Below are 72,089 nucleotides of genomic sequence, written 5' to 3'. Positions count from 1 at the left end.
CGCTATAATGATGCTCTCCATCTCCATCAACAACATATTCTCAAAGCTGCAAGTGGCATCGCTTTGGAGATACTTGCTTCAGAAGGAATGCTCCAACCCATTGGTCCGACTCTGGACAAACCTGAACACAAAAGAACCCGATTCTGCGATGGTAATGCCTATTGCCAATATCATCAAGACAAGGGCCATGACACCGAAACCTGTTTCAAACTCAAGCATGCCATTCAAGATATGATTGAAGCTGGCAAAATCATAATTGCACCTCACAGTCAAGACAATCCTCCTGAATGTCTCAAGCCAAACAGCAAGGTTAAACGTTCTCAAAGGACATTCACCAACCTCAACACAACCTATGTCGCGGCTCTTCAAAAGCTTATGACTAAAGGGAAACTACAACCAATCGGGCTCACTCCGGACCCGTCTGAATGCAGGAAAACCCGTTTCTCGGACGGCAGTGCCTATTGCCAATATCATCAAGGAAAGGGTCATGACACTGAAACATGCTTCAAACTGAAACATGCTATTTAAAATATGATCGACAACCATGAACTGGTAGCTTCATCCCTAGGCCAACCAATTGATGAAAACAACCCTCATGGACATCTCTTTCTGCAAGGCGATGAAAGCCTCATGGACTATTCTCCTCATATCATTCCCAACAACGAGAGTGAAGTGCTCAAGTGGGTCAATGCTCAAGACCAGACATTCAAGCCGCTGGATGCTGCGAAAGAGACCTTCGAGGAGGAACATGATGATTAGGAGTTCGTATCTATAATTGAGTCCGAGTCCGAGTCCGGGTCTTAGGCTTTCTCATATCTATCCTAGTGTCTGTCCTTTTGTTCCTAAATGACAACAGGGGGCTGTCCCCATGAGTCACATCTATTCATCGAGTCTGTGCTAACCTCTTATTTATCTAAATAAAAGCACGATTTCCAACTATCATATATTCTCCCCCTTTACCATTTCCCGTTGACAACGAGAATTGATTTGAGAATTGATTTAAAACAAATAATATGTTCCAATTCAATGTGAGTACACTCGAGTGACGTTCCGTACCGAGTAAGCAGAGGGCCCGAAACTCCGTGTCCATTCTCTTTACCTATTCCATATCTGGCAATAGAAACCTTTCATTAGCACCCGATCTAGAACGAGCTTCTATCAACGGGATCCTACGACTAACCTAGATAACAAACCAGAACATCTCCTTGTTCATGATCAATGATGGAAGGCAAGCCCATTCCCCACAAAAACATCCCATCACCGAGAATCGACCTCTCACCACCGGGTACATCCTTGTCTGCACCTTTACCTTCCTCGAACGAAGGACGGCAAAGAACCAATAAATCGAAAACCAAAGTCAAAGCAATAGGCCAAAATCAAAGGCCCTAGCCAACATCCATTCACCCAAAGCCAAAGCTCAAGGCCCAAGCAAAACCAAAGCTAAGGCTAAAGCCAAAACAAAAAACAAAATAGTGGAATTCAAATTCGCTATTTTCACAAAATTCAAACGACGGAAATTAAAACTGTCATTTTCAAATCAAAAACAAGATAGTGAAATTCAAGTTCACTATTTTCACAAATTTCAAACGACGGAAATTAAAACCGTCATTTTCAAATCAAAAACAAGATAGTGAAATTCAAGTTCACTATTTCACAAATTTCAAACGACGGAAATTAAAACTGCCATTTTCAAATCAAAAAACGAAATAGTGAAATTCAAATTCGCTATTTTCCCACAATTTCAAATGACGTAATTGAAAACCGTCACTTCTCAAAAAACAAAATAGTGAAATTCAAATTCGCTATTTTCCCACAATTTCAAATGACGAAATTCAAAACCGTCCCGGAACACTGAGCATTTTGCCAACACCGTTAGATATAGCCCAATACAAGACTTGACGACTACTCCCCTGAATCTAGATTCTTGTCCTAGCCTAAACCGAGTTTGTGACTCGAACATTCTAACCCCTAAACAAACATGGGCCGGGCATGGCCGCTATCTTTAACAAAATCCATAAGTGTGTAGGGGTTTTAATCCAAAGATCGACTTGTTGGGGGTAGAAACGTAGATGGGCCACTCCGGCACGAAGAATGAAAACACAAACCACGAGACATTCAAAATTGAGGCGGGCTAGAAGGTAAGCGTTGCCGAGACCATAGAGAACTTAAACATCTGAAACATAAGGGATCGTTGTCCCGGAACACTGAGCATTTTGCCAACACCGTTAGATATAGCCCAATGCAAGACTTGACGGCTACTCCCCTGAATCTAGATTCTTATCCTAGCCTAAACCGAGTACTAAGACTACTCAACAAAGGTGGCTTCATTTGGACTTGGCTAAGACCTGTAAGAAATCGACAAGATGATGACTTAGATGATGGGTGGATTGAATCCCTTATTGTGAAGGACTGCCTACGTATTCGTGTGGAGCGAAATCAAATCCGATGTAGTTCGATCATGGTGCATAAACTTGGCATCTTGTTTGTGTGTACACATTAGAAGGTTTCACCTAAGATATCATGTCGTATCCCGTTCTAGCCTGTAAGGTACCGTCAAATCCCGTGTCTGGCGTTAGGTGTAAAAGGCTTGGATTTTTTGGGATGTGGAGCTTGGTAATAACAAGTTTGAATGGTTAACCATCATTCTGAAGGTTTGTTTTGTGGTGCTAAGGCCAAAGGCTATGGCTGCTGATGTGGTTGGAAATGGTATCTCGGGTTTGATGGAACCCGAGTGCAAATGGGTTGGAAAAATAATGTGGGCTCAAATCTCCATGTCTAGATCCTAAAGGCTGGGTGTAACAACACAAGCGGAATGATTCTCAAAATTTATCGACTATCCACTTGCAACTGTCTCGGGAAGGACTTAGAGGTAGAAAGACTACTTCTTACGGCTTTGGGCTTCGCCCATTGAATTTCGACTTCGAATACTCGGCTTGACTTCTAGCTTCAGTAACTTTGACATTCAACCAGAAGCGTTCTGTAACTTCAACATCTTTTTTTTTCTTTTTTCTTTTTCTTTTTTCCATCACTTTTATTTTTTTTCATTTTTCTTTTTCCATTCTTCTTTTCTTTTTTTTTTTCTTTTTTTTTTCTTTTCTCTTTTCTTTCGAAACAACGCGTCTGGTTGCATTTTGATTCTCCTTGAAACATTTGGGCTTCTCCATTCGATTTGGGTTAGTACTAAAATTCCTTATAAGAACAGGTCGGTATTTTCTCTCTTCGAGAGGGGATGCTCTTGTGGGGAATGGGCTTGCCTTCCTTCATTGACACGGGAACAAAGAGCTAGTCTAGGTTCGTCATAGAATTATATACTAAGCTTGTCTCGAGCACAGGTTGTGATGGAGGTTTTCTACCACCAGACATGGAATAGGTAAAGGATACAAGCACGGGATCCTAAAGCACCCTACCATTTAAAACGGAATACATATTTCTATCAAAGGGGCACCCTTTGAGTGCGTTGTGCATTTTCATTGATTTGATAATGAAAACGGGATTGGAAACAGGATCAATTTCATTGATACTAGAAGGAGTTTGATATGTTGTAGGAAAGAACAAACCTTAGACTCGACTCGGACTAAGACTCGAATGTAAATTCCGACTCATAATCATCAATCTCGGTTTTGAACTTTTCTCTTTTCAAGAGTCAACTCAGATGCTCGGTTTGAAAAAAATTGGCCCACTTTTGCAACTCGGTTTTGACTTCGGGAGAAAACTATGACTCGGGTTCAGGAATTGATAGAGTTTCGACGCTATTTGTAAATCGACAGAGGTTTCACTCTAACTATCGTCTCCGGATACAAATGGACTGGACCGGATTGGACATGAAAGTGAACATTGTGGCTCATTTATGAAGGGTTCAAATGATGTTGGATCTGGGTCTTCGACCTAAATGGACCTCAAAATTACATAGGTGGACTTGAAACGAACATGGTGGTTCATTTGTGAAAGGTTCAATTGAATTGGTTAGGGTCTTCAACTCAAACTGCCTTGACATGAACTTGGATGGACTTGGCTTAGGTTTAACCTATGAACTTCATGACTGACTAAGGCCCAGGAAATGAACCACACGGTTCATCTGTGAAGGGTCAAATATGAATGAGGTGCATGACTCGGGTGTTCGACCCTACATGAACTATGACTCGACTCATATACTTGACCATTGACTCAAACTTGACTCAAAGACAGACGTAGACCCAAGAAACGAGCTAAATGGCTCATTTAAAAGGGGTCATATGGGAGAGGGGCCTAGACCTAACAAGGACTATGACTTGACTCAAATAACTTCTTGACTTAGACCTGACACCGACTCGGTGTGACTAACCCGTGATTGAACCAACTTGACTCATTGGTGCATTGTAAACGTCCTAAGTGGTCGAATCTGGGACGTTTGGTAATTTGATTTTGACCAAATGGCCGACATACTTGACTTGGACCCAAGAGGTGGCTTGGGCAACCCACTAGGGTTGTGTTCTTGACACGGTTCACCTGAACCAATACATGACTAGACTTGACTCGAAACATATTTTATGTTCGGGAAAGGTGAGAAATCGTTTCGGAATTGATTTGAAAATGGATGATTTGAAAATGAGATTCAAATGGGCAGCATGTCGGCTATAAAAAGCTCATTTTGGTCAAAAACCTATATCTATTTCTGCAGCATTCTGAGTTTGAAAACATGCTTGATTTGAAGACGGTTTTCGAAAAAACGATTTTGACAAAAACAAATGAAAATTTTGAAAAACATGGAGGATGATCATGTAGCACAAAAGCATTCGCATATTAATCGTGCATGAACCTAGACTCTTCTAAGTCTCGGTCGGTCTTCTAATTGGGTCTATGCCAATGATCCACCTTATCAAAGAAAGTCAAGCCTCCCATAAGTAGAAGTGTGCAATATGGTAAGAGCAAGTACTTAGAGATCTCGGCGATACCATCTTGATAATTAAATCTGCATAGTGGACGTCACCTCCTAACCATTGAAATCGACCAAATGGGTGAGGTGGTCCTCCTAAAGTCTCGAATGGGTGATGCATGGATGCAAAACGAATCATAGTGTTAGTCCTATTAGCCATTATTTTCCTTTTCAAGTTACAACTCCCCAGCGGAGTCGCCAAAATGTGGATGTGGGGATTCGGATTATCCACGGGTTTGAAAATCGTTTGGAGTCGCCACCAAATTTAAGGAAATTTGAGGACCATAAATGAGATTTGAGTTCGTTGTCGAAAGTACGTGATGGGAAGTTCGTTAATAAAACACCCACCTCCGCCCGTTGCAATAACGACCTCTACTAAGGACTACGATGGCTAATTGGACAAGACTACGATTCGTTGTAAAAGAGTGCAAACACCGTTTTGATCCTAACAAGTGAATTGGTTTCTAATCATTTAATGCATCTAATCTACTTTGTCCAAGTGATTTAGCATGTGATATTGATTTGAACTATGCTAAAAACCATTCACAAGCATGTCTTAGATGGGAATGGGGGAGCCGTTGGGGAACTAGGTATTACAACCCAGACGATTCTCGTCGACTCGCAAACAATTGAATTAAAGATACAACTCGATCTAAATAAAATTGCTAGAACACAACACTTGACTTATGTTTGACATGCCTACTTAGGCCATGGAAAAAATGTGCCAATGGTGAGGCCACGGCTCACATAGGACTTCGCCTTAGGCTTATCATTGTTTGTTGCACTTACTTCGATTTAATTAATTAGATACTTCAATTTAATCAATTAAAATAAAGTTATTGTAAAATCATTTTGACTCAAAATAAAGGACTTACTAGACCCATATTTTAAAGTACAAATTACAATACTTGAAATGAATTAATTACAATAATTACAACGATTAAATAACAATAACAATTGAAATAAAACCGCAATAATAAGACAAAAAACGAACAAACAATGGCACGAAGGCCGAGGCATCACACGGCCTAAAAGAGATGGTCAAAGTTGACTATTATAGTCATCGAGTGCAATGAATCAGATGCTAAGCATCTGCAATTCAACTAGCGAGAAATCGTCATAAGAAAAGATGAATTCGTTAAATTCTTTCAAGAAATTCATTTAAAATCCTATGTCGGTTTTGTATGACCTATGAATGTATAATTCATTAACATGCTTTCTAGATATTAATTAGGACAAGTTTGAGATTTAACAATTGATAAAGATAGAAATAACATACATGCATCATAAACCAATTAAAACATGCGATTTAATCTAATTATTTCATAATTAAAATTAAACGAAAACATAGACATGTGAAACAAATCAATTACTTCGTAATTAAAACATTAGCATGTGAGTTCGAATTAAACTAATTAAAATTTTATTTTAGTTGATTTAAAACATGTTATCGTCATACAATCAACAAACAATTCATTAAACATGTTAATTATTCTAACTAAACATGTTATCGTCATAAATGAAAAACTAAGCATATGATTAACATACTATCTATTCTAAACAACAATTAACCATCATTAGCATCATAATTATATAACATTAACTAATGAACCGATAATTAAAAGACGATAAAAACCGACACAAAAACCATGACATACACGAGAAAAGGAGAAAGGAGAGACCGGATTATGTGCACCCTCAACTTACGTGTAGACTTGGACATCACTCGGGATCCCGTATGCAAGCTTTGCTTAGAAGGCGCGTCTTCAACGATCTTAAAACAAACTTTGAAACAATTTAACGAAAACAATTTCGAAAAATAATCTTTCTTGCGTTAAAAGGCACTCCGTGCAACGATTTTCAAACGAAGATTGTGACTTCGTTTCTTACTCAAATCTGAATCCGAAAGATGTTCTAGAATCCTTAGATTCCAAATATTCGAACTTTAGCAAAATAATAAAAGTTAAAAGCACTTTGAAATGATTAAAAACGAATGAAAACAGGTGTTGTCCACACGAGTTATAAAATCACGATTTATGTTGTACTTCGTACAACGATTTTCAAACGAAGATTGTGACTTCGTTTCTTGCTCAAATAGGAATCCGAAAGATGTTTTGGAATCCTTTAATGACACAAATTTAAAACGTAGCAAGAAATAGAAGTAAAAACAGTTTTAACACAAAGAGAATCGGAGGAGAACAGTAGCTATCCAAAACGCCGGAGAACATAAACAAGAGAGCAAATCGATGCTCTAATGCTTGTCTAATACTTTGTATGAACCTTATGATTTGTTTCTGGGTAGGAGAGGAGTTTAGGGTTGCTTTTTAATGTGAGGTTGATGGTTATTTGCCTAGGGTTGTGAGCTCTCAAAACTGAGTGTTCTTTTCTCTCTTTTTCGTCTCCCTTCTTATGTTTTTTGAGGTTTTTTCTTTGTAACCAGGAGAATAAATGATAGGGTTCTTTCTTGTATCTTGTAGGGAGTTGGCTTTATGGAGGGATTCAAGAATTTGGTTGAGATATGGAGAGTGGAGGTGAATATTCGGTTTTTGGAAAAGATAGGGAAAAGGAAAAATTTCGGTTGTTATGGGAGATTGTGTGAGCTGGTTAAGGGTGGAAAATATCTTCTTTAGCTTGGGGAACAAGTAGGAAAAGATAGGGAAGGAGTAGGGTTTGGCTAGGTGTTCGAAAAGGGCTCGGGAAAGGCCCCTGTTTTGCCGCGCAAAACAAAGCAGGGGCACGGGTTATGTGTGCGGGTTTTAGCTCGAGTTTGGACGTGGGTATGGGTTGGGTTGATGGGTCATGTGTTGGGTGTGGTATTGGCTGGGCTATGGTTATAGTTTGGGTGGTGTTTGGTTGGTATTGGGCTCGGGCAAAATAGGGGAGAAGGGTGTTGGGTGTCGTGGGTTTGGGGTGGAAAAAGGGGAGGGAAAGAGTGTTGGTAGTGGGGTTCGAACCCAGGACGTGTGGAGATAGGGGATGGGTCAAAACATACCTCGAAACTCGTGCCAAAATCCGTCTAGAAAATGAGCTAAAAACCGTCTTAAAAATTGAGTTAAAAATCGCTTGAAAATCTAATTTTCAAATTAAATAAAGCGATAAAAACACGAAAAACCGTCACAATCTCATTTCAAATAAATTTAAATAAAACTTTGAACGATAATTTATTTTTCAAATAAATTATAAAAGCTTAAATTTTAAATAAACTTGAAAATATGAACCGGTGAAATAAATTTTATTTATTTCAAAATAATTTAAATTTCATTTAAATTATAAAACCGTCAAAGAACGCTTGTCCTGCATCACTAAACGAAATCCGCTAACGAGCGATGTAAGTAAACATGTGTCCTATCATCATCGGGTGTTTTGTCGGGATTTCTGTCAATTCCAATATCGACGGATACGGGTATCTACAGACCGCAGCATCTGTCGCGCTTCTTCCAGGGGCTGCTTTCAATTACTGCACTTCCTCTTCTTCCTCGGGTTTTTGCTTCTTTCGTCTTTTATTTTCTTTCTTCGTTTTCTTCTTCTTATTTCGTCTAACAATTCTCAAATTAGTTTTCATAAATATTTTTCAACCCTTTCTTCGGCTTAAATCTCTTACAATCGATATTTGAGGGTTTTCGTCATAAATTCAAACCCGAATTTAAGAGACTTGATTTCTCCATATCAACATGGAAAACGAACGTATCACAACGGTTTAATGCATATAATAACGACACTTAGATTACAATTTTTCCAAATATTGGAGGAAACCTAGATCGCGCTAATAAGAATAATGGTTTTCCTCGAAAACCGTTGTTATTATAATGTGACAACGGCTGTTTAAGAAACCGTTATCAAAAACATTTAACGGTTTCCAAAAACTCGTTATAGAATCACCCTTATCAACGGTTGTTAGACAACCGCTACCAGTTTAAAAAAACGGCGTTTCGAAAACAGTTACTAAATTAACACCAGCAACGGTTTTTGGTACCCGTTGTTAGGTTATAGCTACGGGTTTCTTGTAACCGTTATCATTTTATATTATGAAAGAACGGTTCCTCTGTACCCATTGTTATTTATCATTTATGGGTTAAATATAACCGTTGTAAACTTTTTTATAATGTTTAATATTCAACCAATTCATGTATGATAATTAATGAACCGTTGCATGCATTGTTTTGTTTGACCATTATTACTATCCGTCCATTATTATATTTTCCTTTAAATATCACTTATAATGTGATCAGTTAACCATATCTACCAATTCAAAGTTCAATTAATTATAGCCTATAATGAAATTAAAAATATTACACTTCGATCACCATGTCGTCGTCGTCTTATACACCCGCCGAATCACAATCAATTACCTGCTATGTCCATCCTATTACCTGTATTATACACAACATTCCAATCAAATATGATGACAATGGTAAGGCTTTTTCAAGAAGTTTTACTTGAATGAGAGATATGCTTCGTCAAGGTGGTTATACGAACGTTAAAAAGGTCCACCCAGCTTGAACTAAAGATCGTGGTTTTCTTGGTTGTGCAATGATCGAGCTTGAAGGTTTTGGGAAGAAGCTGGAATCTTTTCGTCAAGCGAGAAAACTCCAGGCAAGATACGTCATGATGTTGGGAAGAAAAATTATTATAGGGATGATGTGTTACAAGCGCAATATTTATGGATTGCAACCAATTGTGACATTAATCTATTAAGAACATATCGGCACTATATTAACACTGTGCCTCATTCATGGGAGGCGGGACAAGTGCCTCTTAATAATCCACATATTGAATTCCCAATATTTATCTCAATCGCAGGGGAATTACAAGATGATTATGTTCATTAGTTATTATTATTCTAATTAATGTTGTTGAAACTGCACGTCTTTTAATTTCTTGTTATGTATGTGTTTTTCTTGAATATGCGTGGTAAAGTATTTTATTTTCTAATTATTTATTACAAATTACGTAGGTTTAAAATATTTGTTAATAAGTCAACTTTTACATTAATTAGGTAATTAATATTTAGGAATTAACTACCAAATGTTTTGAAAAAATTTATAAATGTGACTATAAATCTTAAGGCATCCTTTATTAACATCCATTAATCAAATTACAATATTTCATCCCCATTACACAAATTTGAAACAACATGGCAATGAACCCTAATTTTATCAACAATGAAGAATGGCTTACACAAATGATTGCAGATGATGGGAAGGTTCTCGTCGAGCTTCCCGCCGATCAACACCCATTAATCAAAGCATCCCTTTAACATCAACGGAACTATTGGATTAAGAGGCGTGAAGCAGTCCGGCTTGTCAACCAAGCCTCATCATCATCATCTTCATACCCTCGTCGGCCTATTACTCGCAACTTGGCTGCAGCGAGAGATATGTTGAGTTGTACTCTTCCAACCTTATCTCCATATGCAAGTCGTGTCCTTGCATATATTCAATCTGTTATTGCAAAATATGAAGCCAATGACCCAGTAGTTAGCAGTATACTAGAGTGGCGTAGTTGGTGGCAGGCTGAGAAGCACTTTTTACTCTTAACCGGGGTTGTTGCGGCTTATTATACATCTATTAATTTCTGATAAATGTTGTAATGTATTTGGTTTAAAATTAAATGAAATGATCATTTTGAAAGTGTTGAGTTATGCTTGTTTGATTTTCTTCCATATTTTGAACTTCATAGATCAGTCAGTAATCAAGATTGCTGCTACATAATACTCATTAACAATAGTTCTCCTACAACCGTTGTGGATTGTTCATTAACAACGGTTCTCCAACAATCGTTGTCAATTTGTTCATTAACAAGGGTTCTCCTACAACCGTTGTCAACCGTGATGTTCTAGCTTCAATGTGGACCGTTCATTGATTGTTTGACCATACAACTCAATATATTAAAAAATAAATACATGTAAGATATGACCATATGACTCAATATATTAAAAAATATAAGTACATGTAAGATATGACAACGGGATTTTTTAAGTCGTGTTGAATATTTCTCATTATTCTGGATTTGACAATGCACGGACTGTTCATTTATTTTTTATTGAATAAACGTTGCATTATTGGTGGGTTTGAATCAACGCTGCATGTTAACAATAATTTTAATTTTGTTCCAAAATTATGGCCGTTAACCAAGGTACAAATATTGCGAGTCCATGGGTGCAGAGGGATCGTAAGTTGTTAGAAGAAGCAAAAAATAAAAGATTAAGGGGCATCGTCTACCGAGCTATATTGAAAGTGAGAATAAAATGGATGCGTTACGAGAAGGGTTAAAGGAACAATGTCCTTTCCATTTCATTAAGTTCCCCCTAAACATATAACTCTTGAAGGTACAGATGAGAATTCATCGACTTTCGAAGTTGGTTCTTCTGAGGATTTTATGGTGGGGTATATATTACCCAGATGCGATTGGTATGTATCTACCGTGAGTGAAGCAACAAAAACTTGGCGTCAATGATGGTTTAAATCATCGAAGGTGATGTCGGATTTGGAGCAAAAGACCAAAGTTGAAATGGACTCCTACACCATCATTAATGGGAAGAGATATTGTCCATGACGTAGTGTGTTTTGGGTCATTTGATTAATGTATGTTTATTAATTGCTCATTGGTTTATATTTAGGAAACTAAATAAGGAAAGAAGTTTTTAATATATGCATTAATTACATTGGGTTGTGTATAATTTAGTCTTGAATTCCAAACTTAATACCAAATATGGAAGTTATTTAATGTTTAAATACAACCCAATTCTGTTTAATTAAATACGGTTTATGTGGAACCGTTGTATAAGAAATAAGAAGATGCATTTATTTTTGGCGGGAAAATGTAGACACAATGAAAGATAAAAGACAACGGTTACACATCAACCGTTGTATTATAATGAAAACAATTACGGGTTTTTATTCAACCGTTGTCATATTGTAAAATAAAGAAGGCGGTTTGGCTTCACCCATGTTTATTAGTTTCAATTAAATCAGTCCTCAACCAACACACATGCAAACCTTCTCCTCGCTAGTCTTCTCCGTCGACGTCGCCGTCGCCATCCCCATTGCCTCCGTCGTCCCCTCCGTCATCGCCAGACCGGGCCCGACTTCTCCTCTTTGAAGAAGTTATAAACCCTACTCCTTCGTCTCATTAATTTAATGTCTTTATTTTCTTTTTTAGTTGTGATATTATCCCCTAATTATCTTAGGTTTATTGTGTGTTAAACAACACCTATTATTTTAAGTATATTGTGTGTTAAACAAGACCTATATTTTTAGGTATACTGTGTGATCATTTATTTGAGATGGTGCTCCAACTATGTCGACTTAATGCTTAAATTTAGTAGTTTATTAATTTCTGGTTTAGATATGGGTGGAAAGCGGAAAATAAAAGATGGGAAAAAGTCAGGCGAAGAAGATTCAGGTGATGAGAATAATTTGCAATTGGTTACTGGGCGAAGGCGCCATAGGATTTCCTTAGAAGCAATAGAGAGAGAGAGAGAGAGAGAGAGAGAGAGAGAGAGAGAGAGAGAGAGAGAGAGAGAGAGAGAGAGATCTAATAAACTTCAATGGGGTCCATTAACGGGGCTGCCAGATGGTACCTTTGCTGCAAATTTCGCGAGTTGGTTTGGTTGTTCTGTAAGAGAGTATGTGCCTCTTGGTTTGTCGCGTATCAATCAGTTGAGTGAAGACTTGAAGGAAAAGCTATAGGAGAGAATAAAGGTATGTATATACAATAATAAATGCTTTAAATGAAATTATCTTACTATTCGATATGTACTATTAGCCAAAACTAACCAAATATGCTCACCATATATGCAGTTAGCTTATGCTGTCCCCCAACAACATGATGGTTACCTACAAAAAAAAGATAGGGGAATCGTTCAGAGCATGGAAGTTAAAGGTTGCTCGGAACCACTTGTTCAACAAGAAGACCGGGGAGATGAACAAGAAACCACCAACGAAGAAGTATCGGTATGTCAGCCAGGAAGATTGGGATAACTTTATCGCTTATAGGCAGTCTGACAGGTTTAAGGTAATTTATCTGCGACTCATTGGGATCACTTTATTAGTAATCAATTAATAAGTAAAGAAATACGCTTAGGTTACTCGATACAATTCATTTTATGAAGACTATGAGTAAGCAGAACCTAGAGAACATTTCAAAGAAAGAGAGCGTCTTTCATTGCTCCAGAGGTGGTTATAGATTGATTAAGAAGAAGCTTGTAAGTACTTAATTCTTAATTCTTATATATATATATATATATATATATATATATATATATATATATATATATATATATATATATATATATATATATATGTTCGTAGTAATCATACATATTTTGAGAGGATATCAATGTGATGAATGAATAAAATCCAAAGCTTGGAACTGTCAATCGACACGACGCTTGGGTGGCCAGTCACACTCCTAAGAATGGACATTTAGAATCTCCATATGATAAGGCCATCAAAGAGAAAATTGTAAGTTTGAATAAATATGTCACTCCTACCACTGATGGTCGGTTATATAATTGTGAGTTTAAATAAATTTAGTTGCATAATGGTTTTTTGTATATGTAGAGGATCTGTGAGAAGGAGGTAAAGGAAGGAAAATGGAAGCCTCAAGGACGTGATGACATTTTTGCTAGGTCAATCGGCAAAGCAGAGCGTCCAGGTAGTGTCAGAGGGGTATCGACGCATGTTGGTATCACTAAATATTTTGGGAAAACTACTCGAACGACAATGAGTGGTGATGATGGGTATATAAATACTGTATTTTATTCAACATAATTTATAAATATATATGCTGAAATTATACTACTTACTTTAATCATATTCATTTCCACTACAAGCTACAAACATTGGCCAGGTTAATACTGAGAATGGTGGAAACGGGGGATAAACCATCTGAAGAAAAGTTGGTTATGGTTTTGCAAGTCATAAAGGAAGCAAGGGAGGAGAAGGAAAAAGCGGGCATGCGAATTGAGGATGATATGGCAAAGGAGAATGAGGTGTGAGCCGAAGACATGTCAAAGGATCAAGATCGGGTAGTTGAAGAGGAAGCCATGAAGGCCGTGAGAGAAGAGGTGGAGGTAGCTGATGATGAAACGTTCTTCTCATCTCCAAATCCGGCTTTTGACGACATATTAGCTACTACGACTAGTTTATAATTGTTTTATATATACTAATTAATTAAATTTATTAATTAAAGTAGTGCATGTATATATACTAATTAATTAAAAATGTGAAGGACGTTTGCAAGAAGCCTTGTGTTCTTTACTTCAATGACCCTATAGTACCATCCGGCAAAATTGTTGTTGCTAGGGGAGTCGTGTTCTATTACGACCAGATTCAAGAAGTTGAGGTTCATGGCATTGCCCTCCGTCAGAATTGGAGGAAAGTGGAAGTTGTGACACCCCCACATACCAAGGTGCCTTACCAGGACCACCCTAGCATGAGAGATTGTCACCATCTCGGTTTTCCGAAGCTAGCATATCAAAGTTACCATTCCGAAACAACAATTATAAAAGTATAAAGCATTAATGTTTACATGTTCCAAAATCCAAAACCAAAATACGGTTTGCTAGAACTGAACAACTGAAACTATGAAAGTAAATCTCATGACAAGGAAAGCTAGACTCGAGTGATGACTCCCCATCTCGTCCCCAAAGCTAATAATCATCCCCTGTCACAATCTGCTCACCATCCCCGAATGGATCACCACAGATTTTAAAAAATAACAACGGGGTCAGTTTACTGCATAATCAAAATAAGACAAGTACGATAAGATAAGCAGTTGACCATCATCCACCTCCAACTCCCAATCACATCATATAACTGACAACATACTAAAGTGTGTAGCCCTGCCAATGGGGGACCGCAGCCTTGCCCACCAAATCCCCGCTCATCAACGAGCGATAACCCTGTTCATTAATGTGCAAATCTCTTCCTGTGGCGGGTTCCACAGAGGGCGAAATTAGGGCGTGAAGCCACTCCCGTAAGTGACTCCACTTAGCCGAGGACGCACCTCGCGAACATCACCAACAACCATCATCACACCCACACCAAACTCCAATCCAACAACAGCAGATAATCACAATATCAATCGTGCAAGCAATTGCCACATAATCTCAAATAAATTAAACAGTAAACTGAGTAGGGGAACCCTACCTTAGCACAAACTGCAATGAGATAATCAAGCAAGCTAGAATGGCTCCTCTACGAAGTCTTCACCTAACAACAATCACATAATACCAATTACAACATGCCAAAATCCCCCTTTTCCCCAAATCATAACTAGGGCAAAACCCTAAAAGACAAATCAATAGAACTTATGAAATCAGAGGCTTACCGACACAATCGACGCAAGGAAAGATGAACTAGACTCAAGAACGATCCACGCACTTGAGAGAGAGATTTGGAGAGGATTAGAGTTACGTTGTATGCTTAGGTTTTGTTAAAATGATTAAGAACTGTAAATCCTGTTTTATATAATTCTAATCCTTTGTAAATCAAACCGCGGAAATAGACCTCGTCAGACCGGATACTCGATAGAGTATAGAGTATACTCGGACGAGTATCCTCTACTCGGTTGAGTATTCCCATACTCGACCGGGTATTCCTGGACAGTAATCTGTCCAGAAACACACGACACACTTACTCGGCCGAGTAACCAACTCAGAAAACCGTAGTATTACAGTCTTCACTCCTTAAAAAGAACTTCATCCCCGAAGTTCACACTATAAACACAAAACAAGACCAATAACTACAACACAACTCCTCAACAACTACTACCAGAACCAAACCATTCCCACTACATAAAACAACACACCCAACACAAACTGACAAGATGACACAAACATAGCTAAACCAACTCAAACTAACTCAAAAACAAACACGCGACCATCTGCTACCCCCCTAAAAAACAACGGTTATGTCCCAGTAACCAAACATACCTGATCGGAAAGGTGGGGAAAACGCTCTCTCATAGCCTCATCTGGTTCCTATGTGGCCTCTTCCACATTATGATGACCAAAGCACCTTAAGTAAGATGGTGTCACCATTCGTTGTCTTGCGTACTTTGCGGTCTAAGATCTCCTTAGGAACCTCCGCATAAGATAAAGACTCATCAAGCTCTATGTTCTCAACCTCAAGCACATGTGATGGATCACTCACGTACTTCCAGAGCTGCAAAACATGAAACACGTTGTGGACTCGGTCCAATGCTGGTGGTAAAGCTAGCCGGTAGGCTACTTCACTGACACGATCCAAAATCTCATACGGGCCAATAAACTTTTGGCTCAACTTACCTTTCTTGCTAAACCTCATCACCCCTCGCATACGTGACACTTTCAAAAGGACTTTGTCACCTACTGCGAACTCGATGTCCCTGGGGTGCAAATCCGCATAACTCTTTTGGCGATCCTGAGCTGCTTTCATCTTTTGACGAATCAGGCGAACTTGCTCAATCATGTCTTGCACCATCTATGGTCCTAAAACCACTACCTCAGCACTGTCGTCCCAACAAACTAGACTCCTACAATTTCTGCCATACAAAGCCTCGAAAGGTGTCATCCCAATACTGGTGTGATAGTTATTGTTGTAAGAAAACTCAATCAAGTCCAGCCTATCTTCCCAACTCCCACCGAACTCCATGGCACAAGCCCTCAACATGTCCTCTAAAGTCTTGATAGTCCTCTCAGTCTGACCATCTGTGGCAGGATGAAAAGTTGTACTCATCTTTAAGGTCATTCCCATTAATTCCTGCAACTCCTGCCAAAATCGTGATATAAACCTCGCATCTCGGTCCGACACTATATCCTTAGGATCACCATGTAACCGAACCACATGCTTCCTATAACCCAAAGCTAGCTGTATCTTGGTCCAAGTATCTTTCATTTGAATTAAGTGAACTGACTTTGTTAAATGATTTATGATCACCTAAATCATATTGTTACCTTGCTTTGTCCTTGGTAACCCTACTATAAAGTCCATAGAGATCGACTCCCACTTCCACTCCGGGTACCTCAAGCGACTGAATCTTACCTTGCGGCCTTCGTTGTTCTCCCTTTACTCTCTGGCATGTCAGACACTTAGCCACGAACTCGGCCATATCCCTCTTCATGTTAGGCCACCAAAACGTTTTCTTGAGGTCCTTATAAAGCTTGTCACCTCCTGGGTGAACTGAATAAGGAGTGCAATGAGCCTCTATCATGATTACACTCCTCAAATCTGCGTTATCAGGAACACACCATCTCCCATCAAAGCAAACACTCCCATTTGTGCGGATAGAAAACCTGGAAACTGTGCCACTCTCCACTCTTGACCTCCATTCTTAAATCTTAGGATCAAGCTCTTGTTTTCTCTTTATATCTTCATACAAATCTGGCTCGATCGTCAAATCCCCGACGGTATCCCCCTTCCGAATCATATGGATCCTCATCTTGAATATTTCATCCCTCAGCTTTAGCAAGGACATAGCTGTACACAATGAATGAACACTCTTCCTACTCAAAGCATCTGCAATAACATTAGCCTTACCCTCGTGATAGATGATCTCCATATCATAGTCCCCAATCAGCTCCATCCATCGTCTTTGTCGCATGTTAAGCTCCTTCTGAGTGTAGATATATTTCATACACTTATTATCCGAAAACACCTTAAAAGTTGCCCCATAAAGATAGTGCCTCTAAATCTTAAGAGCAAAAACAACTGCACCCATTTCCAAATCATGAGTAGGACAATTCTCCTCATACGGCTTCAGCTGCCTCGACGCATAAGCTATAACCTTCTCATTCTACATTAAAACACATCCTAAACCATTTTTTGAAGCATCGGTGTATACTTCAAAGTTCTCACTTCCCTCAAGTAAAGCTAGGATAGGAGCTGTGGTCAGACGTTCCTTTAAGGTCTGGAACGCCATCTCACAACTCTCATCCCATCGAAATCTGGTCTCTTTCCTCATCAAAGCTGTCATAGGCCGTGCGATCGTAGAAAAGTCTTTCACGAACCTCCTGTAGTAACCAGCTAAAGCAAAGAAACTCCGAATCTCAGCAATATTCTTTGGCGATTCCCACTTGGTAACTGCCTCTATCTTGCTAGGATCCACCGACACACCTTCTTTAGATACCACGTGACCCAGAAAAGCCACTTTCTCTAGCCAAAACTCACACTTGGATAACTTGGCATATAACTGATTATCTCGTAAGGTCTACAAAACTAACCTCAGATGCTCCTCATGCTCCTTCTTAGTCTTAGAGTAGACTAAGATATCATCAATGAAGACGAACACAAACTTGTCCAAAAACGGATTGAAGATCCGGTTCATAAGATCCATGAAAACTGCTGGTGCATTCGTTAAACCAAAAGGCATCACAACGTACTCATAGTGACCATATCGTGATCTAAAAGCTGTCTTAGGAATATCCTCATCTGCTATCCTCAACTAGTGATAACCTGACCTTAAATCGATCATAGAGAACACCTCTGCGCCACTCCTGATCAAAAAGGTCATCAATCCTTGGCAAAGGATACCTGTTCTTCACCGTAACATGGTTCAGCTCTCTATAGTCGATGCATAGCCTCATGCTCCCATCTTTCTTTTTCACAAACAACATTGGTGCTCCCCGCGGTGATACACTAGGCCTGATATACCCCTTGTCTAACAGATCATGCAACTGTTTCTTCAACTCTTACAGCTCTTTAGATGTCATGCGGTACGGTGCTTTAGATATAGGACATATCCCCGGTTTAAGCTCCACAATGAAGTCAATATCTCTCTTAGGTGGTAGCCCCGGTATCTCATCTGGAAAAACATCACTGAACTCTCCAACCACATGTATATCAGATGCTGTCAGCTGCTCCGCACGCCTATCTCTCACTTGGCAAAGAATCAAGGGACACTTCTCCCTCAAACATGACTTTAAAGTCATTACATCGATGAACTTACACTTTGGCCTCACGACAAACCCTCTATAAGACACTCTGACACCCTTGCGACCCTTTAAGGACACTTTCTTTTGTCGGAAATCTATCTTAGCATTATACTTACCCAACCAATCCATCCCGACGATGACCTCAAACCCATCCATAGGAAACTCTAACAAATTGACCGGTAAGTTTACCTCTCCTACCAACATGGACACATCTCTATACAACTTAGCAAAAGACACCGACTCCCCAGAAGGTATAAACACATCATCTATTACAAGTTCATATTCCCCCAAACCCATAGATAAGGCATGACCTCTAGACACAAAACAGTGGGTTGGCCTTGAGTCAAACTAAACGAAAGAAGGTGTATTATGAACAAGAAAGGTACCGGTAACTACATGAGCATCGTTCTCACCCTCTTGTTTGCCCATCATGAAGAGCTTCCCGCTGCTTTTCTTACCTCCACACTGGACTGAGGTGTTCGAAGTAGTCGGCTTAGTTGTCGAGTTCTGAGTCACACTGTTGTTCGGGCGCTGATAGGATCCTCCACTGTTGCGGTTGAAACCGCCATTGTTGTTGTTCTGCCCTCCACAGTTGCACCAACACCCTGATGGCTTGTTGCTAGCAAAACTCTGACTCAGAGCCTGAGAGAAACTCCCCTGATAAGCTCTTGAAAACCTTCCAACTTTGGCACTGGTACAGTCGTGCCTCTTGTGACCCACTCCACCACAGTTGTAGAAAGTAAGGTTGGAGTTGTCACTAACACTTCGACCACCACCTCTTCCCCATTCTCGAGATCCCCCTAAAAACCCAAATCGTCCGGAAAAAGCCCTAGACTGACCATAGCTGCCCCTCTTGTGGCCCGACTGATTGCCACTCTCACTCTCTGCATTCCTCTTTTTAGTGGTGGTCCTCTCCTTAGCCTCCTTGGCCAAGTCCACCAACCTCTCATCTTGCCCAGCCCGCGAGTATAGCTCTTTCAGATCGGTAATAATTCCAGTTGGTGACCTATTCATGATCTTGGGTGCCTACCCCTTCTCGAAACTAATAGCCAAACCTCGCTGCCACAGCTGCATATCTTCTGCGTAACGTGACAACTCAAGGAACCGGTGATAGTACGCCGTAACAGTCATGTCATCAGACATGGTGAAAGAATCAAACTCGGATCTCAACTTATAACGGATGTGTTCCGGCGCGAATTGCTCCCTCATAGTGCTCTATAGAGATGCCCATGGTATATCACCGAGCCCCTCATCCCTGTAGTATGCCCTGGCATCTTCTTTCTCGTTCTGCCACCAAACTACAGCCTAACCCCTCTGTACACCACCTGTTCGACAGCCAACTCCGGCGGACACTTTACAACCTCAAGGAGACTCCCCATCTCACGGTGCCAGTTATCGAGTAGCTTAGGTTCTCCGGTGCCTTCATTAGTCGAGAGGTTGAAGTGAGCAATGATAGTACTTAGGTGGGTTGTATCCACCGGTTTCTCAGCTCCCTTCCCCACGTTCTTAAGAGCCTCTAGGAGTGCTTCCTGCTGCTCAATCATATGGGCTACCTCATCTGTGGTCATCTCAGATGCTTGGATATACGCTGCTGACCTCTTTGGCGGCATTTTGAGCTGATAGAAGCAAGGAAACGTAAGCACATAGCCTACGGATCAAAATAAACAAGACCCTCCGCCCAAGAAGCACTCGTCCGAGTATGGTGAGATACTCGATCGAGTATGGACTACTCGGTCGAGTACTATTATTACTCGGCCGAGTTTTCCACTCCAGTAGCAAAACGTCAAAACATAGAAAACATACTCGGTCGAGTATGGGTACTACTCGGTCGAGTATGCCTTCTACTCGGTCGAGTGATCACAATACAGTAGCTACTGCTACATGCACAACAAACAACACTCGGTCGAATGCCTGGTTACTCGGTCGAGTGTCCCCTACTCGGTCGAGTACCCGCCCTGCACGGCCGAGCCATGCCAAAAACGGGCTATAAACTATCATTAACATACTTATCATGCCTTTCTATATACATACGTATACAATACTCCACTACCCTTTTTTTAAAAGCCACGTGATGTGACTCATATTTGAGCACATTTAGTCCCCGAATTAACCTCGTTCCTATGCTTTATAGCACCTAATTGGGTCATTTACTATTTTTAGTTTCCCGTTTTGCATATTCTTTGAGGTTTTGTCTCCTTGGTAGGAAATGAGTGGTAACCTTGCATTTATGAGGCGAAATGGAGCTAAATGGATCGCACCTAATGACCAAGCATCAAAGAGACAAAACCTCAAAGAATATGGGCAATGATGAAAGGATCCTTGCATCCCCGACATGATCCTTGCGGATTGTTAAGGAGCAAAAGAAAAAAAAAAAGTAGTCTGTCCAAGAATCCGAGCGGATTGAGCACGATCCAGGAGTCTCTAAACACCACGATCCGGGCGTCTTGTGCCTAGGATGAGCGGCTTGTAGCAGATGGATCCGAGCGTCTTCCCCAGGATCCGAGCGGATCACAAGTCAGAACAACCTGTGCCTGAGCACGGGATGAGCAGATCAACACTGGACTAGCTAGAGGATCCGCTCATTTCCTTCGGGAGTAGCATTTCCTCAACTTTTCTTAGGGTCTTAATAGTCATTTAAGCCCTTAGTAACCCTAATCCTTGTACCTAATCTTTAGTATAAATACCCCTTTGTACTACCTAGATTATCATGCTCTCTTAATCCATCCTTAATCTAGTTGTAATCATCTCTAAATACTCTCAAATTAGTCTTAATTTAGTTGTAATACAATTCTCAATATTAATCATATCTTAATCTTTCCTTAATTTCTATATTGTTCTTCCTTTATTTTGGGTAATTAGAAGATTATTTGGGTTTATTTGGAGGATTGACAGCCTTCCATCAATCATTAATTACTTCTATTATTCTTTGCTTTATTATTTGGAATCATCTTTATAGGTATGATTCTCTCTTAACCTTGTTTAATTATTGTTAATCACTTTTATTTATTCATCATGTTTTGCCTTGTTAGTATGATTGACAACCTTATTAGCATGCTAAACTTGATCATGAGTGAGTAGTTTCCTTAGCTAGGGTTAATGGGGAATTTGGGGAAAACAACATGGGGATCGATCTATGCTTAATCTAATATGTTTTCATAATTAAATTGCTTGTTTGTTGTGATTTCAACTTATGCACATGTTATGTTTGATGAAATACGAGCCTATGAATCCTTGCATTTTTTTTACCCATCACCTATCTTTTCAATGAGGCTTGTTGTAACACCCCCATATACTGAGGAGCCTTACCCGACCTTCCTTGGCACATAGAGGCATTACCATCTCGGTTGCCCGAGGCAAGTAATCATCAAAAGTCGATAAAAGAACAGTTATAGTTACATTTACAAGTGTTACAACCAACTAACAAAATAAAGATACGACTCGTCAGCTACACACTATCTCTATCAGAACTCGTGATGACTTATCCGTACCAGGACTCCAGCTATCAACCACATCAAAACCTGCTAAGACTGACTGCTCACCATAAGGGATCACGGCAGACACATAAACAAACAAGATAACCACACAAGGTCAGTACTGAGACAAGACACAACATAAACCAACAACAAACGTCAACACAATACAAACACAACCAGTCACACACAATCATACCCACTCCAATCAATCTCCGTCACCGACTGTCCACTAGACCAGCCCTGCCAGTGGGGGACCGCAGCCGTTCCCACCTAAGCCCTGCTCGTCATACCGAGCGATAACCCTGCCCCATTAATGTGCACATCCCCTCCCGTGGCGGGTTCCACGGAGGGCGAAACTAGGGCGTGAAGCCACTCCCGCAAGTGACTCCACTCAGCCGAGGACGCACCACGAGAACCAGAGACAAACAATCACAGACAGCTGCAACACAACAACAACCAACCAACTGTATACACCAACCGATTACCGCATATACTCTGCCACACAAACACAACAACAACACAACAACCACGACACAACAACCGACACACTAGACCATCCACAGAAACTGAGTAGGCGAACCTACCTTTAAGCGACTGCAACGATTCCATGCCCATACATGCAATACCCAGCAATCAAGCAACACCTATATACACAATACAAACATCAATCACCACCAAGCTAACCCTAACTGCAAAGACAAAGACACGGATGATGATGACGACATACCTACATGAGGAAAACTGGTAAAGGACCGCTACCCGACTCAAGCTATGCACTCATAAGGCACAAGGACCTTCAAAGGCTCCCATGGAAGGTATATGGCGAAGGGAAGGAAAGGAGGCGACCTAAAGATCTGAAGAAATGAGGCGGAAATGATTTGCGGTTTTAACAAAACACGATTATAAACCCTCGCTGAAAAGACGCTACTCGATCGAGTGACCCACCTACTTGATCGAGTATCTTAGCTACTCGATCGAGTAGCCTCTACTCTATCGAGTACCACCCATAACTCAAAACACAGGATAACTATGGTACGCACTTCTAAGGACTATTACTGCTCCCAATGTCGGTCAAAGCTGGTCAACGGGTCTCTAAAAGGGCGGGTATTACAGTCTTCCCCCCTTAAAAAGAACTTCATCCCCGAAGTTCAACTCACCTATCCCAAAGCACAAGGTACGGAAACAAAACGACATCACTACTCTTCCGACATAGGTCACTACTCCCCAGAAATACTATCCTCCATGTCATCATCATCAACTGTCTAACGCTCCATATAGATCGACCTCTACAACCTACTACTTGAAATACCAACCTCACCACATGGACCAACACAACCAACGACTACACTGCTGCTCACAACTCTTAGCCACGCACTACGAGATTACACGTTCACTAATGACAACCATTAACACGAAACATGTCACCTTAACACAACTATGTTACCCAACGATAAGATTCTATTCCCAACACATGACATCATAACTATCTTTCTATGACCGTCTCTTCATAACACACTATTCAACCTTTACTTTAGCATACAAATTACGTAACGAACACGTGAGAACAATTATAGTTTCGTACAAGAAATGTAACCGCAATAATAGAAAACATCATAAACGAACAACAAAAGATTGCAATATCGGCCTTTTTATTTTGCGACATTACTCTTCCCCTCTAAAAAGGAACTTCGTCCCCGAAGTTCACCACCGAATTACTACACATATTATTTAAAACTTACCTCTTGACATGTACCCAACACATATGATTCGTTATTGACATTACTCATTACTCATACAACCATTAATTCATAAAAGCATATGCAACTTTATTCGAATAACTAGCCACAGTCACGGATGCATGTATATATCATTTGTATATGTATATGGAAAGACACAACTCCGGTGAAATATAATTAGTAGACATTACGGATGTAAAATGAATGCAATAAGAACCAACTACTACTTGCACTTTTCGTTACGAATACGCATCCAAAACACAAACACGACTCCCAACATATGAAATTAACGGTTCAAACATGTTACTAATCATAAACAACCATATTAAACCTCAAAACATGTAATGATGTGACCGTTAAAATAATTTTAATTAACGAAAAGTTCTTGTAACATTGCTACTCGATCGAGTATATAGGGTACTCGATCGAGTGCCCGCTACTTGATCGAGTATCTTGGCTACTCGATCGAGTAGCCTGAGATCAGAATAATCCCTCCTCGTCACACCTGCAGCTACTCGACCGAGTGAGGGGCACTCTGTCGAGTGGCTACAGGTCAAAACCTTCGAAATTTTCCCGTCATAACAATATATATATATATATATATATATATATATATATATATATATATATATATATGTATACATATATATATATATATATATATATATATATATATGTATATATATATATATATATGTATATGTATATATATATATATATATATATATATATATATATATATATATATATATATATGTATATATATATATATGTACATATATATATATATATATATATATATATATGTATATGTATATGTATATATATATATATATATATATATATACGATGTCAGATAAACGCGAGTCGGGATGACAACCCGACCCCTCAAAATCCTGCCAACAAGTTCAAACTAAGCAAATTAGGCCTTATGACCATCCATACAAACCAAGCATAAAAGTACTAACTAAAACACCTACTACCGTCCAACACAACCAATCATAGACAAAGAGAAAGAAAGGAGTATCACTCTTGCTGCTGCTGCACATCCATCATCTCATCTCGACCACCATCCCCTCCCGAGATGCCTACTCCTGATGACCCAAGACTCGCATCGACCCCTGCTCCAGCGCTTGGACTCTCATACCATGGGGTCAAACCACCAAAGGCAAAGGACTGAGGTGTCCCCCATGCTGCCATGTCCACTCCATAAGAGTGGAAAACCCCACTATAGTCCCCAACCCCGCTCCACCACACCGTATGTGGTCCTTCTATCCCAATACCCTAAGCATACGCTATCTCATGCATGTTCATGAGTGTCAAGGTAGAGGACACCCTCTCTGCCAAGTAGCTCGAACGTGTCTTCGGGGTATCGAGGTAGGGGTAACAAGGAAAAGGGTGATGATGTGGTGCTGCTGGCTGTGGTTTGGTCTCAGTTGTCCTCTCCCTCACACGACGAGGTCCTCTCCCCAACCTGGGCCTATCCTCCGCTGCTCTCACGTTCTCCCCCTTCTTCGGCTCAGGCATCACCTGAAGAATCGTATCATCAATGAGATACGTCTGTCGCGGCCGGAGTGCATCATCATCCTCCTCCTCATCGGAGTCCACAACTACCACAACTGGGTCTAGCGGCTCTGTCGGTGGGAGGTGCTCAGGAGCCAGTATCCTCGTCCAGCTCATACCCCACACCCTCCAAGCTAGGCTACCATTGATGGAGGCCATTTCGTGTTCACAATTAAGTATATGTGGTCGTTGGTCAATGGTCGATACAAAACACAATTTATACTTCACAAACAACTCTACAATTAGTAAAGAGGCAAGTAAAGGTCGGATCCCAAGGGACGGGTATTGAAATGAGAATTCTATTGTAACTAGTAGTGTCTAGGGGTGTCACAAATTGGGTTGATGTAGAAGGTTACTAAACTAGAATAACAATGAAAATAAACAAGCAAGATGAATAAAATAAGGGGTGTAAACAATTGATTAAAAGCACTAGGGTGTCATGGGTTCATAGGGGAATCATGGGATATGATCATACAAACATGTTCTCAAATTATAAGCAAGCAATTATTGTTGTGATGGATTGAGTTGGGTTATATCTTACAATCCTAGGAAAGTTTGGGTCCCGGAGCCGAATCGATTAGATTGTACAACACCTACAAGTCGACTTAATCTTTCCTACTCAACACATGCATGGTCTAACAAGACTCGAGTTGGGTTATGTCTTACAAGTCAAGTTGAAAGGATAGAAGATGATAGTAAATGCAAGGATTCATAGGCTTAGCATTTCATCAAATATAACATGTGCATGTATTAAGATCAAAACAAGCAAGCAAATAAGATATGAAAGCATATTGATTTAAGCATGAATCATTCCCCATGTTGGTTTCCCTAATCACCCATTAAACCCTAGCTAAGAGACTACTCACTCATTATCATGTTGATCATGCTAGAAAGGTTGTCAATCATACTAACATAATGAAACATGATGAATAAATGAAAGTAATTAACAATAATTAAAAAGGGATTAAGAGATTATACCTACTAATGATTCCAATAATAAAGCAAGAATAATAGAAGTACTTGAATCCTAGATTGAGAGGTTGTCAATCTCCCAATAATAACCCAAATAATCTTCAATTACCCAAAATAAAGGAAGAACAAGAGAGAGATTAAAGAACTAAAACTTGGATTGAAACTTGATTAATACTTGATTACAATATTGAAGAGAGATTTGATTTATATTAACTACACTAATTATTGATAAGAAGAACATGCTCCTCTAATTAGCCTAATGGGGGTATTTATAGTGAAAATTAGGGAGGATGCATTAGGGTTAACTAAGGGCTAAACTAGTAATTACACTTTTTAAGTTGAGCAAGGAGGACCCGGTATTTTCTGAGAGAAGGGCTTCTCTTTTCGTAGCTTGAAGAATGAAATCCGTGCTGTACTGAAATCCGTGCGGATTAGAGTCGGGACGGCCGGATTTGGGCTGGGCAATCCGAGCGGATTCAGGAGAGGGACGCTCGGATTGTTGAGGGGGAATCCGAGCGGATTCCAAGGAGGGACGCTCGGATTGTGCTAGCTGGACGGACGGATTGTCTGCAATCCGTTCGGATTGTTGGTCAGCGTCAATTCTTCTTCTTTTTTTCCCTTTTCTTCATAAATTCCTTGGGGATTTCCTTGGGGACGCAAGGATCCTTTCTCAACATTGTTCTTCTACTATGATATGTACAAAGGCCTTCTAGTCTTGTCTCTTCTTGATGCTTGGTCATTGAATACAATCAATTTAGCCTCGTTTTGCCATGAAAATGCAAGATTCTTACTCCTTTCCTACCAAGGGATCAAAATCTCAAAGAATATGCAAAACAAAGAACTAAAGATAAGAAATGACCCAAATAGGCACTAAAAAGCATGGAAACAATGGTAATTCGGGGGCTAAATATGCGCCAATTATGGTCACATCAAATATCCCCAAACCGAACCTTTGCTCGTCCCGAGTAAAGAGGTGACAAAGACTAGGACCAATACTAACCTATCCTAATAATAATAGCCGATATGAGACAATTAGCGGATCTCACTCCGCCCCTTCAACTCACAACAAGACAACCATGAGGTAGGATGCCTTCTTGCAAGGCAAGGTGGGTCTTGCCAAAATGGCGACACATCCAAACATTAAAGCACATAAAATCAAGTAATGGATGCATCTACAAAAAGAATAGCCACTTTCCTCATCTAAGTGGCGGAAATTATCTACAAGGGAAGCAATTCAAGGGTACACAATCCTTCATAGATGCAATTTGTTCAAACTACTAAGCCTAGAAGGATACCAATAAATCACCTCCAAGTTGTGTCAAGCTAGGGTACCTTTGTCCTCAATCGTTAAATGCTTTTGTCAAGAGTAGACTCCCTATGGTGTTAGAAACACTGGAGGATCGCGGAATTCCCCCTCTTGCCTAGACAAGAAGAAGGGTCGTCCCCTCTCTACCATGCACAAAAATGGATACGATGGATAAAGGGATCAATAGATATTTGAGTTTCATTTTGGGAGTTTGCTTTTGTTTTTGTTTTTCCCCCCAATTTCTTGTGGCATTTGACATTTGAGAACACTTTCTTGCCATTTCTTTTTGATTTTTGGCATTTCAATACTTGACAACTTTTTTGCATTTCTTTTTTTTTTGAACATTTTCAAAGTCACCCCAATTAGTAACGAGGGTGCCTTGTATTTGAAGCTTAGGAGTTCTATTTTTGCTCCTCTTTTCATTTGATGCATTTTTGCAAACTTTCTTTCACTTTTCATTTCATTGAACTCAAATTGATTTCTTTTTGTGCCCATTCCCTTTGATGACAAAAGTATGGTAGAACATGGATGAATGATAGATGTATGCATGGTTTCAAGGGTCACCTTGGAATAAACGGTAGCCAAGGAGTTATCACACCACAAGGTACTCTTGACTAGGCCTTAAACCATGGGTCAAAGGATACTAGCATGACACATCCTAGGGTGTTTTACAAGTATTCTAACAAGCAAAGTCTTAAGAATAAAAAGCATCTACTAGGGCCTATATACACTTGTCAAGCTTCCCAAATAGACGGTTTCACAAAATTTTTCTAACCATGCAAACTACATGCCATGATGCAACTAACATATACACATCCTAATGCAAGTGATTCTACCAACTAATATGGCATATAAACTAAATGCAATCCTAAGTTCACATTGTTTTACCGCATCAATCAAAATAAAGCCACATAGTCATTAACATAAAGAGGAAAAAGGAGATTGGAAAGATCATACCATGCGGTCTTCAATATCCTCATGTCTCGGATGTGGCGTAGTCAATCAAAGTGAACAAGGATAAACAAACACAATATATACAAGACAATATATACAAAGGAAATGAACTTGTTTTTGGTTTTTCAATTTTTTCAATTTTTATGATTTTTGAAATTTTTCAATTTTTATGGTTTTTGAATAAAAGTTAAGTGTTAGAATTCCCATCCCCACACTAATATGGGCATTGTCCTCAATGGCCAAAATGATGGAAATTATGCAAAGATGATGCATGATTTCTATACTAAATGCAATTCTACACTAAGCTATACTACATGATGCATGGTTTTTGTTATGACGGAGAGGATAATTTAGATTACCTCCCGTTGTGTATGCATTAACTTCCCCAAACCAAATAAGACACTATTGCTAATGTCAAGGATGGGTATAGTTCATGCACACACTATGCTATGCATGAAACTAGATTGTCATTTTGGATTTTATAAATGGGAACAATAAAGAACACCTCAATGGTACCGAGGTGTGAGTCCTTTGATGTTGCTAGGACTAAACCAACAAATGATCAAGATGAAATAAAGTACAAAGAGATATAGACAAACCATGGGAGTGTAGGAGTCTCCAAGGCTAGTCTTCCATCATGCTATCATCATCATCACTTCCCTCATGAGAAGTGGTCACATTGCCACTTTCCTTGGCACTTTCTTCTTCTTTTTCTTCATTATCTTGCTCATCATCATCTTCACCATCTCTTTCTCCATCTCCACTTGCTTCTTCCTCAATATTATCATCAATTTCTTCACCATTTCCAACAACCTCATTGTCTTCCACCACGTCCCTAGATGCACCCGGAAACAAGGCTTCTTTATCCGCCCAACTAGGCAAAGGACAAGATGGATCAAGGAGTCCTTGCCTAGCTAAATGTAAGAGGGGAGGATATTGAGCCAAATATGCATTCTTCCGATCTTCATAGGCTTGCTTGTGCATGGCTTGCATAAGAAGAGTGACATAGTCTTTCCCAATTTCAACTCCTTGCGGTTTGAACTCTTCATACACAAAGGGGTAAGGCGGTATAACAATGGAAGAGGAGGGGGTTTCATGATCACCCTTTTGTTGTTGAATGATGTACTCGGCTTCTTCGGATAGGGGAAGTAGATAGTTGGTCCGGTGGACACTTAGACGACAAATCTTCGCGGGTAAAGTGAATGATCGAGCCTCACTAGTAAGCCATCCACACTTGGTGTCAAGGGGGTTTTGAGCAACCCACTTGAACTTGTTAATCATCATAGGCATATCAATAAGATGGCCACCTTCCTTTGCCTTGTACTTGCTATCCTTATTGAAATTAGGATCAAAGTGCTTGGCTAGGACCGTGACTAGGCCGCCATTAACAATAACGGTTGTACCCTTCTTCCCACTATCAACATGGAGCCATCTATCAACCAATAGCCTCAAAGAATTGAAAGGCTTGGTATGGATTCTTCCGATATTCAAAGCCGATTCAAGGAGAATAAAATCAAGTCTTGTGAAATGATTGGTGTCTTTCCTAGCAATTATGGTATTTCCCACAACTTTGTGCCATACTCTTATGCCCGGATGATGGACCAAAAGAGCACGACAAGCATGAAAAATCATCAAATTTCTTCCCGGAGATTGCCTCCCAAAGAGGCTCGGGGTCATACTTTCCATAATGCTTAAAGTATCTCGATTCATCGCTAAGACCCAAAATTTCACCCAATTCCTTAAAGGTAATGCGTCTACTAATGTTAGCTAGACGAAACTCAAGATTTTCCTTATTCTCAACTTTGGTAACGTTTAAAGAACTTAAGAATTCCAAGACAAGGGAAGGGTATGTCAATTCCTTTGTTTCAAACAATTTCTTCAAACCCATGGCATTGAAAAAGGCTTTTGTTTGTTCAAGAACACCCAATTTCTCCAAAGCATCTTTACATATGAATTTGGTGGATTGAATTGATTTCATAGCAAACTTGGCAAATGTCTTTCTATGGGTATCGGAAATAAAAGTTACCTCCGGATAATGCAAGAGTTGATCGATTACCGGAGTAGAAGGTGATGCTCCCATAGAAGTTTGTTGTTGTTATTGCACTTCCAAGTTTGGTGTTGCTACCACCATTGCCAAAGCTTTCTTTGTTTGGAGAGCTTTTTGCCTTTGAGAGAGAGCCTTTGCCCTTGGTGCCTTTGTTGCCTTTGTTGCACCCTTTGTCCTTGCCATTTGATGAACTAACCAAGAAAAGAATCAAAAATCTTCAATTTGTAGAATGCCCAAATCGATTTGAAGGTGAAAGGCTTTGCCTTTATGAAATCAAAAATCGACTCAAAAGTTGAAGAATTTGTTCTTGGTTTTGATTGTTATTGAAGATGGAGTGATTGATTTGTTGTTTGAAGGATGGTTTGATTTGATTTTGGTGGATTTTGTTGAGGGTTTTTGTTTTTGTGATGGAGAGGATGAGGGTTTTGATGTTTAGGGTAGTGTTTATGAATGAATGAATGAAGGTGGGAGGGTATTTGAAGAAGTCGAAATTTTCGAAAACGCAGGGGCAATCCGTGCGGATTAGGCGCAATCCGTGCGGATTCTGCAGCTTCAAAATTTTCAGAAGCTCGCCTAAAGACGGGCGGATTCTTGGGAATCCGCTCGGATTCTTCTGTGTAGAGACGGGCGGATTTGTTCTCAGGACGGACGGATTCTATGAGACGGGCGTCTTTCCAGAAATACGCTCGGATTCTTCAACAGTCAAGAAATTTTCAATTTCAGCTCAGCTCAGGACGGGCGTCTTCTCAGCAGGACGCTCGGATTCTTGAAGACGGGCGGATTCTCAGGAATCCGCTCGGATTCTGGTCCTTTGTACCCGGATTCATTCCATTCGTGCACAATGCATTTCCCTTTACCATTCTTCCATTCTTCTTCATTTTTTGTGTTCTTCATTGTGGGGGCACTACTAAGGTATGAATAGCCTAGGCAATTGCCATCCCCACACTAAGGTAAAGCACTACACATCAATTTAAATTGTTAGTCCCTCCCTCACTTCTCTCTTACATGACAATTATTTTGATCAAAGTAAATAAAAATCCAAAAATGACAAAAATGCAATACAAGAATTGAAATGTAAGTTAGGGAGTTAGAAATATTTACAAGTGGTGGTTTAGGGAGGACTCCACCAAACTCTCATTCTTGATGAGATGTCAAGGGGGCATGTTCAAGGTGTTGTTGATGTTGCTCAACACCTTGAAGAAGTAGTCAAAAGCTTGTTCATTGTTATGGTAGAGGTCCTCAATAGACCGTGCCCCTTGTTGTTGATCATGATCGATGGCATGCCCAATGTAGGGATTAAAGATCCCTTCAAATTCGTCGTCCCAAAGACCACAAACTTCATTGAGTTGATCATTGAAAATCTCTTGCTTAGATGGAGACAACTCTCCCAATTTCTTCTCTTGGCCAATGAGGCCATCCTCTTCTTCCTTGGTTGATTTTGATGAGCTTTGCAAGCTCTCCTTGTCACAATTCACTTGCTCTTTGAATGGAGCATCTTCAACTTTCTTCTTCCATTGGAGTTCCGATTTCTTCCTTTCATCTTTTCGGCTATAATGATCAATCATGAAACATGGCTCATGCAAACGAGGAGCTCTCATGGTCTTGTCAAGATTAAAAGTTATGCTTTCATCTCCCACTTCTAGAGTGAGCTCTCCATGTTTCACATCAATCACCGCACCCGCGGTGTGTAGGAAAGGTCTTCCTAAGATGATTGGAATGTTGGAATCTTCCTCCATATCAACAATGACAAAGTCCACCGGGATGAAAAACTTCCCAATTCGCACGGGGACATCTTCCCATATCCCTAATGGTGTCTTCGTCGATCTATCGGCCATTTGGAGTGTGATATTGGTGCATTTAAGCTCTCCCATTCCCAACCTTTTACTCACCGAGTACGGCATGACACTCACACTAGCCCCTAGATCACATAAGGCTTTGTTGATCGTCGTGTCGCCAATGGTACACGGTATTGAGAAGCTTCCCGGATCCTTTAACTTTGGAGGTGAACTCCCTTGAAGTATTGCACTACTCACCTTAGTGAAGGCGATAGTCTCAAGTTTCCGGATCGACTTCTTCTTTGTGAGGATATCTTTCATGTACTTTGCATAGGCCGGTACGTGGTTGATTAATTCCGTAAAAGGAATTGAGACTTCTAAGTTCTTCACAATCTCCATGAACTTTCCAAGTTGATCATCAAATTTGGGCTTGGCTTGACGACTTGGAAAAGGAAGTCTAATCACAATGGGCTCCTTCTCTTTGGCTTTGTCTTCATTTTTCTTTGAACTTTCTTCTTTTGATGATTCCCCTTCTTTGGGGCTTTGCACAATTTCTTCCTTTTCACTAGCTTTCACAACTTCATCCTCAACTTGCTTCTTGATTGCCTCATATCTTGTACCACTTCTCAAGTGAATGGCACTAACTGTTTCATGTCTAGGGGGATTACTTTGAGGTGGTAATTGCCCCTTTTGTCTTTGTGAGCTTGAAGATGCTAGTTGAGTCAATTGTGTTTCCAACATCTTGGTGTGAGCTAGAATGTTGTTGATGGTGGTGTCCTTCGCTTGGCTATCTTTTTGCATTTGGGTGAAAAATTCTTGTTGATTCTTTTGCATTTGGAGGACCGCTTTTTGGACATCAAAACCTTGGTCATTTTGGTGATTGTATGGATTTTGATTTTGGTAACCTTGGTTTTGATTGTAAAAGGGTCTTTGATTTTGATTTCTCATGGGTGGTGGAGTGTATGTTGTTTGAGGGTTTTGAACATTTTGGCTTTTGTATGAGAGATTTGGATGGAACTTGGTGTTTTCATTGTAAAAATTTGAGTAAGGGGTACCACTTTTGTAAGCTTGGAAAGCATTAACTTGTTCGGTTGTTCCCCTACACTCACTTGGGTCATGACCCAAAGTTCCACAATTCTCACATATCCCACTTGGGATTGATGAGGATGCCGTCATGGCATTGACATGATGCTTTGATGTTTTTGAGTTTTCCTCAAGTCTAGCCATAGCTTGTTCAAACTTCAAGTTGATTGTGTCAATGTGAGCACTAAGTTGAGCACCCAATTGAGTAACGGAGTCCACTTCATGCTTTCCTCCTCTAGTAGCCTTGCGAGGTCTACTATATTGTGAATTATGGACCGCCATTTCCTCAATCTTGTTCCATGTTTGATTGTCATCAACTTCGGTGAACATTCCATTTGATCCCATATTGAGAATGTTCCTTGAATCTTCATATAAACCATTCCAAAATTGTTGCACTAAAAACCATTCGCTAAGTCCATGGTGAGGACATGAGCGACATATACCTTTGAACCGCTCCCAAGCTTCATACAAAGATTCTTCATCCCTTTGCTTAAAACCCGTAATTTGAGCTCTTAGCATGTTAGTCTTTTCCGGTGGGTAGAATTTTTTTGTAGAAAGCTAGAGCTAACTTCTTCCAAGAATCTATTCCAAGGGTGGCCTTATCAAGGCCCTTCAACCATTGCCTTGCGGTGCCGATTAACGAAAAAGGAAATAAGACCCATCTTATTTGGTCTTGAGTCACGCCCGTTTGAGAGATAGCATCACAATAATCGCAAAAGGTTTCCATATGAGAATGAGGGTCCTCACTAGGCATCCCCCGAATTGGCTCCTCTCAACTAGTTGGATGAAGGCGGACTTGGCAATAAAATTACCGGTGAGATGTTGCGGTGTAGGAGTACCATTTGGTAGATTCTCCTCGGTGGGTATAGAGTGTGACGAGAATTTAGGCATTGTAGGTGGATTTTGTGTGGTATTGTTTAATGGGTTTTCTTCTCCTTCTATTGCGAAAGGATTGACAAACTCACTAGTGGGTTGAACAACTTCACCAACACCTCCCAAATTCCTCCTAACAAGTCTCCTATTATTCGTCAAGGTTCTTTCGATTTCACGGTCAAAAGGTAACAAATCACTTTGTAACCTTCTAGACATGCAAAATATCAAACAACTCGAAAACAATTAGAACAAGCCTTGAGGAGTTTTACTTCCCCAAGGTGAAAAAGACACAACTAATAACAATAAAAGAAATCTTAAATCAATTAAACACCGTCCCAAGAACGGCGCCATTTTTGATCGAGGCCATTTCGTGTTCACAATTAAGTATATGTGGCCGTTGGTCAATGGTCGATACAAAACACAATTTATACTTCACAAACAACTCTACAATTAGTAAAGAGGCAAGTAAAGGTCGGATCCCAAGGGACGGGTATTGAAATGAGAATTCTATTGTAACTAGTAGTGTCTAGGGGTGTCACAAATTGGGTTGATGTAGAAGGTTACTAAACTAGAATAACAATGAAAATAAACAAGCAAGATGAATAAAATAAGGGGTGTAAACAATTGATTAAAAGCACTAGGGTGTCATGGGTTCATAGGGGAATCATGGGATATGATCATACAAACATGTTCTCAAATTATAAGCAAGCAATTATTGTAGTGATGGATTGAGTTGGGTTATATCTTACAATCCTAGGAAAGTTTGGGTCCGGAGCCGAATCGATTAGATTGTACAACACCTACAAGTCGACTTAATCTTTCCTACTCAACACATGCATGGTCTAACAAGACTCGAGTTGGGTTATGTCTTACAAGTCAAGTTGAAAGGATAGAAGATGATAGTAAATGCAAGGATTCATAGGCTTAGCATTTCATCAAATATAACATGTGCATGTATTAAGATCAAAACAAGCAAGCAAATAAGATATGAAAGCATATTGATTTAAGCATGAATCATTCCCCATGTTGGTTTCCCTAATCACCCATTAAACCCTAGCTAAGAGACTACTCACTCATTATCATGTTGATCATGCTAGAAAGGTTGTCAATCATACTAACATAATGAAACATGATGAATAAATGAAAGTAATTAACAATAATTAAAAAGGGATTAAGAGATTATACCTACTAATGATTCCAATAATAAAGCAAGAATAATAGAAGTACTTGAATCCTAGATTGAGAGGTTGTCAATCTCTCAATAATAACCCAAATAATCTTCAATTACCCAAAATAAAGGAAGAACAAGAGAGAGATTAAAGAACTAAAACTTGGATTGAAACTTGATTAATACTTGATTACAATATTAAAGAGATTTGATTGATATTAACTACACTAATTATTGATAAGAAGAACATGCTCCTCTAATTAGCCTAATGGGGTATTTATAGTGAAAATTAGGGAGGATGCATTAGGGTTAACTAAGGGCTAAACTAGTAATTACACTTTTTAAGTTGAGCAAGGAGGACCCGGTATTTTCTGAGAGAAGGGCTTCTCTTTTCGTAGCTTGAAGAATGAAATCCGTCTTTGTCTTGAAATCCGTGCGGATTAGAGTCGGGACGGCCGGTTTGGCTGGGCAATCCGAGCGGATTCAGGAGAGGGACGCTCGGATTGTTGAGGGGGAATCCGAGCGGATTCCAAGGAGGGACGCTCGGATTGTACTGGCTGGACGGACGGATTATCTGCAATCCGTTCGGATTGTTGGTCAGCGTCAATTCTTCTTCTTTTTCTTCCCTTTTCTTCATAAATTCCTTGGGGATTTCCTTGGGGACGCAAGGATCCTTTCTCAACATTGTTCTTCTACTATGATATGTACAAAGGCCTTCTAGTCTTGTCTCTTCTTGATGCTTGGTCATTGAATACAATCAATTTAGCCACGTTTTGCCATGAAAATGCAAGATTCTTACTCCTTTCCTACCAAGGGATCAAAATCTCAAAGAATATGCAAAACAAAGAACTAAAGATAAGAAATGACCCAAATAGGCACTAAAAAGCATGGAAACAATGGTAATTCGGGGGCTAAATATGCGCCAATTATGGTCACATCAACCATCCCCTAAGGTTCTCAACCATTTCAGGTCGAGGTAGTAATCTCTGTCCATGGTAGGCACCGGTGTGGATAGGGGAACGTACTCAGAAGAAGCCTCAAAGAAGGCTAGCTTTTCAGCTAACCGGGTGGCAAGAGCACCACAACTCAAGTACCGTGTGGTAGAAGTAGCCATCAAAGCAAGGCTAGCACAGACCATGGCAGGAGCATTGAAGACCACCCTCTCAGTCCGCTCCGGGTTAAGATAAGACATCAAAAGCAACAACTCGTGATTGTTCAGCTTACTCATATCCGGCCTCTCATAAAGAAGATTCGATATAGAACGAAGGAAGACCCTCAAAGTGACATGTTGAACATCGTTAATCAACATGTTGCTGGCGGTGGGAGCTGACTTCCCAGACATACAAGGCATAAGGCGGCAAACCCCGCACTCAGCTGGAATCTCGCTGATGGAATCCTTGGGAGGCTTAGCCAAACCAAGGTGAGAAGCAAAGAGGTCCATGGTCAACACAAAACTCGTGTTCATAAAACGGAACTCAACAGACTGTTGAGCTGACTCGTATTTAAACGAGCTCATGAACTCCAAAGTCAGAAAAGGATAGGAATGCTTCCTCAAACAATACAGCCCCGTGAACCCCAAGGTCTCAAAGATATTACGGACATCCGTCTCAATCCCCAGGTCATCAAGAAGTGTGGTATCCACACAACGGGTGGGTCTCATTTTGCGTTTCTGTAATGCTACAAACCTCCCCCTCTGTTTGAAGTCCACAAAGACTACCGAAGGATACTCGGGTACAGACGGTACGACCGGTCCGCTACCTTCCCTAATTTCGGGCTGAGAAGCCCTCCCCCTCTTACTTTGACGGGTCCCCAGGTTTAGTCTCGGCATCTGTTTCAGCATACAATTTACACATACTTGCATAGGCACTTAAAACATGTAATTTACACAAATTGAACATTGAATAATCATCTATGTACACACTTTCACCAACCTATTCCCAATTTTGATATATAAATTAAGTTCATAGCATTTCAGACGATCTCTATAGCTGTGAAAATTTTAGCATGGATAAACATGATTTACTCGACTACTTCAACTGTCAAGACATGGCTCAAATACTACTCCATATATACTTGAAAACAGGTGAAACATTCATGTATGCTCATAGAAAGGCAACTAAGTACACACCATCACAGACATTCAACATTATGAGCAAACTGCTCAATTCAAATAGTCAGACGGTTTCTACAGCTGTAACAATTTTGACACATTTATCAAGAATTAAGATCACCACTACTATATTAAAGGTTTAACTCTTACATACATCCTCATATTCAACACAAAATCCCAATTATAGAGAACGAATTCCAATTTGGGGCACTTTTAAGACGGAGTTTTAAGGCAAATTTTATGGTGAGAATCACAAAATTCATCTTCCTACATGATATAGGCAACATATACTACTCAATTTCATCACTCAACCATGTATAAGACACCTAAAAATCAATTTGATTTCACAAACCCTAGAAAATTCGTCCCCAAATTTGCAATTTCTATTCTATTTTTAGCACAATAATCATCAACCATCATGAAAGGGAAACATGTGGATCATATTACAACAATTACAAGCAACTTATCGTCCATAAGAATCGAAATCTCAGATTATTCTATCATTCCAATAGATTCTAAGTGATGAAAACATGAAATTAGGAAGGAAATTCATACCTTTATCAAATAGGAAGTGAAAGAACGAGATCAAACAAAGAAAACTACCCCAAATTAATCACCACAACCACAAACATATAAGAGTTCTTGAGAGGTTTAAGAGGTTAGGGTTTCGAAATAGGAAGAAAGAATGAGAAGAATGAGAAAGAATAAGGGTTTTATGAAACCCGCGGAAGCCACTGTACTGTAGCCTACTCGATCGAGTGCCTAAGGCACTCGATCGAGTGCCCTCTACTCGATCGAGTACGTGCTATTTCGTCAAGTATCCGCAGAAAATTCCTACATCTCGACGTCATAGCTTCCTAACTAGATCGAGTGAGGTCTACTCGGTCTAGTAAGCACTCGCACTCGGTCAAGTACGGTTGAGTACTCGGTCAGAATTACAAAACTAACTGAAGATTCCTGCAAAACAATATCAGGTGTCGATTCCAACCAAGTTCGGAGATCGTCACTGGTTATCGTACTCTCTCATATATCACCATTACCACTCAAATATATCATACCGTCTCATTAGATAATATCGCTACAACAAACTTCACACAACATGGTTTACCTGCTACCGAGTCATCCGCATGCGCAATTATGTCATTGTATCATGTCTAAACTCGTCTTACCACATTGCTAGCAACTTATACTTACGTTAATCAAAACACATAATTAACGATAAATTTTCCATACGTCATCCAAGTGTATTACTATCATGTTCAAGCTTCAACATAAACAAATTATTCTACACAAATTAATCACCATACAGCATAAACTTCCAACCATTAAACATTGCATATACCCACTACTATCTTGATGTTTCTCATACTATATCTCAACACTTCTTTAGCTATCATTATTATAGCTACGGTAAGACTTATAAACTCGTATAGGATCACCATCACTAACAACCTGAAACAAACACCAACATTACCTCATTCTACAGCATACACTTCTACACTTTTCACGCACTTCTATCACATAAAACCTTATACGTTCCTCATTATCATTACATACGCTCCTTCACTCCATCATAAATTCACCATACACGATTCTAACGTAGCTAATGTACCAATACCAACTTCAACAAAGACTCAACCACAAACAATTTCCAACATAATCAACATACACGTTAAGTACATACTTATTGACTCCATATTCCCAGACCCGGTGACTGGCTTAAGCACAATGGGGCCAAGATTTTGAAATGAGGGCGCCTACTCACCCAAAATCTAGCATCAGCTGGGGCTCCCATTACACATACACCAGGTTCATTTTATTAGACTCGCTACGTTCATTAGGCTCATTGGTTACAGGTTCCAAAATCGTCGCTCTGATACCACTTTGTAACACCCCCATATACCGAGGAGCCTTACCAGACCTTCCTTGGCACATAGAGGCATTACCATCTCGGTTGCCCGAGGAAAGTAATCATCAAAAGTCGATAAAAGAACAGTTATAGTTACATTTACAAGTGTTACAACCAACTAACAAAATAAAGATACAACTCGTCAGCTACACACTATCTCTATCAAAACTTGTGACGACTCATCCGTACCAGGACTCCAGCTATCAACCACATCAACACCTGCAAAGACTGATTGCTCACCATAAGGGATCACGGCAGACACATAAACAAACAAGACAACTACACAAGGTCAGTACTGAGACAAGACACAACATAAACCAAAAACAAACGTCAACACAATACAAACACAACCAGTCGCACACAATCATACCCACTCCAATCAATCTCCGTCACCGACTGTCCACTGGACCAGCCCTGCCAGTGGGGGACCGCAGTCGTTCCCACCTAAGCCCCGCTCGTCATACCGAGCGATAACCCTGTCCCATTAATGTGCACATCCCCTCCCGTGGCGGGTTCCACGGAGGGCGAAACTAGGGCGTGAAGCCACTCCCGCAAGTGACTCCACTCAGCCGAGGACGCACCTCGAGAACCAGACAAAAACAATCACAGACAGCTGCAACACAACAACAACCAACCAACTGTATACACCAACCGATTACCGCATATACTCTGCCACACAAACACAACAACCACGACACAACAACCGACACACTAGACCATCCACAGAAACTGAGTAGGCGAACCTACCTTTAAGCGACTGCAACGATTTCATGCCCATACACGCAATACCCAGCAATCAAGCAACACCTATATATACAATACAAACATCTATCACCACCAAGCTAACCCTAACTGCAAAGATAAAGACACGGATGATGATGACGACATACCTACATGAGGAAAACTGGCAAAGGACCGCTACCCGACTCAAGCTATGCACTCCTAAGGCACAAGGACCTTCAAAGGCTCCCATGGAAGGTATATGGGGAAGGGAAGGGAAGGTGGCGACCTAAAGATCTGAAGAAATGAGGCGGAAATGATTTGCGGTTTTAACAAAACACGATTATAAACCCTCGCTGAAAAGACGCTACTCGATCGAGGGACCCACCTACTCGATCGAGTGGCCCCTACTCGATCGAGTATCTAAGCTACTCGATCGAGTAGCCTCTACTCTATCGAGTACCACCCATAACTCAAAACACAGGATAACTTTGGTACGCACTTCTAAGGACTATTACTGCTCCCAAGGTCGGTCAAAGCTGGTCAACGGGTCTCTAAAAGGGCGGGTATTACACTTGTAAGATTATACACCAACTCAAGCCTCATTAGACCATGCATATAGTTTAATAGGAAGGACTAAGTCGACTTGTAGGTGTTGTACAATCTAATCGATTCGGCTCCGGGACCCAAACCTTCTTAGGGATTGTAAGCTTATACACCAACTCGATCCCATCACAACAATAAGTGCTTGCTATATAATTGAGAACATTTTAGTATGATCAACTCCCATGAATCCCTTATGAACCCATGACACCCTAGTGCCTTTAATCAATTGTTTATAACCCCTCTATTTGCTTTACTTTGTTCATCTTGTTGATTAGTTTAGTTTATCTCCTACATCAACCCAAATTGTGACACCCTAAGACATAACCATTTGCAATTGAGAATCCTACATCAATACCCGTCCCTTGGGATCCGACCTTTACTTGCCTCTTTGTTAAGAGTAGTTTGTGAAGTTATAACTATTGTTTTCGTTGGTAGCTTTTGACGACGAGTTTAAACCGGACCAAAAATGGCGCCGTTGCCGGGGACGGTGTTCAATTGATTTGATATATTTTCATTAAATGTTTTTAGTTGTGTCTTTCTTTACCTTGGGGAAGGCAATCTCCTCAAGGTTGTTCTAATTGTTTTCGAGTTGTTTGATATTTTGTATGACAAGGAGATCACAAGGTAATCCATTACCTATTGATCTTGAAATTGAAAGAACCTTAACCAACAATAGAAGAGTTGCTAGAGGTACTTCAAGAGTTGTAGGTATTGGAGAGATTGTGTACATTCAACCAAATAACATTGAGTTTACCAACCCTTTCGCAAGAGAAGGAGAGGACAACCCAATACAAAATCCACCACAAAATCAACCCACAATGCCTAAATTTTCATCAAATTCCGTACCAACCAAGGAGAATCTACCAAATGGTACTCCTACACTACCACATTTAACCGGTAATTTCATTGCCAAATCCACATTCATACAACTAATTGAGAGAAGTCAATTTGGAGGGATGCCTAGTGAAGACCCTCATCCACATATGGAGACTTTTTGTGACTATTGTGATGTGATTTCTCAAACCGGAGTTACTCAAGATCAAATCCGATGGGTATTATTTCCTTTTTCTTTTATTGGTACCGCAAAGCAATGGTTGAAGAGCCTAGACAAGGCTACCCTTGGTATTGCCTCATGGAAGAAGTTAGCACTTGCCTTCTACAATAAATTCTATCCTCCGGAGAAGACCAATATGTTGTGAGCCCAATTCACCAGGTTCAAGCAAAGAGATGAGGAATCATTATATGAAGCATGGGAAAGATTTAAGGACACTTGTCGTTCTTGTCCACACCATGGACTTAGTGAGTGGTTCCTTGTGCAAAAATTTTGGAATGGTCAATATGAAGACTCCCACAACATTCTCAATATGGGGATCCAATGGTATGTTTACCGAAATTGATGACAATCAAACATGGGCCAAAATTGAAGAGATGGCGGTTCATAATTCACAATATAGTACGCCTCGAAAGGCCACTAGAGGAGGAAAGCACGAGATAGATTCCATCACACAATTGGGTGCTCAACTAAGTGCTCATATTGACACCATCAATTTGAAGTTTGAGAAGGCCATGACTAAGCTTGATGAAGCTTCCAAATCACCCAAACAACATGTTAATGCTATGGTGACATCATCCTCAATTCCAAGTGGAGTATGTGAGAGTTATGGAACTTTGGGACATGACCAAAGTGAATGTAGGGGAACAAGTGAATGCTTTCCAAGCATACAAGAGTGGCACCCCTTATTCCAGCTATTACAATGAGAATACCAAATTCCATCCAAACCTTTCATACAAAAGCCAAAATATTCAAAACACTCAACCAACATACACCCCACCTCCAATGGGAAATCAAGCTCAAAGACCCTTTTATAACCAAAGCCAAGGTTATCAAAATCAACTCTCTTACATTCAATCCAATGACCCTTTTGAAGGAAAAGTAGATCTTTATACATATTAACATACTCATATATGTCATAATTAATTTGTCATAAAATTAAATACGGATTTTATGCATGCAAACAATAATAAAATAGAGGAGAAATCATGTCCTTACATTGGTGATTTTCGGTTATTAGGGCACAAAAGAGATCACCTTTCTCTTTTGATCTTGAGCTTTTCCTTATGGATGAACAAGATCTAAGTATAAGATCTCTCCCTAAGCTTTATACCCAAGGCTCCTCTTAATTTTAATTAATATTACAAATACTAGTATAATATTAATCAAGTAGAAAATTGACCCAAAAATAATGTAAACACTTGATTATTTTCGGTTTTGTGGAGGGAGAAGAAGAGAGCTTTTTATCTCTCTAGATATCTTATTTTGGATGATGGAATAATAGAATGATACACTAACTAAATCAAAGTAGTGTATGTAGAAAAATATAAGACAAAACCCTTGCCTTGCTCTCTTGGAAAACCGGGTAGGAGGAGAAGAGGAGGGATGAACACTCACCCAATGCATGCCCTTGTTTGTCTTAACAATGCACACTAGGGTTGCATGCCTACTCTTATTAGTAATCATTATGTTTACTAATTATAATATAAACACAATATGTAGCTAAAACTCCTCCAATTTTCGGCACTTTACATAATATGGATTCCATATTATTTTTGTCAATTGTCTATATGTTACATGTCACATGTCACATATATTTGTTATGTATTTTCAACATATTAAAAATCAACGTATTAATAAAAATACGTCACATACAAAAATCGACTTAGTAATATCATAATTACTTGTGCCAAAAATATTTTACCAATTTATAAATCACAACAGATTGTATTTATAATAATTCATTCAATTCCGATTGTTTCTTTAAACAATAATTTTATCCGAGTAATGATACAATTCAATTACTCAGACCGTATCTCATTTAATCACATTTCAATTTGATACGTAAATTTTACTTCCAAAATCATCCGTCAATTTTTCAAATAATTTAATTAACTCGCAACATTATACGATTAATTAAATAGTCAATTAAGAGTATTGCCCTTTAGGTATGACCTAGGGGGTCAACTGATCACCACCGTCACACGACAGTAATGTCAAACTCTAGTCAGCCAATCATTACCGATATATGTTGACCAGTTGACAAGAATAATATTACTTCCCAATTGTATTCATTTTAATGAGACTTAAACATGTGATCATCATGATCAACGGTCGTGATCGCATTATTGTCGGAGGACATATATTCCAACAATCTCCCACTTGTCCTCGACAAGTGTGCTCCACCAATTCTCTTGTCCTATTACTATCTCCCACTCAATGCAAGGTGTCTTTCAGGTCGTACTTGCAAGTGATCATATCGAGAGTGGTTTCCTCGATCTGGAGAATAACTGATTGACCGGATTTATCCATTCTGGATGCCATCCGAGCGTGGCCACGCATTTCCAGTTCATTACTCCTCGAGTGGCCCTGAGATATTGTTATAACCCTGACTAGGGGTGGACAATTCCTATCGCACTCATTCCCTTCGACTAGCCACAGCCATCATAACCCAAAATATGCCCATTTGACCCCATTTACGAAGGTCGTAGTAACACAAATCAAAGTTAATCTGAAACTGTGCCATCTTAGGCGAATAGTCTTTAGTCAAAAGAATCGACTCATTTGAATATTATAGTAGCTCTCGCCACGACCAGGCTATATAAATTTGCCAGAACTCTATAAGCGGTCATTAGGCCCGACAAAATGTTCCTAATATCATGCCTATGTGATCGACTAGTCATCTCACATGACTCTATGGCACTTGAACTTGCCATCAATCGCCTCACACTCTAGTCACTTCGAGACGTCACCTCATACAAGTGACTATGGGCAAATACAATGTTAATCCATGTTCACTTTAACGGGGTTCAATTGTCTCTACAACCCGTTTGGATATAACAATGTACAAGGTGAGTTAATAATAACTCAAACGACAAATGTCGACATCACTCTCGGGTAGTCAATATCATATTACAACCTTGTGATGTATATCGTCAGTGTAAACACTTATTGATTGCAATAGAAGTTTAACATCCCATGTGTCCATGTGTTCAAACTTCTTACACTTGCAATTTCCTTTACATTCATGTTCTCTCTCATAACATGAATCTTACAAAGTACACATCAAGGTTCCCGACCTTGGTTTCGGTTCTTTAACTTGAAAGAACTTTCTTATCGATTATCTCATAACGAACGAATTTGTGATGAATGATATAACTTGTACTGATCAAGTACTCCATCCACACACAATGCACTAGGTATATGTTTTGTAGAATCTTGTAACAATTGACAAGATTATTTAGCTTAGCACTTCTCACAAGTCCTAGCTTAACTAGGAAAGATTATTTTTGAATAACCTCTTATTCAACCAAGCATCTTTCAAAACTTCTCATTTCTCTTTCAAGGCTTGAAAGAATTGGGATTCTCATAAATCCTCATATGTGCTCGGATTTTCTACAATATGTGCAACCTCTTATCACATAATGGAGTATTCCGTCAAACACCGAAATCGCTCATCGGATTCTTCTTGAGAATACATGACGTTTCTATTATGGCTTACCATCCATCATCATGCTCTTATGCATATGATTCATTATTGGACATGTACATGATTATTCTAATGGCGGAAACATTAGTTACTAATAATCATGAGATCAACCGTTCATAGGTTCAATGAACGACCATGATTGCTAATGGCAATTCCATTTTCATCTACATGAATAACCTATGTGAATGTTGATACGATGTGTATCTCTTAATACTAATCCAACATCCCTTGATGTAATTGGATCCATCATTGTCCATTTTCATCCAGAATTGAAAACTCAAAAGCTTCTTTATGAAAGAAGGTATTAGCTCGTCATTCTTTAATGAGTGATGAGTTGTAAACATTCAAAGGATGATAGCTCCCACTAAATTCCATGTCATCATATGAGAATTTCCTAACTCCCACTCAATTCCACATGTTTCGAAATCGACTTCTCAATCGGAACTTATAAAGAATTGCATTTGCCAAGTTACTTAGATAGAACCATATATGTTCCCATCATATCCCTTCAAAATACCTATTTTGAAGTGGTCTCATCTTAACCTTACGGAAAGAGATTTTAAATCTCCAACACACTCATGTCATAATGATGTGTAGCAATGTCATTATTCAAGTATAAACAATATCTAGAATACGTCCTTCGCAAATACCCTTTTGGAAGGAGATTTAACCATTTCATAGGGAGGTTAAGCAATGACATTTGTATGGTTTAACTTTTAGCAATTGAGGATATCGGTATATCAAATCTTGTAACCTCTAGTCATAAATGTCGCTTATTACTAGGATGTTACTTTAATTCATTTAGGCTCTTAAGTAAATCTCAAGGTTGAAACTATTGGTCAAATGTTTCATCAACTTAGTCAAAAACTTGTTAAGACTTTACATTAGTCATTTTATTCCAAAACTTCTTTTGGTCTCCTCGTGTAGTTTTCTTGAGGATATACTCTTATGTTAACTACATTTGGTCTCTTTAGTCATATAGAATTAACTTGAGACCATAGATCTCATCTATTCGGCATACTATGTAAATAAATATACCTTTACTCAAATCATTCTCTCTTGCGTAGATCTTCATATACACAAGTACACAATTTTATCTTGCCTTGTGTGTTGTGTCCTCATTTTTCTCCCACTCTATCTTTAGAATAAATACACTATAGATTCAAAGATAGCATATGAGACACAAATTAAAGATGTTGAAGTATAAGGAGAACTATCTCATAGATAGACTAATAGTTATTGTTTTCATATGTGTACTTGGTGATTGACATACCCTTAGGAGAGTTCATAGACTCAAAATCACTTTATAAATGATCATACACACGCCTTAAGCATGTGGACATATAATGAAACCCGTCATTATATTTGTCTATTAGATTACTTTAAGTGAATGATCTTATGTTTCAAAACGCAAGCATTTTAAAGATGAAATTTAGAACATTAAAAGGATAAATGATAAATCGGGTGACTCGGGTTGCAAACCAAGTCACCATCATCCAAAATACAACTCATTATCCAAAATACCTTTCCATGTCGAACACGGAAACTTAAAGTTCTAAAATCCAAAACATTACTTAAAATAAGACAATGAAAAACAAGGCTCCATAAAAGCTATCCTTAGCTTCTCCATGGTTTCTCATGCTTGTTTTTCTTTTCCCTTGTCTTTGCTTGGTGGAGGCCCTATTTACAATAAAAGGGAGATACATTATCACAACTTTGCATCATAATACCATAGTTGAATTTAGAAACATAAAAGAAGGTTAGTCATTTACCTCTTTGGAGTGATCTTTCCAACTTTGATATCACCAAGGTATTTGGAACAATTTCTTTTCCAATGTCCCATGCCATTACAATAATGGCATTTATCAAGAGGACCCTTCTTGACTTTGGATGTGCTAGCTTCACAAGACTTAGCTTTGGTGAATGTGGGAGCTTGCTTTTTACCCTTCCTTCCACTCTTCTTGAATTTCCCCTTACTCTTAGTGCTTATATTAAGCACATCCTTGGGAGGGTTCACATTTAACCCCATGTCCCTCTCGGCTTGCACAAGTAACTTGTGCAACTCCTCAAGAGACACATCCTTGTCTTGCATGTTGAAATTCACCCGGAATTGCACATATGCCTTGACTTTGGACAAGGAGTGTAGAATCCTATCTACGATGAGTTCTTTAGGGATTTCAACCTTTTGAATTTTCAAGGTCTCGACAAGCTCCATGAGTTTGAGCACATGAGGGCTAACCTTTTGGCCCTCTTTGAAGTCGAGATCAAAGAATGCCGCGGCGCCTCATATTGGACGATCCGCGGAGTTTGTGAAAACATGGTCACAAGTTTGGAGTAAATCTCATTAGCATTGCCCATTTGAAAGGCTCTCCTTTGGAGGTCCGCCTCCATCGCAAATATTAAGACATTTTTCATTGCGGCGGACTCCTTTTGGTAAGCCTCATATGCTTCCCTAGTGGCCGCGGTGGACCTAGTCGAGGGTTCGGGTGGAGAGGCCTCGGTAAGGTAACGAAGCTTGTCGTCACCTTCGGCGGCTAATTTGAGTTGGGCATCCCAATCGGAGAAATTTGACCCATTCTTTTCAAGTTTACATCGATCCATAAAGGATCGGAGCCATGATGAAGTAGCAAGTGGTGTAGCATTAGGAGTTGGTGTTGATGTTGCCATTTGTTATGAAAAAGAAGTGGTCTACAAAACAAAATATAAGGAGTAAAACAATTGTCGTTTTTAATAATACTCGTAAAAATGTAAGATTTAAACAAGTTTTATGCATTTTTCTAGTGACCTCTACCCAACTAGATAAATGATTCCAAGACCCAAATTCATATCAATTTGGGCACGGTGTGGCCGATGAAACCCTCATCAATATAACTCGGTGGATTAACGTTTTAATCGATTCTACTTTTAGAACTCTTGGTCGATAATATTACATTAACATTTATCTATAGCCCAAAACACATTCAACAAGGGGACGGTGTGGCCGATAAAACCCTTATCGAAAAACTTTTGTTGAGTTCAATCCAAATTTCGAATAAATGTGTCCATGATCCAAACCCACATTAACTTGGGCACGGTGTGGCCGATGAAACCCTCATCAACATGAATTCGGTGGATAGACATTTATCACCCACTTCCCCTACGTAACAAGGTTTGTACCCCGGTGTGGCCGAGTGCACTCCCTCACGAAATAGGTTTTCATGGTTTCTACTTTTTGGTAAGGCTATGTCTCAATTAATTGTTTTAGCGAGAGGTCATGTCAAATTATTATCTATCACGTTTTAAGTGAACTAAAGCGGTGAACTACGATAATCATATTTGACACGGTCGAAAAACTCGATGAGACAATGCATGTTTAGTTATGGCGATTTAGCGATGCATGTGACATAAAATAAAATGCAAGCATAAAAGTAAATAAATCCTAGTATGGCCTTCCTAAAATAGAAAAACTATTTAACTATTACATATTCGGAAACCAACTCCATTGGTCCCTTGAACTTCGGTTGTGGCACGCATCTCGATGTAACACCGTCTTTATATATCGCCATTCTTGAAGAAATCCGTCTTGGGAACTCCGGAATGAATAAAATTACATAATAAATTACATAATTTCCTATTATACATTTGTAACTAAAATAAAATAAATCTATTAAATTACAAAACGGTGATGCGAGATCACAATAAAAATTACAACCGAATCGATATTCCCATACATTTCGGGAAATACCAATTAAAATCTAAGGCCATACTAAGTAAAATTACATAATTCAAAAATTACATAAATTAAAATTATGACAATCATAAAGAAAATGCAGCATTATAATATGTATGAACATGCTCAATTTTATGCTAAATCGCCTCTTAATTAGCCAATATCGTATATTACTCGGTTTTTACGGATTTGCGTGATTTCAACATTTTATAATCACAAAAATACAAAAACTCATATTTATGCATAAGTTAATTACCCTAACCTCTTAGGACTCAAAATTTAGTCTTCACTAATAATTTGACCATAATTAACCCATATTATATAAAATTGTTCATAAATGGACTAAAAAATACAAAATAAGCTATTAAACTTCAAATAAATCACAAAATTTCAAATAAATTCAAAATTTGAAATTTAAATTCATGAACATTCTGGAAAAATACCATGACACTCATAATGTTCAAAATCTTAGGTTAAAAATTTCGAAATTTTTTCCGGAAAAACAATGTTGCGGTTTATCGATTTTAATAAAATAATCATAAAAACATGGAAAAATTATTTTCATTAACTTTTCAATTTTAGATCTGAAAACTATAATAAAATGCAACATTAGACGTTTTTCCTAAGTCATAGATTATGTTTTATTAATTTTACACTAATAATGTCACTATTTGTGCCATTTTTCTTCAAAAATTCATAAATCATGCAAAAAAACTTCTTTATAGCCAATTATTTTACATACATCTTGTAAAATTGCATGTGACAACATATTAATTTTCTATGACCAGATTCGAAATTTATCTCATATTAACCTATTTTTCACTTAAAATCCGAATTTAATAATGAAAAATTCATTTTTCGAGCATAACAAGTCCAAAAATTATGAAAATTTACAGGTTATCTCAAAATAATATATGTGACAACATATCCAAAAATCAACTTAAAATTCGAAGTATAGCTAATTTTAGACCAAAAATGACATTTTTACTCATAAAATCACATTTAAATGCCATTATTGTAAATTATGAACAATAAAAATCCGAAAAATTAACCAAAATATACTAAAACATTTTAGGACCAGAAATATTAACATGCATGTAATAATTTCGTGATATATCATAATAACACAAATTTTACAAGTTTTATTTGTTATTCTTATAACTCGGAAAAACTTTTAACCAATTTGCATGCAAACAACCGTGGCTCATGATACCGATTGAAGGAAAAGTAGATCTTTATACATATTAACATACTCATATATGTCATAATTAATTTGTCATAAAATTAAATACGGATTTTATGCATGCAAACAATAATAAAATAGAGGAGAAATCATGTCCTTACATTGGTGATTTTCGGTTATTAGGGCACAAAAGAGATCACCTTTCTCTTTTGATCTTGAGCTTTTCCTTATGGATGAACAAGATCTAAGTATAAGATCTCTCCCTAAGCTTTATACCCAAGGCTCCTCTTAATTTTAATTAATATTACAAATACTAGTATAATATTAATCAAGTAGAAAATTGACCCAAAAATAATGTAAACACTTGATTATTTTCGGTTTTGTGGAGGGAGAAGAAGAAAGCTTTTTATCTCTCTAGATATCTTATTTTGGATGATGGAATAATAGAATGATACACTAACTAAATCAAAGTAGTGTATGTAGAAAAATATAAGACAAAACCCTTGCCTTGCTCTCTTGGAAAACCGGGTAGGAGGAGAAGAGGAGGGATGAACACTCACCCAATGCATGCCCTTGTTTGTCTTAACAATGCACACTAGGGTTGCATGCCTACTCTTATTAGTAATCATTATGTTTACTAATTATAATATAAACACAATATGTAGCTAAAACTCCTCCAATTTTCGGCACTTTACATAATATGGATTCCATATTATTTTTGTCAATTGTCTATATGTTACATGTCACATGTCACATATATTTGTTATGTATTTTCAACATATTAAAAATCAACGTATTAATAAAAATACGTCACATACAAAAATCGACTTAGTAATATCATAATTACTTGTGCCAAAAATATTTTACCAATTTATAAATCACAACAGATTGTATTTATAATAATTCATTCAATTCCGATTGTTTCTTTAAACAATAATTTTATCCGAGTAATGATACAATTCAATTACTCAAACCGTATCTCATTTATTCACATTTCAATTTGATACGTAAATTTTACTTCCAAAATCGTCCGTCAATTTTTCAAATAATTTAATTAACTCGCAACATTATACGATTAATTAAATAGTCAATTAAGAGTATTGCCCTTTAGGTATGACCTAGGGGTCAACTGATCACCACCGTCACACACGATACGATGAATGTCAAACTCTAGTCAGCCAATCATTACCGATATATGTTGACCAGTTGACAGTAACAATATTACTTCCCAATTGTATTCATTTTAATGAGACTTAAACATGTGATCATCATGATCAACAGTCGTGATCGCATTATTGTCGGAGGACACATATTCCAACACCTTTGATGTTCAAAAAGCGGTCCTCCAAATGCAAAAGAATCAACAAGAATTTTTCACCCAAATGCAAAAAGATAGCCAAGCCAAAGACATCACCATCAACAACATACTAGCCCACACCAAGATGCTGGAAACCCAAATGTCTCAATTAGCATCTTCTAGCTCTCAAAGGCAAAAGGGGCAATTACCACCTCAAAGTAATCCCCCAAGACATGAGTCGGTTAGTGCCATCCATTTGAGGAGTGGTACAAGGTATGAAGGGCCGAAGAAGCCGATTGATGAAGACATTGTGGATGCTAGTGACAAGCAAAGAATAGTGGAGAACTCTAAAGAAGAAGAACCCACCACCAAAGAGGTTTCAAACAACAAGAATGAAGATAAGGCTAAGGAAAAAGAGCCTATTGTGATTAGACTTCCATTCCCAAGTCGTCAAGCTAAGCCTAAGTTTGATGAACAACTTGGAAAGTTCATGAAGATTGTGAAGAACTTAGAAGTCTCAATCCCATTCACGGAATTGATCGATCATGTTCCAGCCTATGCAAAGTACATGAAAGATATTCTTACCAAGAAGAAATCCATCCGGAAGCTAGAGACTATTGCCTTTACCAAAGTGAGTAGTGCTATTCTTCAAGGAAGTTCACCTCCAAAACTCAAAGATCCGGGAAGCTTCTCTATTCCATGCACCATTGGCAACACTACAATCAACAAAGCATTATGTGACCTTAGAGCAAGTGTAAGTGTCATGCCATACTCGGTATGCAAGAGGCTAGGAATGGGAGAGCTCAAGTGCACTAACATTACTCTTCAAATGGCGGATCGATCAACAAAGATACCTTTAGGGGTATGGGAGGATGTGCCCGTGAGAATTGGCAAATTCTTCATCCGGTAGACTTTGTCATTGTAGACATGGAGGAGGATTCCAACATTCCTATCATCCTAGGAAGACCTTTCTTGCACACCGCAGAAGCGGTAATTAATGTGAAACATGGAGAGCTTACACTTGAAGTGGGGGATGAGACAATCACTTTCAACCTTGACAAAGCAATGAGAGCTCCCCGACTACATGAGCCATGTTTCATGGTCGATCATTATAGCCGAGAAAGTAATAGGAAGAAGTTGGCATCTCAATGCAAACATCAAGCTATGGGTAAAGACTCACCGCCCATATGGAAGAAGAAAGTGGATAATCCTCAAGATGCTCTATCCGGAGAGAAAGAAAATTTCAACAACAATGAGAGCTTGAATAGCTCACCACCAATCATGACAAGTAAGGAAGAAGGCCTCATTGGCCATGACAAAAAGAAAGAGGAGTTGATTTCATCAACTCATGACATCAAAGGGGAGCAAGCTAGTGAAGTTTGTGGTCTATGGGATGACGAATTTGAAGGATTAGTCACAATCCCTACATTGGAAATGCTATGACCTTAGACCAAGGCTTTGGTGACCATCTTGACTCAAGTCACCACCATGAAGAACACCATGTGCAAGGTTCTATTGAAGATCTTTATAATGAGAATGAACAAGCCTTTGACTACTTCTACAAGATGTTGATCAACATCAACAACACCTTGGCTATACCTCCTTGACATCTCATTCAAGAGTGAGAGTTTGGTTGAGTCCTCCCTAAACCACACCATTTGTAAATATTCTAACCCTTAACTTGCATTTTACTTCTTGTATTGCATTTTTGTCACTTTTGGATTTGCAAATTCATACTTTGATCAAGATTATCATTAAGAGAGAAAGTGAGGGAGGTATTTTAATGTGTTTTGAAGTGTAGTGTTTGATCTAGTGTGGGGATAGCAAATGCCTAGGAAAACCGAGCCTTCGTAGTGCACCCACAATGTTGAACAAAAGGAATGAAGAAAGAATGATATGGGAAATGATGATCCCCTCGGGTGGAACTGAACTCGTGGGTACAGGAGAAGATCCGAGCGTCCTAGGGGGAATCCGCTCGAGCTGGCTCTGATCCGAGCATCCTGGCTCTAAGATGCTCGTCTTGGGAGTGATGAAATTGAAAAGTTTAGTCTGTTTAAAAATCTGGGCAGATTACACAGAAGACGCCCGTCCCAGTCCTGAAGCCGCTCGTCTTAGCAAGGATCTGCGCGTCCTGGCTACTTCAAAAGTTTAAGGTTCCTGCTGTTTTAAAATCCAACCATCCCCAAGTGAAGACGAGCGTCCCCTGCAGAAATCCGCTCATCTCCAGCAGAATCCGCGCGTCCCATCACGGGTAAGAAATTCCTGAGTTGATTGACTAAGGATCCGAGCGTCCTCAGACCAAGACGCTCGTCTCCTGTTGCTGATTGCCTATAACACAGGATTCAAATCCTTCTTCCCCAATTCATTTCTTTCTTATACAAACACTCACCCTTCTCCCTCAAAACCCTCAATCCTCTCATCAACAAAACACAAATTCCTCAACTAAATTCAACCAAATCAAAACAAAACTTCCTCAAATCACAATTAAACTACTCCTTTATCAACAAGAAGCCATCCCCGAGATGATTATGAAGCAAAATAGGGAATCGCATGTCAAGCCCTCCTCCTCCTCTATTGTGACTCCACCTTATCCATTTGCCTACCGTGAATTCACACCAATTGGCACTAATGTCGTGGTAGGCAACGACTACTTGACCCAATTGGTGCAACATATGCATAAGGAAGCTCATGAAGACCGGGTCAATGCTTACCGGGCTCAATATCCGCCCCTCCTACACTTAGCCAGGCAAGGATTACTTGATCCTTCATGTCCTTTGCCTAGTTGGGCGGATAGGGAAGTATTCTTTCCGAGTGCTCCTAGAGATGCCACCGTGGATAGTCAAGTTACTAAGGGGAAGGAGACTGTTGTTGAGAGCGGGGAAGGTAGTGACTCTCTCCATGTGGAAGAAGAGGAAGAAGTGCAAGGTTCAAGTGATGATGAAAATGGTGAAGCTTTCGGGTCCATGGAGGTAGATAATGATGATGATAATGAGGATGATAATGATAATGATAGTGATGAGGATGTCGCCATGAGCGACAATTGAGGATTGACAAGCTTTTTGGAGGATGCCACATATCCCATTGTGAGTGTGACACCCTGTGAGTGTGACACCCCGCATTAAAGCGGAAAATATAACTTATAAATTCAAGCGGAAATTAGGAAATTTTTGAAACTTTTAAAGATTAAAACGCGGCTTCGTTAAAATCCAAAACACAAATAAAGATGCGGAAATAAAGTTTAAATTATACAAACGTGATAGTCAAGGTGAGGGGAAATATATCCCTCGAATGACAATACAATAAAAGGTGAGTTTAAGCAATTCTACTAAACCGACTACTAGTCCAAGGTGATCGCTAGCTCACACATGTCTTCACCCCATAGATGCACCAACTAATACTTGTCATTCATGTAAACATGAACACCACAGTCAGTGGGGAGTAACTCAAGGTTCTCCCAGCCACAAAATGTCAAAATGAACATAACAAATAACTAAAACAGGTAAGTCATATAAGATACTTACAAAAGATGTGAATATCAAGTTTATATTTAAACCACGGCAATTAAATGAGATGGAACAGGATAGATCAATATTAGCATGATAACGATTAAACTATTCATGTGAGACAATTAAATAATATGACGACAAGAATACGGTAATCTCTACCAAAGCACGCATTTCAAGGAAATACAACATAGATGTGAGATTAGAATCTGAATCATGTGAAGTAGTTAAGTAAGGGATCAACCAATGCAAATTACAAGAGTAGAAACCGTAGCCATTATTTGAAAAACCACTTAGCAAACATTACACGGGACGTGGCTACTAATGTCACATTCATACTTATGGCTTGCATCTCACCATAAGAATGGATGGGAACATCAATCCCGACGATCATATCGCAACTAAAGGGCTTATAGCTCACCTCTAGTATCCGATAGGACCAAGACAAACAACACAAGGCATAACTCTCGCCTTGAAAGATAAATACCAATATCTATAACCAAGCAAGACCTTTACAACTCATATATCAAAATATAATTCCCCTGCTAGGACGACAATGATACTCCCAAGACTCAGTCCTAGTCTAAATCTGGCCAGACTCTCGGGGAAGAACGGTCCCCGATTCGACATGCGGCATAACAGTCCGCATCCAAGACTCGAAGACAGATCGGAAATCGAGAACCCACAATCGGCAGGACAGTCCGAAAGAGGCGGAAGATATGAGCTAAACTCACAATCGGCACGACAGTCCGAAAGAGGCGTAAAGATAAGTCAAGTAATACGGTATAGCATAAAGGCATTATCCCAGAATACGATATGTGCTAAACCCACAATCGGCAAAACAGTCAGAAAGAGGCGGAATAAAAGAGCTAAACCCATACTTGGCAGAACGACACAAGTAGGCATAAAGGCATTATAAAACGGGTACGACTCAACCAAGCGATACGAATCAACTTGGAATGAGACTAATATATATATATATATATATATATATATATATATATATATATATATATATATAGAGAGAGAGAGAGTAAAGTTCAAATGAGTCCCTTATATCTTTTGAGTCCATAAGTCCCTCCCACAACCCTTGGATCATGCATGGTGGAAGGTTGAGATTGAAAGCAAGAAACACACTTAACACTAATTAATTTACTTCTCTCTCTAGTTTTAGTAATACATTCACTAATTCATTATCATACACAATTAACACCACCTTTTGTCTTATACTTCAAAGTTTGTGAAAATTTTGTTAACATTTTTGTTGTTTCGGTTTTTTCATTTTTTTTTTCGAGACAAGTTTTCGACATTTTAGGATTTTACGAGTTTAATTCTAACAACAAAAAGTGTAATTTTAAGGAATATTTTCGAGAATTTTGCGTTTTACAAGTTTAACTTCAATCTTTTCCGAGTGATTTTAACGAATAATATTTTGAATTTTTGTAATTTTATCACAAGTTATTGTAATTTAGCATTTTACGAGTGTTATTTTAATGACAAAAAGTGTTATTTTAGTCCAGGTAAGTGTAATTTCAGTCCAATGAGATTGTTATTTTTAGTCAAGGAGAATGTAATTTTAGTCCAGAAAAGTGTAATTTTAGTCCAGAAAAGTATAATTTCAGTCCACTGAGAATGTAATTTTAGTCCATTGAGAATGTAACATTAGTCCAATGAGAATATGAGAATATTACCAAGTCCATTGAGAGTGTAACATTAGTCCAATAGAGCTAAGTGTAATTCTAACAGAAAATAGTGTAATTCTAACAACAAAAAGTGTAATTCTAACAACAAAAAGTGTAATTAGTCAAAAAAGTGTTATTCTAGCAAAAAAAGTATAATTTTACCGAGAAAAAGTGTAATTCTAACAACAAAAAGTGTAATTTTAGCCGAAAAAAGTGTTATTCTAGCAAAAAAAAGTATAATTTTAACAGAAAAAAGTGTAATTCTAACAACAAAAAGTGTAATTTTAGCCGAAAAAAGTGTTATTCTAGAAAAAAAGTGTAATTCTAATCGAAAAAGTGTAATTCTAACAACTAAAACTGTAATTTTAGCCAAAAAAGTGTTATTCTAGCAGAAAAAAGTATAATTTTAACGAAAAAAGTGTAATTTTAATGGAGGAAAGTCCGATTTTAACGAGGAAAAGGTGTAATTCTAACAACAACAAAAAGTGTAATTTTAGCAGAAAAAGTGTAATTTTAGTCGAAAAAAGTGTTATTCTAGCAGAAAAAAGTGTAATTCTAGCCAAAAAGTGTAATTATAGCAAAAAACAAAAAGTGTAATTTCTAACAGAAAAAAGTGTAATTTTAACCGGAAAAAGTGTAATTTTAACAGACAAAAGTGTAATTTTAAGCAACAAAAGTGTAATTTTAGCTAACAAAAGTTTAATTGTAACAGACAAAAGTGTAATTTTAGCTACAAAAGTGTAATTTTAACAGAAAAAAATGTAACTTTAATAGAAAAACCGAAATTACACATAAACAAGATTAAAAAAAATAGACCTAAGACTAGAATAAAAAGATGACATAACACATAAACAAGATCTGAAAAAATTTAAAAAAAAAAAAAATGACGAAAAGCAGATCTGAAACCAAGACTCACTGTGGAATCGTTTTTGTTTTGAATTCAAAAAAAATTCAAAATAAAAAAATAAAAAGATGCCATAACACATAAACCAAGACGCATTGACGAAAAGCAGATCTCAATATCACCATTGAGTCTAATAGAATGCAAAATATTCCTTAGCATATTTTTGTTATCCTCCGTATATTTGTATTTATGTATAGCTTGATTCTTGGGATTGAAATCCCCTAACTTAGGATAGAATTTTTTTAGTCAACCCAAGGAATATTTTGTATTCTATTAGTCTTTGTACACCACAATGGTGTTATATTGTACGAAGACTCCATGTGGAATCTGAAACCAAAAATAATCGTGTGTTATATATTGTACAAAAACTCAGATCTACTCCCTCCTCCATTATCCTCGCGCGTCGCCACCTACAACCCCGTTATTAGTGTTGTTATTGTTCGTGGTGGTGGTGGTGGTTCAAAAACGTGGGTGTTTGGCGTGGTGGGAGGAGCAGATCTGGGTTGGTGGCGGAGATTAATGTGGGTGGTCAGGGTCACGGGAGTGAGATCGACGATGGTGGTGGATGTGGGGCTGTCGTGGTGGTTGGTGAGTGTGGGGGTGTTGTTGTGGTGTGTCGGGTTGGTGGTCACGCGGGTGGCGAAGGGAGTTGGATGTGGTGGCTGTGGGTGGTTGTGGTTGTTGGTGAGCGTGGGCCGCAAATAAAGGAGGGAGGCTGGTGGGTCGGGAAGAAGGGAGGGAGGGTGGGTGGTGGTGTCGGGTGGGAGTGGGTGGTGGTGGTGAGTAGGGCCTGTGGGGGTGGGTGGGAGAGGGAAATGGAGGGAATTTTTTTTATTTTTTAGATTTTGAATTATTTGGGTTTGTTAGGATGAGAGTATTATTTGGGTTTTGAATTAATTTGGGTTTTAGAGAGGGAGTAGAGAAGTGAATTGTGTGAATGAGAGAGAAGTTGGTGGAAAAATAAAGGTTATATAGTGGATTAATATTTGATTAGTGTGGATTAGTAAAGTAGAGAGGGGAAGTGTTTTATTAGGCATTAATCCTCCTTTTTTTGCTTCCAATCTCAACCCTCCATCTTCCTCATCCAATGGCTCTAAAGGGAACTTATGGACTCACATGTAAGACATGGACTTTCTTGAACCTAATACTATATATATATATATATATATATATATATATATATATATATATATATATATATATATATATATATATATATATATATATATATATAATGAGCAAATGATTATCCAAGTAAGACATTTCATGCCAACGTATATTCATGAACATGAACAAATAATCCATTTCTTCAATATTTGTCACTTGAATAAAAATGTAAACAAACGGGAATAAACCATTTATAATAAGCAAAACAAGCATTCAATTATAAATGACTCAAAGGTAAGATAAACCATTTACTACTCACAAGGCATGAATAATTAAATTGGTCTCATATTAAACTGAAAACACGTCATTTCATATATATAATTGAGATAATTAAATAATGCATTCCACAATTATAAATCATGTGAGAAAAATATATAAATGAACGATATTTACGAATTACGTTTTATAATACACGAGGTAAAAACATAAATAACCGCAAACGGGACATTCCCAAGACCACACCATCTTATAAACTGGCCCAAAAACTAAAAGCATAGACAAGCCCAAAAAAAAAGGTAGCAACATCACGTCTCAATGGCATACAATATCGCGCACATCTTAACCTCTCAACAAGACTACAACCATTATCATCAGTTCATCACTCCCTCGCTACTGCTTTCAATGGCATAAACTCAAACTAAATTCAACCTCCTTTCAATACCCAGCAATTCCAATATCAATCTCGAAAACAACCAGATTCCATTCAAATTCACCTAATACACTCAATTTATCACCTAAACAATTAATTGTTCAATTCAACAACAATTGTGAATATAATTCACACATATAGTCAACAAAAGCTGCGAAAAGATCAACGAAAACAGAAACAAAGAAAATCAAACTTGCGTATCCCACAGTAGCCACCCTCAACAGCCCATAAACAGTCCCAATTTCAGCGCAAAAACGTCTTTCACGGCTCCAAAAAGGATACCCAAACGGTCCACTTCAACCCATTTTAAGACAACTTTTAAGGCGAGGTTAAGACGGAAATTAAACACAGTTAATTCCTGAATAACTGTAATACTCCGTATTTATAAGTCTTGGGGTACTCTATCGAGTAGCCCTTACTCTGTCGAGTAAGGGTAAGTTGCGAAATAAAATAGTTTCTGACCTGTTGGGTACTCGATCGAGTAGCTGGGGTACTCGATCGAGTAAGGGGGTACTCGATCGAGTACCTTGGGTACTCGATCGAGTGTCCGGTTTTTTATTTTCTCGGGTTTTGTTAATTATGCGATTAAGGTATTTAAACATAGTCGCCATTGTTTTAAATCACTTTTACAAAACCTAAAACCCTGTTTAAGAGAGAAAGCAACCAGTTCATCTTCCTAATCGCATTCTTAGCAATTCCCGGTGTTCAGACGGTCAGTTCTTGTCGTTATTCGTATCGTAGAGTTCCTTGCGTCGAGGGTAAGCTTTTAATATAATTTTTATAATGTTTTGTTAAGATTGGTTAAACCCTAATTTAGAGATTGGGGGTTTTGTGTGTAGTATGTGATGTGTAGTCTCTATGTGTTATATGATAGGAGGAGGGTTCGTAGAAGAGGCTTTTTGATACAGCTGTAGATATTTTCTGCTTGTTGTGCTTTCCAGGTAGGATTTCCTACTCAGTATTAGTCCCATAATGGGATATTGGTGATGTCTTTGTATTTGGTTGTTTGATATAATGATTGTCTTGTGTTTGTGGTTGTGATTGCTTTGTTGATGGTTCTCGAGATGCGTTCTCGGCTGAGTGGGGTCACTTGCGGGAGTGACTTCACGCCCTAGTTTCGCCCTTCGTGGAACCCGCCACGGAAGGGGATGTGCACATTAATGGACAGGGTTATCGCTCGGTATGATGAGCGGGGCTTAGGTGAGAACGGCTGCGGTCCCCCACTGGCAGGGCTGGTCCAGTGGACAGTCAGGATTGAGATGATGGGAATTGGTGGTGTGTGTGTGTGTGTGACAGTTCAGCTATCTGTTTATCTTATTATTGTTACCTATATTGATTGTGTGATTAGTACTGACCCCGGTGTTGTTTTGTAAACCTGCGGTGATCCATTCGGGGATGGTGAGCAGATATTGAGCAGGTATTGAGATGAGTACTGGGATAGCTGGGATGCCACGACATGATGATAGGAGTCTTCTGCTGTAGCCTTTAGTTTATTTACATTTCGATTAGACAACGGTTTGAAATAATGTATCGTACTTTTGGTTTGGTTTGAGGATTGTAACTATTCACTAAATTATTATATTAAGCATTGTTTCTTTATTGTTGTTTGATTATCATTGCCTCGGGTAACCGAGATGGTAATGTCTTCATACCTGAGTGGTCCTGGTAAGGCACTTGGAGTATGGGGGTGTTACAATAACAGCGACAAAATTTAACACGGTTATACTCAAGAGAAACTGCGAAGACAACCGTGTTCACCCGTCTTTGTGAGCCATAAACGGGGCTCAAGCAAACGGCTCAAGACAGAGTTTGGGGCTCAAACAGACCTATTAAAACAGCAACATGAGACGACATTTCCCATACAAATGAATAAAAAAAGTAAAGAACCAAGCTTTATCAAACAAGAGCATATAAAACGACACATAAGACGGAATTTCGACGTTTTTGTCGAGTAACCTATCACCGTTACCTTAACTTCTCAAATTTCCAAGTGAAAACGTCCAAAAGGCGCGAGTTACCCTGCGTTCAAGCTCGTCCACAAGAAAGAAAAAAACGAGTTATATAAGTCAAAAATCGAGTTTGTCTTAAGATGCCATTTTCGAAATCTCAACAAAACAGAAACTTTCTTACCTAGAAAGAAGGAGGAAGGAAAGAGGAAGAGAATGATACAAAAATAATGGAATTTGGTAGAGAAATGGGGGAGAAATCTGAGTTTTGAAGGTCGAGTTTAATGGTGTTGCTGAATATTGTGTGTGCTGACAGGGTGATTCGAAAAAGAAGAAGAAGGAAGACGGGTTGTATGGTATTGGTCCGTTTATGTGAGGGTGAGAGAGTGTAAATAATAATAATAATAATAATAATAATAATAATAATAATAATAATAATAATAGTAATAATAATAATAATAATAATAGTTGTAATAATAATAATAGTTGTAATAATAGTTGTAATAATAATAACAACAACAACAACAACAACAACAACAACAACAACAACAACAACAACAACAACAACAACAACAACAACAACAACAACAACAACAACAACAACAACAACAACAACAACAACAACAACAACAACAACAACAACAACAACAACAACAACAACAACAACAACAACAACAACAACAACAACAACAACAACAACAACAACAACAACAACAACAACAACAACAACAACAACAACAACAACAACAACAATAATAATAATAATAATAACAACAATAATAATAATAATAACAATAATAATAATAACAACAATAATAATAACAACAACAACAACAACAAAAATAATAATAATAATAATAATAATAATAATAATAATAATAATAATAATAATAATAATAATAATAATAATAATAATAATAATAATAATAATAATAATAATAATAATAATAATAATAATAATAATAATAAAAGAATTATTTAAAAGTAGAGTGTAAGAGGGTAGGTTAGAGTGATGTGTTGTCGGAATCGGGTTAGTTCGAAAAGAAACGGCTTTATAATAGAAAAGCAACGATCTTGCCAGACGGAAATACACTTATAATTTAAGACGGAAAATTATTATTATTATTATCCCTATTAATACTATCCGACAAAATATTTATTTTTATATAAACAAGCTTGTAAAAATGTAACTTTTATAAAATTTATGTTTAAAACGAAATTAATTAAATTAAGAAATTTAAAAATATAAAATAAAGTAATTGAACGGTTAAATAAGTTATAAATGTCAAAATGAGAAATTCGAGGGTGTTACAATCACCCCACCTTTTTAAAAAGTTTCATCCTCGAAACTTGAAGGTAGAATTGAAAGGTTATGAAAATAAAACTGGACTTTTTGAAATCGACAACCAAGGTATTAAAAGGTTACTCTTTGAGATAATTAAAATCCTTTCAAAAGTTTCAAATAAAATTTTCCGACATAACCAATTTCTCATCAAAGGAACGGTAGTGCTCTCGTTGCGCATTCAAGAACATCGCATTCCAAATCAAAGATAAGGTCATAAAGCAAATCATAAATCAAAAATCAAAATACTTCCAAAATCATTTATAGAGAGTTTTCAAAAGTATAAGTCTCCTTCATGGAACGAAATTGCTCTTGTCGTGCACACAAGAATGTTAACTTTCCAAGTTAAAAACAAGTTTGAAACAAAATCATTCGCCGACAAGCATAGAGCAAGTTAGTAAACGTCTCTACTAACGAGTTCTAACATCCTATCAACGTTAAAACCAAATGAAAGAGGTAATCCACTAAAATTTTCTTTTGCAAAAGCCAAATGAAAATTGAAAGATTCACGGTTAAACTTAAAAAGGAGTCAAATTCTTGAAAATATAACATAAAACTTTGACAAAGAATCATAAATAAATCAAAGTTAATAGAAATTGGATAAAATTTAAAGAAATCTCGGGTTTAGCAATTAAAATCATGATAAATAAGTTTATATTCAAAGAACAAGTAGGGAACTAAATCAAATTTTCATTTTCAAACTCTTAAAATAGGTAAAGTTTTGTAAGAGTAATATAAATTTTTAACAACGAACCAAAAATGGTAGCTTGAAATGGTTATAAATTGTACGAAGTGAAAAGCAATTTAGACAACATAAATACAAAGTACGCTAAGAGAGTCCAAACTTAACTATCAAAAGAACTCTGATGAACTTCCTAGGGGGAGGAGTTGAAGTCAAGTCAACAAGGATGATAAAGATAGAGTTTCTATAAGTTACCAGCATCCAACTTAAAGGAGGAGCATGATGAAGTGGGGAAGAGAGATATGAACGGTACCGCTTATGATCAAAGAAAAAGAGAAATTAGACAGCAAGGAGACGCCAGGTACTCAAATCTCTAACACTACATCATCCCAAGCGGTTTCGAAAACTTCCTAACCACAAAACTTATAACCACATCACTCCCAAGGATTTCCTCAAAACACTTACGTTACTTCATCCTAAGCTATTCCATGAAACAAGGTACTTCGCTATAAGTGTGATTTTACCACTCCAAATCCTCAAACATCTACAAACAACCTCCACGAGATCAAGGTCAAAGCTTCTAACAAAGCTATACTCATATCCAACTGGTGTCAAATATGAGTTTCTCAAAATAGTAAAACCCTCAATCAAAAATCCAAATTCAAAAGTTCTTTTGCACATTCTATCATCCAAAAGAGATCTTGTTATACTCTCGAACCCTAAAGCATAGATGGTGACATTCTCCAAATTACGAGACAACCACCCAAAACATCTAACTCATCTCAGCTCAACATCTATCGATCCCAACTTATAATTACATCTCAAGAACTCTGGCTACTAATCCTCATTACCGCAAAGTAAAAACCCAAATGAGATTCCAAAACTAGCAACAACTCTCACCTAACATGGTTCTTAAGTAAACATCACAACATTCACAAAAGTATACCGACTATGCTAACCTCGAGCTCAGCTCAAATTTCCAAGTAAAAACAACAAGGCCAAGTTCCATAACCTAAGTAACATGTACAACTCACACCTTACATAAGGAATTCCACCAATCAAATAAACTCACTTTATCGAGGAACTAGGTGTAAGAATCACTAAGTATGTCTCATCACACAACCAAAATCTTTCTAACATCACAACCTCTCAAAACCAGGGTTAAGGGTCAAACAAACAAAAAAACTCTACAAAAGTCAAATTTTCCAACCAAGTTTAACATCCCACAAAAGAAAGAGAGCTATCAAAAAGGCGTTAAGGTAGTTAAGCAAGGAACAAAAGACAAGTTGGGAGGGTACAAGAGTAACTACCAAGGAAAAAGAAAAGAGAGTTTAGAAGAAGAAATAAGCATCAAGAAATAAAAAAACAAGGCAAGGTACACAAGAACGAGGAATATCTTCGAGGAAGTAGAAGCATTCTTCAAAAGTTGAACAAATCTTCAATTCCCGGCAATTGGCACCAAGTCTTGATCTCCACATACATAGGTAAGCTCACGGTCATTGGTCCAAGGGCACAACAATCATTAATTGACAATCAACAAACATGTTAGAACCTACCAGAAAGCATGCACAAAGAGACTACAAACTTAGGTCCTTATTTCTACCCATCTCTCATTCATTATTTAAGGTCAAGTTCAGATTTAAATTTGGGGTACATATGTGTGCGTCGGGAGCAACATAGGCTCTGATACCAACTGTGACACCCCGCGATAAAGCGGAAAATATAACTTATAAATTCAAGCGGAAATTAGGAAATTTTTGAAACTTTTAAAGTTTAAAACGCGGGTTCGTTAAAAATCCAAAACACAAATAAAGATGCGGAAATAAAGTTTAAATTATACAAACGTGATAGTCAAGGTGAGGGAAAATATATCCCTCGAATAACAATACAATAAAAGGTGAGTCTAAGCAATTCTACTAAACCGACTATTAGTCCAAGGTGCTTGCTAGCTCACACATGTCTTCACCCCATAGATGCACCAACTAATACTTGTCATTCATGTAAACATGAACACCACAGTCAGTGGGGAGTAACTCAAGGTTCTCCCAACCACAAAATGTCAAAATGAACATAACAAAGAACTAAAACAGGTAAGTCATATAAGATACTTACAAAAGATGTGAATATCAAGTATATATTTGAACCACGGCAATTAAATGAGATGGAACAAGATAGATCAACATTAGCATGATAACGATTAAACTATTCATGTGAGACAATTAAATAATATGACGACAAGAATACGGTAATCTCTACGAAAGCATGCATTTCAAGGAAATACAACATAGATGTGAGATTAGAATCCGAATCATGTGAAGTAGTTAAGTAAGGGATCAACCAATGCAAATTACAAGAGTAGAAACCGTAGCCATTATTTGGAAAACCACTTAGCAAACATTACACGGGACGTGGCTACTAATGTCACATTCATACTTATGGCTTGCATCTCACCATAAGAATGGTTTGGAACATCAATCCCGACGATCATATCGCAACTAGTGGGCTTATAGCTCACCTCTAGTATCCGATAGGACCAAGATAAATAACACAAGGCATAACTCTTGCCTTGAAAGATAAATACCAATATCTATAACCAAGCAAGACCTTTACTACTCATATATCAAAATATAATTCCCCTGGTAGGACGACAATGGTACTCCCAAGACTCAGTCCTAGTCTAAATCTGGCCAGACTCTCGGGGCAGAACGGTCCCCGATTCGACATGCGGAAGATATGAGCTAAACCCATAATCGGCAGGACAGTCCGAAAGAGGCGGAAGATATGAGCTAAACCCATAATCGGCAGGACAGTCCGAAAGAGGCGTAAATATAAGTCAAGTAATACGGTATAGCATAAAGGCATTATCACCAGAATACGATATGTGCTAAACCCACAATCGGCAAAACAGTCACAAAGAGGCGGAATAAAAGAGCTAAACCCATACTTGGCAGAACGACACAAGTAGGCATAAAGGCATTATAAAACGGGTACGACTCAACCAAGCGATACGAATCAACTTGGAATGAGACTAATATATATATATATATATATATATATATATATATATAATGAGAAAATGATTATCCAAGTAAGACATTTCATGCCAACGTATATTCATGAACATGAACAAATAATCCATTTCTTCAATATTTGTCACTTGAATAAAAATGTAAACAAACGGGAATGAGCCATTTATAATAAGCAAAACAAGCATTCAATTATAAATGACTCAAAGGTAAGATAAACCATTTACTACTCACAAGGCATGAATAATTAAATTGGTCTCATATTAAACTGAAAACACGTCATTTCATATATATAATTGAGATAATTAAGTAATGCATTCCACAATTATAAATCATGTGAGGAAAATATATAAATGAACGATATTTACGAATTATGTTTTATAATACACGAGGTAAAAACTTAAATAACCGCAAACGGGACATTCACAAGACCACACCATCTTATAAACTGGCCTAAAAACTAAAAGCATAGACAAGCCCAAAAAAAAGCTAGCAACATCACGTCTCAATGACATACAATATCGCGCACATCTTAACCTCTCTACAAGACTACAACCATTATCATCAGTTCATCACTCCCTCACTACTGCTTTCAATGGCATAAACTCAAACTAACTTCAACCTCCTTTTAATACCCAGCAATTCCAATATCAATCTCGAAAACAACCAGATTCCATTCAAATTCACCTAATACACTCAATTTACCACCTAAACAATTAATTGTTCAATTCTACAACAATTGTGAATATAATTCACACATATAGTCAACAAAAGCTGCGAAAAGATCAACGAAAACAGAAACAAAGATAATCAAACTTATGTATCCCACAGTAGCCACCCTCAACAGCCCATAAACAGTCCCAATTTCAGCGCAAAAACGTCTTTCACGGCTCCAAAAAGGATACCCAAACGGTCCACTTCAACCCATTTTAAGACAACTTTTAAGGCGAGGTTAAGACGAAAATTAAACACAGTTAATTCATGAATAATAGCGACAAAATTTAACACGGTTATACTCAAGAGAAACTGCGAAGACAGTCGTGTTCACCCGTCTTTGTGAGCCATAAACCGGGCTCAAGCAAACGGCTCAAGACAGAGTTCGGGACTCAAACAGTCCAATTAAAACACCAACATGAGACGATATTTCCCATACAAATGAAATAAAAAAGTAAAGAACCAAGCTTTATCAAATAAGAGCATATAAAACGACACATAAGACGGAATATCGACGTTTTTGTCGAGTAACCTATCACCGTTACCTTAGCTTCTCAAATTTCCAAGTGAAAACGTCCAAAAGGCGCGAGCTACCCACCGGGTCTTCAAGCTCGTCCACTAGAAAGAAGAAAACGAGTTATATGAGTCGAAAACCCGAGTTTGTCTTAAGATGCCATTTTCGAAATCTCAACAAAACAGAAACTTTCTTACCTAGAAAGAAGGAGGAAGGAAAGAGGAAGAGAATGGTACAAAAATAATGGAATTTGGTAGAGAAATGGGGGAGAAATCTGAGTTTTGAAGGTCGAGTTTAATGGTGTTGCTGAGTATTGTATGTGCTGACAGTGTGATTCGAAAAAGAAGAAGAAGAAGAAGAAGAAGAAGAAGAAGAAGAAGAAGAAGAAGAAGAAGAAGAAGAAGAAGAAGAAGAAGAAGAAGGAAGACGGGTTGTATGGTAGTGGTCCGTTTATGTGAGGGTGAGAGAATGTAAATAATAATAATAATAATAATAATAATAATAATAATAATAATAATAATAATAATAATAATAATAATAATAATAATAATAATAATAATAATAATAATAATAATAATAATAATAATAATAATAATAATAATAATAATAATAATAATAATAATAATAATAATAATAATAATAATAATAATTAATAATAATAATAATAATAATAATAATAATAATAAGGTTAATTTAATAACTTATACCTTGAATAAGTCACTTTTTCAAATCTTATACCTAAGATAATTTTCTTTAAAATCTTATACCTAAAATAACATTTTCTTCTAAACTTGATACCAAATCTTAAAAAAATCCATAAATTAACGATTTTGCCTTTGCTAATTTAATGGTTTTTAGTAGTGGTAATGGTGGATGTGTGTGTTAATAGGTGAGGCAAAGGATGACAATGTTTAATTAGTAAGGGTAAGATTGTTAATTCAAGGCTTTTTTTCAGATTTGGTATCAAGTTTGGAAGAAAATGTTACTTTAGATATAAGATTTTAAAGAAAGTTATCTTAAGTATAAGATTTGAAAAAGTGACTTATTCAAGGTATAAGTAATCAAATTACCCTAATAATAGTAATAGTAATAGTAATAATAATAATAATAATAATAATAATAATAATAATAATAATAATAATAATAATAATAATAATAATAATAATAATAATAATAATAATAATAATAATAATAATAATAATAATAATAATAATAATAATAATAATAATAATAATAATAATAATAATAATAATAATAATAATAATAATAATAATAATAATAATAATAATAATAATAATAATAATAATAATAATAATAATAATAATAATAATAATAATAATAATAATAATAATAATAATAATAATAATAATAATAATAATAATAATAATAATAATAATAATAATAATAATAATAATAATAATAATAATAATAATAATAATAATAATAATAATAATAATAATAATAATAATAATAATAATAATAATAATAATAATAATAATAATAATAATAATAATAATAATAATAATAATAATAATAATAATAATAATAATAATAATAATAATAATAATAATAATAATAATAATAATAATAATAATAATAATAATAATAATAATAATAATAATAATAATAATAATAATAATAATAATAATAATAATAATAATAATAATAATAATAATAATAATAATAAGGTTAATTTAATAACTTATACCTTGAATAAGTCACTTTTTCAAATCTTATACCTAACATAATTTTCTTTAAAATCTTATACCTAAAATAACATTTTCTTCTAAACTTGATACCAAATCTTAAAAAAATCCATAAATTAACGATTTTGCCTTTGCTAATTTAATGGTTTTTAGTAGTGGTAATGGTGGATGTGTGTGTTAATAGGTGAGGCAAAGGATGACAATGTTTAATTAGTAAGGGTAAGATTGTCAATTCAAGGCTTTTTTTCAGATTTGGTATCAAGTTTGGAAGAAAATGTTATTTTAGATATAAGATTTTAAAGAAAGTTATCTTAAGTATAAGATTTGAAAAAGTGACTTATTCAAGGTATAAGTAATCAAATTACCCTAATAATAGTAATAGTAATAGTAATAGTAATAATAATAATAATAATAATAATAATAATAATAATAATAATAATAATAATAATAATAATAATAATAATAATAATAATAATAATAATAATAATAATAATAATAATAATAATAATAATAATAATAATAATAATAATAATAATAATAATAATAATAATAATAATAATAATAATAATAATAATAATAATAATAATAATAATAATAATAATAATAATAATAATAATAATAATAATAATAATAATAATAATAATAATAATAATAATAATAATAATAATAATAATAATAATAATAATAATAATAATAATAATAATAATAATAAAAGAGTTATTTAAAAGTAGAGTGTAAGAGGGTAGGTGAGAGTGATGTGTTGTCGGAATCGGGTTGGTTCGAAAAGAAACAGCTTTATAATAGAAATGCAACGATCTTGCTAGACGGAAATACACTATAATTTAAGTCGAAAAATTATTATTATTATCCCTATTAATACTATCCGACAAAATATTTATTTTTATATAAACAAGCTTGTAAAAATGTAACTTTTATAAAATTTATGTTTAAAATGAAATTAATTAAATTAAGAAATTTAAAAATACAAAATAAAGTAATTGAACGGTTAAATAAGTTGTAAATGTCAAAATGAGAAATTCGCGGGTGTTACAGTGAGTTTGCTACACCTCCTCTAGCTTTGTTTATTTCTCTTGTTTTCAAAAAATTTTATCTTGATCAATTGTTTTGAGTCCTAGCAACATTTAGAGGACTCCCACCTCGGCTCCATTGAGCTTTCTTATATTGTTCCCACTTGTACAATCCAAAATGACAATTACTTTCATGCATTGCATACTTGTGCATGAACTTTCCTATTTTTGACATTAGAAATAGTGTCTTACTTGGTTTGGGGAAGTTCAAGCACAAGCATTGGGAGTTAATCTAAATTAGCTCTCCAACCAATAAATTCATGCATCATATAGTGTAGTATAGATTGCATCACTTGCATATATGTCACGTAGCTTGCATAGTAGTGTAGAAATCATGCATTCTCATTTAGCTTGTATAATTTCCTATCGTATTGGCCATTGAGGACAATGTCCATACTAGTGTGGGGATGAGAAATTCTAACTTGACTTTTAAATCAAAAATGATAAAAATTGAAAAAAATTTGAAAAATACAAAAATATGTTCTTTTATTTCACAAAACCCATAAAAATTTTGAAAAATATTGAAAAACCCAAAAACATGTTCATTCCTTTATAGTGTAGAATTGTATATATTTTGTATATACTTGCTTGTGTTTGTTTGCCCTTCTATCACATTGATCGACTACGCCACATCCGAGACATGAGGATTATGAAGACCGCATGGTATGATCTTTCCAATCTTCTTTTTCCTCTCTATGTTAATGACTATGTGGCTTTATTTGATTGATGCGGTATACACCAATGTGATCTTAGGAGTTGCATTTAGTCTATATGGCATACTAGTTGATAGAAGCATTTGCATTAGGTTGTATAAATGTTAGTTGCATCATGGCATGTAGTTGCATTTTAGAAAAATTTTGTGAAAACATCTATTTGGGAAGCTTGACAAGTGTATATAAGGCCCTTGTAGATACTTTTTCTTCTTAAGACTTTGCTCATTAGAATGCATGTAAAACACCCTAGGATGTGTTATGCTAGTATCCTTTGACCCATGGATTAAAGCCTAGTTAAGAGTACCTTGTGGTGTGATAACTCCTTGGCTACCGTTTATTCTAAGGTGACCCTTGAAACCATGCAACCATCTTCCACATTTTACCACATTTTGTCAACAAAAAGGGAATGGGCACAAAAATTATCAAAATTTGAGTTCAAGCATTGAAATGAAAAACAAGAAGTTTGCAATTTGCATCAAAGAAAAGAGGAGTACAAAAATAAGAACTCCTATGCTTTAATAAAAGTACCCTTGCTACAAAATGAGGTTACTGTGAAAAATGTTCAAAAATGCAAAGAAATTGCCAAGTATCAAAATGC

The 72,089-nt window shown here is 37.4% G+C and overlaps 1 non-coding gene across 1 annotated transcript; it reads left to right on the top strand.

The window, feature by feature from the left end:
* The first annotated feature begins 34,151 nt into the window (after positions 1 to 34,151).
* On the top strand, positions 34,152 to 34,258 carry LOC141624010 (small nucleolar RNA R71). Its single transcript, XR_012533822.1, has one exon. It is a non-coding gene; the product is annotated as a small nucleolar RNA R71 (small nucleolar RNA).
* Positions 34,259 to 72,089: the final 37,831 nt, after the last annotated feature.

Source organism: Silene latifolia, chromosome X (genome assembly GCF_048544455.1).
Source record: "Silene latifolia isolate original U9 population chromosome X, ASM4854445v1, whole genome shotgun sequence".
NCBI lineage: Eukaryota > Viridiplantae > Streptophyta > Magnoliopsida > Caryophyllales > Caryophyllaceae > Silene > Silene latifolia.
The sequence above is the reverse complement of the archived record's forward strand: the minus strand, read 5'-3'. Positions and strand labels throughout refer to the sequence as shown.